General features: G+C 50.9%; 3 protein-coding genes and 1 long non-coding RNA gene across 6 annotated transcripts; 3 read left to right on the top strand and 1 right to left on the bottom strand.

The window, feature by feature from the left end:
* The first annotated feature begins 21,833 nt into the window (after positions 1-21,833).
* On the top strand, positions 21,834-28,464 carry RND1 (Rho family GTPase 1). Its single transcript, XM_004274383.4, has 5 exons — positions 21,834-22,057; positions 22,832-22,919; positions 25,544-25,653; positions 26,527-26,661; positions 27,351-28,464. The coding sequence occupies exons 1-5, from the start codon at positions 21,938-21,940 to the stop codon at positions 27,594-27,596; spliced, it is 699 nt and encodes a 232-aa protein (XP_004274431.1). The 5' UTR covers positions 21,834-21,937; the 3' UTR covers positions 27,597-28,464.
* Positions 28,465-32,127: 3,663 nt separating this feature from the next.
* On the top strand, positions 32,128-47,212 carry DDX23 (DEAD-box helicase 23). Its single transcript, XM_004274384.4, has 17 exons — positions 32,128-32,259; positions 36,565-36,773; positions 37,182-37,286; positions 39,739-39,832; positions 39,943-40,008; positions 40,560-40,698; positions 40,985-41,118; positions 41,255-41,367; positions 41,612-41,755; positions 41,850-42,075; positions 42,384-42,529; positions 42,863-43,040; positions 43,779-44,021; positions 44,461-44,612; positions 44,815-44,923; positions 45,711-45,885; positions 46,323-47,212. The coding sequence occupies exons 2-17, from the start codon at positions 36,565-36,567 to the stop codon at positions 46,544-46,546; spliced, it is 2,457 nt and encodes an 818-aa protein (XP_004274432.1). The 5' UTR covers positions 32,128-32,259; the 3' UTR covers positions 46,547-47,212.
* Positions 47,213-47,450: 238 nt separating this feature from the next.
* Positions 47,451-49,758, top strand: LOC125960504 (uncharacterized). Its single transcript, XR_007470229.1, has 2 exons — positions 47,451-47,676; positions 49,333-49,758. It is a non-coding gene; the product is annotated as an uncharacterized LOC125960504 (long non-coding RNA).
* Positions 48,110-60,609, bottom strand: CACNB3 (calcium voltage-gated channel auxiliary subunit beta 3). Of its 3 annotated transcripts, none has more exons than XM_004274386.3 (13): positions 60,432-60,609; positions 53,274-53,396; positions 52,929-53,051; positions 52,355-52,470; positions 52,004-52,068; positions 51,784-51,803; positions 51,505-51,585; positions 51,235-51,293; positions 50,957-51,066; positions 50,502-50,653; positions 50,193-50,288; positions 49,929-50,078; positions 48,110-49,475 (listed from the first exon to the last, which is right to left on the bottom strand). In XM_004274386.3, exons 1-13 carry the CDS (start codon positions 60,471-60,473, stop codon positions 49,161-49,163), a joined length of 1,452 nt encoding a protein of 483 aa, XP_004274434.1. In that variant the 5' UTR covers positions 60,474-60,609; the 3' UTR covers positions 48,110-49,160. The 3 variants fall into 3 exon arrangements, with proteins under 3 accessions (XP_004274434.1, XP_004274433.1, XP_033292311.1); XM_004274385.4 differs by lacking the exon at positions 60,432-60,609 and adding an exon at positions 57,030-57,773; XM_033436420.2 differs by lacking the exons at positions 53,274-53,396; positions 60,432-60,609 and adding an exon at positions 57,030-57,776.
* Between the last annotated feature and the right edge of the window lie 837 nt (positions 60,610-61,446).

The following is a 61,446-nucleotide window of genomic DNA, read 5'->3' as shown; positions in this document are numbered from 1 at the left end:
TGGGGGCATGCCTGAGGACCACTGATGCATTTGCTTAAGTAGAACAAACGAGTACACATTGAGCATGAAAGAGAGAGAGAGATTCCCACACAATGTGCACAGGCTGTGCGGGCACTTTACCTCTTGGTAAGAAAGTGTTGCAACCCCAAGGTCCATTCTTATGTTGCTGAGTGGGGGATGAAATATTGTGAGCACGAGACTGGCTTTTTCAACAAAAGGTGATCGAGATCCCTGTGAACGAAATGATGACATAGGGCTGCAGAGGTGATATACCCCTGAGGTAGAACCGTGAAGGTGTATTGCTGGCCTTGCCAGCTAAAAGCAAACTGCTTCCGGTGGTCCTTATTGGCAAGGATGGAGAAAAAGGCACTTGCCACATCAATTGCTGCATATCAGGTACCAAGGGGTGTGTTAATTTGATCAAGCAATGAAACCACATCTGGCAATTGGAGCCACCACCTGGTTAAGCTTACAATAATCCACTCTTATCCTCCAAGATCCATCTGTCTTCTGCACAGGCCAAATAGGTGAGTTGAATGGTGATGTGGTGGAAATCACCACTGCTGCATCTTTCAAGAACTTAAGGATGGTAGTAATCTGTGTAATCCCTTCAGGAATGTGGCATTGCTTTTGCTTTACTATCTTCCTAGGTGGAGGCAGTTCTAGTGGCTTCCACTTGGCCTTTCCCACCATAATAGCCCTCAGTCCACAAGTCAGGGAACTAATGTCAGTATTCTGGCAGCTGCTTAGTATATTTCAATAATGCATTGCAGAACTGGGAAAATACCCCTAGGATGGGTTCAGGGACTCACTAGCCCACTGTGAGATAGACCTGATTGATCATCTTATGATCTCCGGAAGCCCCTACTCTGATTGGTGGACCACAGTGACATTTTGGGTCTCCTGGAATTAGTGTCAGTTCAGAGACAGTGTTCCTGAAAAGTCTGATTATTTCCTTTTCCCCAATGCACAGTAAGCCTGGTAAAAGGCCTTTTGGGGAAGGCTAGGATAAAGATGAACAGTGTCCTGGCAGTGTACTGGGGTTCTTCCTCAAGAAGACCCAATCTCTTCTTCATTTAAAGGGCTCTGGGTATGTAAAGTGACTCAAGTCTGGGAAGTGACTGAGGGGTTAAGACTCTGTTTTTATGATTCTGGTTAGAATTTTGTTCCCTTGACCTAGAACTTTTCTGCTTATACGGATCAAGTAAGAATTTAGTAGGCTTCCTGTTTAGGTCACTTCTAGGAACACCATGACCAATGTCAATCACTGTCTTTGTGAGTCAGATGTTCTGATTTCTTATTTTATTTTGTTTTATTTTGTTTATTCATTTATTTATTTATGGCTGCATTGGGTCTTCGTTGCTATGCATGGGCTTTCTCTACTTGAGGCAAGCGGGGGCAACTCTTCATTGTGGTGCGCAGGCTTCTCATTGTGGTGGCTTCTCTTGTTGTGGAGCGTGGGCTCTAGGTGCACGGGCTTCAGTAGTTGTGGCATGTGAGCTCAGTAGTTGTGGCGCACAGGCTTAGTTGCTCCGCGGCATATGGGATCTTCCCAGACCAGGGCTCGAACCCGTGTCCCCTGCATTGGCAGGCGGATTCCTAACCACTGTGCCACCAGAGAAGTCCTGATATTCTGATTTCTGCTTTGAATCTGCTCTCCATTGAGGTAGACACTCTCACCTGACCTTTGATGGTTGAGTGCTGCTACTTGGCCCTTGCAACCCTGGGATTTATTACTCCCTTGCATTTATACTTTCCAGTTCAGTGGTTTACCTTTCCACTTTCTTTACTTTTTAAAAAAATTTAATTTATACACCGTAATATTCTTCCTTTTCCTTTTCATCTCTTTAATGTTTTGCTTGTTCTTAACCAACACAATATTTTAAAAATTTAACTTAGTCAGGGGCTTCCCTGGTGGTGCAGTGGTTAAGAATCTGCCTGCCAATGCAGGGGACACTGGTTCAAGCCCTGGTCCGGGAGGATCCTACATGCCGTGGAGCAACTAAGCCCGCATGCCACAACTACTGAGCCTGTGCTCTAGAGCCCACGAGCCACAACTACTGAGCCCACGAGCCACAACTACTGAAGCCCTCACGCCTAGAGCCCGTGCTCTGCAACAAGAGAAGCCACCGCAGTAAGAAGCCCATGCATCGTGACGAAGAGTAGCCCCTGCTCGCTGCAACTAGAGAAAGCCCGCGTGCAGCAGCGAAGACCCAACACAGCCAAAAATAAAGAAATTAAAATAAATAAATTAAGAAAAAAATTGTAGAACACTTTCAACACTCCAAAAAGAAACCCCAAACCATTAGCAGTCACTCCCTTTTTGTGGCAATGTTTTTAATTATAGATTCAATTAAGAGTTTTATGCTTCCTTCATGGTCAAACCCAAGGTCCACACTTCAGGACTAGCTTTTCCCAGAGACTCCTGCTCCAGGATCAGTGTCAGCAAACAATGAGGCACTGACCATCTGTGTCACTGTGCTGGGATGCAGAAAGGATATGAGTGAACAGGGCAACGAACCCAGGCTCTATAGAACCCTGAGTTCTAGCACCAGGTTAGAGCTGAGCTTTTGAACAAGCTTCAATTCTGAATCTGCATCTTTGCCTACCAAGTGCGGAGAGTAATCTCCTATTTTTCAGGATTGGGCTGGGACAAATGAGAGAAATGTGTGCAAAAGCACTTTAAAAATTGTGAAGTATTCAAGTATTATTGAAGGGCTGGCAATTTAGCTAAGGAGACACAAATAATAACCATAGGGGGACTTCCCTGCTGGCACAGTGGATAAGACTCCACGCTCCCAATGAAAGGGGCCCGGGTTTGATCCCTGGTCAGGGAACTAGATCCCACATGCATGCCGCAACTAAGAGTTCACATGCCACAACTAAGGAGCCCACCTGCCATAACTAAGGAGCCCACGGACCGCAACTAAGACCCGGTGCAACCAAATAATAAATAAATAAGTAAATATTTTAAAAAATATGGAATAGGGAGGGTGGAAGGGACATGCAAGAGGGAGGCGATATGGGGATATATGTATATGTATAGCTGATTCACTTTGTTATAAAGCAGAAACTAACACACCATTATTGAGCAGTTATACTCCAATAAAGATGTTAAAATATATATAAATATATAGAAACATAAGCATGTGCAACAATACATTTTTGAGCACTCACTGTGTGCTAAGCACTATATTAAGTGCTGTGTATGCATTACCTCATTGGATTCTTACAATAACCCTGTGAAGTAAGCGCTGCTATTATTTTTATTTTACAGATGAGAAAAGTGATGCTTAGAGGGATTAAGGAACTCACTCAAGATTATACTGCTACGAAGGACAGCCCGTGGAGGGATTGGCTAGTTTGAGCTGACCAGTAGCCCATGAGAGGACTGCCTTTATGGTCTGTCAAGGAAGCTGCTTCTCTTCACAGGGTACAAGTTATTCCAGTAACCCTTATAAAGCAATCCCTCCACCACCCTGATGTCTCTCTCCCTTTCCCCACAATTTCTGTGAACGTTTTCTCTTTGCCCTTCCTATGCACCCCACCCTGAAATTCAGATTCTTCTCTTAGCTTCACAAATCAGTTCTGGGATGGATGCAGAGGCTCCTGTTTCCATGGTGATGTGGGGAGGCTGGTACACCACACGCCAAGTGTAGGCGATGCAGAGAATTGGCTCCGGATCCCAAGGTGTCGGCAGTAGCCAGGCTCCAGGAAAAGAGATCGATGAGAAAGCCAAGTCTGAGTGACTGGACCTCCCTTTGAGCTCCAGAAGGACTTCCACCCCCATGGCAGCCCCTGCCCTCCCCAAGCTCCTAATTTGGGAGTAGACTGTAGGAGCCCTGAGAGGGGAAGCGGTGGGCGTTTCAAAGCAGAAGCTACCGCCCCTGACTTGTTTGAAGACGGAGCCTAATCTTGATGGGAGAGACTGCCCGGTTGGGGGGCCGCCCCCTCCCCTGGCCCCTCTGCCTCACCTCGCTCCCCTCTTCCCTGCTCTGACCTCATTCTTTGGAGGCGCGGCCGGGCGGCTGAAGGGGAGCAGGGCAGCCAGCAGGGGGCAGAGTCTCCCTCCGTCAAACCTTCTGTAGGACTCTGCTCCTGCCACCCCTGTTCTCACCAGGATTATTTTCAGCTGACAGGCTGCAAAGGCGCAGTAGGTGGATTTCAGGACAGGAGATGAGTTCTGGCAAGGGCTGTGAGTCTCTGAAGGTTTAGTCTTAGGCTGTGCGCCCGGGGAAGGGAGAGGGGGTATTTAGGGCCACCGAGTCAGGGGCTGAGGCAAGGGCACTTTAACCTTTACTGGCAAAGGTTTCTTCTGAGGTTTTTCTTGATCCGTTGAAAACATTAAAAGCACCCTAACCCTGAAGAGGAGGCTTAATCATCCATTCAATAACTGTTTATTGAGTATCAACGATTATATTCACAGGTGAATGCATCCAATCAAAAACAAGCCTTTACGGAATGCCTACACAGTGGTTCTTAACCTTTTGCGGGGTGAGGGGATGGCGTTATATATCCTTTGAGGTTATGATAAAAAATACAGACTCTCTCCCAGAAAGAATCCACTACAAATCTACAAAAACTGTTGTATGATTTTAGGAGCCTCATGAACTCCTGGGAGCTCATCCATGGGCCCCAGGACTTAAACTCCTGGCTTGTTATGAGGCCTGCTTTGGGCACTAAGGGTACGATACAAATTAGGTAAACAAGATCCCCACCCTGCCTGAACTTGACAGGCTAGTGGGAGACACAGATGACAAAAGAAATTTTCACATGTTGAGGTACGGGGAAGTCATTCTGGCTTATACATGAGTTAACCTGAATCTGATGCTAACAAGAACAGTGTGTTTATGGCCTATCAAACATACATTGTACATCTGCTTTAATTATTAAGGAAAAGGGCACATTGACCAGAAGTAAAGAACGTCCATATTAAAAATAAAGATGAGGGAGGGTGGGAGGGAGGGAGACGCAAGAGGGAAGAGATATGGGAACATATGTATAACTGATTCACTTTGTTATAAAGCAGAAACTAACACACCATGGTAAAGCAATTATACCCCAATAAAGATGTTAAAAAAAAACTAAATGGGAAATCAAAAAAATAAAATAAAATAAAGATGAAATACCTCCCTTCCCAGAAAGCCAGTGCTGGTACTCTATCGATGATAAAGACTCCCTTCCCACGTGCCAAGGCCATACTGACTCACTGTGTATGTGCTGGTCTGGATTTTGTTTTGAAACCTTCAAGGAACGTATCCCTGACTTGTTTGATGTTCTTTGTTCTGTGCTGAAAACTATGCTTTTCTAGAACAGTTCCTCAGAGTTACCTGAGAGGCTGTCTTCCTGGCTCTAGTCCTCAGTTTGGCTCAAGTAAAACTTTATTCCTATTATAGATTGTTTATTGATTATTTTCGTCGACACAGATAAGTAAGGAGATGCTTAAAATACAATGGGGAAATGCAGGGGCTGGGAGACCCACCAGGACCTAGACCAGGGCCCTGATGGAAAGCTTCCTGGAGAAAGTGACAGGTAAGCTGAGACCTGAAGAAGGAACAGGGGCTGGTCAAGCAAAGGCCTGAGGAAGAACACGTTAGGCAGGGAGAAAAGCACACGGAAAGGCCCTGAGGAGAGAGAACAGCAAACCCAAGAAGCCGACAGCAGGCCTGTGTGGTGGCTCAGAGATGCCAGGCGGAGAACTCATGAGAAATGGGGCTAGAGGATAAGTGCTATATGTAGCCCCTGGGATGCAACAAAAACAGAAAACAGGGAGACAGCTGCCGCCCTCAAGGACACCGGCAGGAAAGCCGGTGGTTATGCTGTAGAAGTGTAAGTTCAACCCTGAGAGTGAGCCTAGGGCAGTGTGGGAGCACCTGGGAGTAGTTTTATGCTCAGTCTTGGGGATCAGGCCTAGGGCCCAGGACATGAGGCTCAGGATACATTCGGTGTATCCAGAAGGCCCTCAGCCTCTGAAAACAGCTGGAGGATGAATGCTGAGGGAGCGATCACGAGGGCACCTGGGTTTGACTGCCGCTTATGGTTAGGAACATCTTTTATTCTGGGGGTTAGGACGCTGGGCTGGAGTGAGCTGAGCTCTGCCTAGTTTTTTAAGTACCGGAGTTGTGGCCAGAAGCAGCCCTGGCTAGAAAAGCAGGTGAGGAGAGCAGTAGACTTGGCCCCCGGATCCCTGCTATAGACTTAGGGGTGCAAGTGGAAGAGCACGGGATGAGACAGGGAAGCAGATGTTGCAATGATTTATTGCCAGTGATTTATTTTATTTAACAAACAGTCATCTGGTACTTACTACAGGCCAGGCACTGTTCTAAACGCTTAGCAAATTTTAATTCCTAACACTCCTAGGAAATAGGCATGATCATCAGTGTCATTTTACACGTGGGGAAAATGAGGGACAGAGCAGTTAAGTGCCTTGGCAAGATCAAGCAAGTGACAGAGCCACCATCAGAACCCAGGCTGCCTGCAGTCTGTGCTCTTCACCACTGAGCTATGCTACCTTCTTGAAAGGAAGGCAGTGGCAAGAGCTAAGAATTGAACCTGGGCCTCCCACATAAGGCAGGTGAGAATTCTACCATTCCACCTCCTAGGACACTGATAAAGTGCTAGGAGGCCTGCTCTGTGGGGGTCCCAGGGCAGTGGGAGGAGCCACGGGAAATGGTGGGCACTTGCAGCTTTGGGGAGCTGCTAGACTAAGGCCAAGGCTCCAGGACCGGGGAAGGGCAACTAGGTAAGCGAGAAGGTCAGGGGACCAGGTAAGGTGTGCCAGCCCCTTCCTCCCTTACCAATGTCATCTCTTGCCCTTGTCTCCTCACTCACAATGTTTTTAGTCACACTGTTCTTTCCTGCCCCAGGCCACTTGCTGTGGCCTCTGCCGGGAACGACCCCACCCCCTGCACTCAGATACACATCCCCTCCCCTTTTCCCAGGCTGACCCCCACTCATCCTTTAGATCTCAGCCTCACTGTGGGTTCTTCAGAGAGGCCCTCTTGGATCCCACCTCTGAATTAGATCCCTTCTGTTATTCTCTCATAGTAGTAACCGATTATTTCCCCTTATAACCTATATTATGGGTTATAGATCCAGTTGTGCTTAATGCTTGACTCTCCGATTAGACCGCCAGCTCCCTGAGGGCAAGGGTCCCACTGTATTCTCACTCTAAATCTTGCTCCCAGCATAGTGCTAGGCACATATAGACACTTCATAACATTTTGCTAAACGAATATACGAATTTAGAGGCCTTTCAGAGATCTGCTGGTCCAACGCTTCCTTCCCTCTACCGTGTGCCGAGTAGGCAGTCATCTACTTTCTCCTTGAATATTCCTAGTGTCAGAGAACACACCACTTCACCAAGACGCCCATTCCATTTTTGAAGAGATTTAATAGTTAGAAAGTTCTTCCTTTTAAAAACAAAATCTGACTCCCTGTTACAACTTGGTCCTAGTTTGGCCCTCTAGAGCTAGATGCAATCAGGACAGTCCTTTAAGCAGTTGTAGAAGCCATCCTGCTCGCCCCTCCACCCTCAAGCCTTCTCTGTGCCACTCAAACAGTTCTTTCAGCTTTGCAAGGCTTGGTTTCTTAACCCTCTCCACCCTGGGCCGTTTTCTCAAGAAACACCCACTTTGGTCAGCACCCAGAATGTAGCCTGATTTATAAACTGTCACCCGCCAGCCTCAGCCACTCCATCAGCTGGGATACAGGTACAGCAGGATGATGGAGAGGGTGGACAAAGTGAGAACAGAAAGCTGTTTCTTTCTCTCCAGTGAACTGGGGATGTGTTTCTCCAGGAAACAATAATATTTAACTATGGTCGGGGCCCCGGTCTAGTCCTGAACCAGATGTACTTGTCAGCTGCATTCTAGGTCAAGTGGCCTTTCTGGACCCATTTAATACCTTTTCTCTGGGAAAAAATATGTTTGGGTACCAAACAACCAAGTTATATATAGACCCTTTAGATAACCAGCTTACAAATTGGGAATTGCTTCTGGAGAAGTATTTAGGTAACACCGAGTGGGAGAGCGAAGGGACGAGAACAGAGTGGGCTTGTTCAGAAAAGTTTCCAAGAGGTTTTTGAAGCAAAGGGGGGGCAAGTGGGAAGGCACACGGGCTTTAGAACCAGACAAACCTGGGTTCAAGTCCCAGCTTTGCCGCTTCCTGACTGCTGTGAGGCCTGCCTTACTTAACTTCCCCTCAGGTTCCTTTCTCTAGGAAAGGAGGACCGTCATTGCAGAGTTGCCTGACACATAAGTGCCGATTAATGGTAGGTGTTGCACTGTTTTCAAACTGGGGATCTTTTCCCTCGACGTGTGGTAACAAGATCCAAGACCCACTGAAGACCCTGACCCCAATATGCTGCTGCCCCACGTGCGGGAGGCTGGGCTGATTACAGAGGGCTGTCCACTGCCTTCCCTATGGAGACGCTCCAAAGGCCGGGGGTGAAGAAAGGGCTCCAGAGGGGAGCTGGGGGGACAAAGGCATTGGGGGTCTGAGTGTCCCCAAAGGCAGGTGCTTCAGTGCACACTGTTCCTGTAGAGGTGTGTGTCAGCGCGAGTCCCGTGTGGCTCTAGTGACTGTGTATGTCCAGGTGACAATATATGCCAACGTTCTGCCTGTCAGTGGGACTCGGGAACTTCCCCTCTGTCTCTCAGGCTCCCTTACTCAGCTGTTCGCAGTCCCCAGCCTTATCGCTTAGCTGTCTGCCCTCTGGCCTCTTCCCTTTGTTTACCAACTTGGCTGGCCTTCTCCTCTGGGAACAAAGGAGGTGTTCAGTTCTGGGCAGTGCCTGGCTCCAGCTGGCTGCCCCCATTCCCTTCCTCTCTCCCGGAGCCATGCCCCCACCCCCCACTTCCTCCATCTCAGGCAGACCCCTCGGTTCGGAGAGGCCCCCTCCCACAGTTCCACGGAGAGGGGAGGCTGAACTCCTTGGCTGGCACCCCCTTTTTCTCACCCTCTGGCCCCCATTCCTTTCCCCGACAAGGTCCCTGAAGCTTCACTTGTCTAGGCTGGAGGCAGCTCCTCTCCCCATTGTCTGACCAGGATTTGGAAGCTCTGGTTTCCATAGCAACCCCTGGGCATTTAATTAAGGGAGGAGGCCTTCATCTCTTCTAGTCTGGGCAGTTCCAAATCTCTACCCGAAAAGGATACCCTGAGGGGGTGAGGTAAGAGCATTGTCCTCCAATATAGCACAATTCTGGCTTCTCCACAGAGCCCATTATAGCATTCCCAACCCCCTGGCCCTACCAGCCCTCTCCCCACCTCACACCAGAGCAGGCTGGGGAGACCTCTCAAAACAGCCAGGGCAAACCCCACGTCCCAGAAGAGCAGGGCTTGTGGGGGGGGGCAGGCAGTAGCTATAAGCCACCCCCTCCCCTGGCTTTGTTTACTGGACTAGTGGATTGGAGATGGGATGGGGTAGAGTGGGAGCTAATTCAACACTGGCCCTAAGACCCAACTGCTCTTCGAAGCCCCTGAAATTGAATATAAAATGTTGTATATAAGTTCATTATAAGCTTTTTTCCTGGGTACTGGGTACTTAGCTTTCCTCAGATCCACAAAAGGGATCTGTGATTTCAAACTCCCTAGATCTGCCATTTGCTAGCTGTGAGAGCTTAGGCAAATGACTTAACCTCTCTGAGTCCTCACCTGTAAAGTAGGGATCATAATTCTTACTTCCTCCGCAAGATTGTTGATATCTGGTGAGCACTTGGTAAGGGGTTATTCTTGTCATAGTTATTATTACTATGAGAGGGAGCTAAATGGAGGACCCCACCCCCTTATTCATTCCACACCCACAGCCCCTCAAAGTGACAGGTCTGCCCTCTCAGTAGGAGGCACTCACCTCCTCCTTCCTCCTTTCTCTGCCCTGCCCCAGGCTGGGAAAGTGCTCCAGACTCTGATGGGAAGCTGGCAGCTTTCAAGAGTTTCGTCATGAGGTGGAATTTCCAAGCTCAGGTCACCAAGTTATGCCAGTTCCTGAAATTCCTAACTCCGATTTCTCAGCTGTTGCCATGACCACTTTTTCCCCGTTTCTGGTTAGGTTAGTCCGTGTGTGTGTGTGTGTTTCCTTTTCACTGTATTTTTAGACTTCGGAAAAAATAAACACAGTTCACACACTAGCACCCACCTGATCTTTCGTTTCTTCACAGGCATGGGGGTTGGGACATTTCTTTCCATGACCATTCTTCAACCCTGCCCCACCCCATCCATTCTTACTTTCCGCTGAAAATTTCCAGACTTATCCCACCCATCTTTCATCACTGCCTCTCCCATCCCCTCAGCACAGATAAATGTCGATTTTAACGTGATTCTGAACTGTATGTGTCTCTGGGTCTTTCATCCTTTCTATACTTTTGTCTTGTTTCCCTCCTGGAAACTTCTCCCACTCTGGTGTTTTTTTTCCCTCCCTTCAGAAGAGGCAGCTCTATTTCTGCAGTTCTATTTCTGCAGTTCTTGGCTTGTCCCACTGTGACAGCACCCTGATTCAAAGGAGGAGCTGGGGAGCCAGATGAACCGAGGAACCTGCACCCCACCAATTAGGTTTAGGCTTCGTCATCAATAAAACAGCATTTACCTAATAGAGTTGTAGAGAAGTTTAAGTGAAATAATGCAAGGGAAGTACTGAGCACAGTGCCTTGTAGGTGGCAAAGGCCTTGATAATGGAGCTGTCATTCAATGAACCTGAGGGTCCTCCAGGACGCGGGGCTATTTCTCAGCCCTCTTTCATTCAACTCCATCCACGTGCCAGTCCGAGTCCTGGAGCTGGACTTGGTGCCGCCAGTGTCTGAAGACACAGGTGATATCGAGAGGTGGCAGAGGAGAGGTGTGGGAAGGGCTGAGAATTAGATTTGCGAAGCAAGAGAAAAGGATTTGGATTATTCAGTCTGGAGAAAATCGGAAGGAGGAAGGCAAGCCTCTTAATACTAATGAACTTCAGGGCTCTCTGTGTCAAATTCTGTTTTCTCTCCCTCAGGGAAGAGGAAGTGTTGGGGTGGAGAGACTAAGATTGGTGAGCAGAAGAATGTCGCAGCTGTGGATGAAACCCTGGCTCAGGAAATCCACATCCCTGCCAAGGAAACCAAGGCTCACAGAGGTTGCCTAAGGTCACAAGGTAGCAAATGCTTGAGGTCTTGGACACAGACCTCAGCCCACTGGACACAGAGCCAAGGCTTTCAACCGGCTTGCTGTAGCCAGAGGCCAGGAGTCCCAGGGGGTCAGATGGGATGGCAAGCCCAGCGGAGACTCCTAGTTTGCTTAAGATTCCCAATCCCCAGGAAGTGCTGGCAAGAATGTGAAGTAACGCAATTACTGGAGACGTGAGAAATCTCACCCAGTTCACATAACTAGGAACTGCTGGGAACAGGATTCAAACCTGGGCCACGTGGCTTGAGCCTGGGCTCTCCACCTGTGCTGCCTCTGGAAGCATTGAGTCAGGTTTTGCATCTGGTGGGGCTGGCTCCTGAGCGGAGGTGCTAATGAAGTCCTGGACCACCTCTTGGACCCTCAGAGGACTGAGGATTGAGTGAGACAACACAGACAGGGCACAGCACACGGGAAGGACCAACATGCTTGTTCTCGTTATGTCTGGCTGGCTCCGGTTCTGCCTTTCCGTGTTTTGCTCTGTGCCTGGGTTTATACCTTTGGCCTTCACTAACCTAGAAGCAAGTTTCTGTCCTTCTTCAGTATCTGTCCTCAATAAACAGGATCGTGGGCTAACAGGTGACCGCCTGACCCTCTCCATCCCACCCACTGCCAGACTCTGGTTATCTGGAGCACGTCCTTGGCGTGCCCTGGAAGACTGGACTGTAGGTAAGCCGGAAGGCATCCAGAGAGTAAGTCCAGCCTCGCACTTTGTAGATGAGGATGCTGGGGCCCAAAGAGAGAGAGAGGCTGGATCAGGGTCATTCCTTCGTTCTATCAACATTCACCGAGCACTGCCGTGCTCCAGGCACCATTCTAGACACTGGGGATACGGCAGGAAACAGTAGCGAAAAGACCCCACCAAGTCCACTTTATCAGAGTAAGCCAGAAAAATATCATAGTGACAAGTGCCAGAGAACATGAAAGGGAATGGGCAAGTGGCTACTTGAGTCGAGTTGACCTCTCTGGGCAGATGCCACTAAACCCAAGAACTAAGGGATAAAATGGTACCAGTGGGGATAATCAAAGAGCAGGGCACTCCAGGCAGAGGGAATGCAGCGAAAAGGCCCCAGGTACAAGTAGAGTACATTGTACCTGGTAAAGGTGAATGTTTTGGGGAACTTTAATTTCAGCATGAATGTGTGTGTGTGTGCTGTAAATATGTATTTATATGTAAATGTATATGTACATAAATTGTGAGTGTGTGTATGTTTTAGGCTGTGATGTAACATGTATTTCTTTTTTTTTTAACATCTTTATTGGGGTATATTTGCTTTACAATGGTGTGTTAGTTTCTGCTGTATAACAAAGTGAATCAGTTATACATATACATATGTTCCCATATCTCTTCCCTCTTGCATCTCCCTCCTTCCCACCCTCCCTATCCCACCCCTCCAGGCAGTCACAAAGCACCGAGCTGATCTCCCTGTGCTATGCGGCTGCTTCCCACTAGCTATCTACCTTACGTTTGGTTGTGTATATATGTCCATGCCTCTCTCTCGCTTTGTGTAACATGTATTTCTGACTATGACGTGGGACAGAAAAGTTTGAGAGCCATGATTGGAGGAAGCAAAAGTTCAGCATGGCTGGAGCATAGTAGGAGAGGGGAAAAATGCCAGGGGGCAAGGCAGGTCAGGTATGGCTCTAAAAGAAACTGGACTTTATTCAAAGTGAACCTGACCCTATAGGAAGACTTAAGCAGAGGATGGACATGACCTGTGTAGTTTCTTGGTTTTGTTTTAATCTTGCCATTTAGAAATAGAGAAACTGAGTCTCCTTACTTACAGTCATTTTCCCACCAAAACAGGTTTGCCTGGCTTTTGCAGGCAAGAAATTTGAGGGCAGGCAGAGGAAAGTTATACTTCTGTCCATCTTTGCCTGATCAAGGACCTCCTGGAGGAGCCTGGGAGAGTGGACACACAAAGACCCCCAGGGAGGGACTTCCCTGGTGGCGCAGTGGTTAAGAATCTGCCTACCAGCTCAGGGGACACAGGTTCGAGCCTTGGTCCGGGAAGATCCCACATGCCGCGGAGCTACTAAGTCCGTGCGCCACGACTACTGAGCCTACACACTGCAACTGCTGAAGCCCGCGTGCTCTAGCCCCCGCGTGTCACAACTACTGAAGCCCGTGTGGCTAGAGCCTGTGCTCTGCAATAAGAGAAGCCACCGCAACGAGAAGCCTGTGCACCTCAAGGAAGAGTAGCCCACACTCGCCACAACTAGAGAATGCCCACGCACAGTAACGAAGACCTAATACAGCCAAAAAAAAAAAGGAAAAAACAAAACCCCCAAAACAAAGGTCCCCAGGGAGGCTGTAAATGAAGGCGGAGCAGAAGGAACTGAGAGAGTAGAGGAGGGTGAGGGATTTGCCACACTGGAGGATGAAGAAGTGGCTGGACATGGGAAACTGGACAGGGAGTATGTCTGGCTCAGGGTTCACATCATTTCCCAGCTGACTCCCATGTTCCTAAGGTCCTCTCCCCCCACAGAATTCCCCCTAGTATGAGGGCTCCCTACCACTCACTCAGCAAGCGGCCACCTTGGTCCTGACCAAGCCCTGGTGGTGGCAAGAGAAGCCAGGAAGCCCTACGTGCTGTGGTCTCGCCACTGTCCTGTGCTCTGAGTGCCTATTCCATGTATGGGAGCTGCACTCACTTTGGCCACGTTCTGCTCCTTTGTTCCCCACTCCCACCCCCCAACTCAGCCCAAACCAGACAGAACAAGGCTTCTTCAGGACCACTGTCCTTACAGCCTCCCCATTTCCCCTCCTGTCCCATCCTCAGCCGTCTTTTTCCTCCTAATTCTTAGTCTAGTTCAGGTAGCTTTTTATCTTTCTTCTCCTATATAAGCCTTTACACACACACACACACACACACACACACATGCATTCACTGGTCGTCTTCCTCCATTTCTTGCTTCCATGCCATCCCATTCCCCTAGAACATTGCCTATACCCTGGCCCACCTCTCAGCATCTTATTCTTGTTTTACATCATAGCTCAATGCTACTTCCTCCAGGAAGTTTTCCTAGAAAATTCTCTTTCCTTTTGTTCTTCCTTCCGATCTCTCACCAGATTCATATAACACCACCCAGCTCCCACAAAGAGGAGCACAAGAGCACAAGAAAGAGAAAAGCCCCAGGAATAGGCCTGGCCTTCATAGCTAGATTTTGGCTTTCTCCTGTAGAACGTAACACTTTCACAGAATACCAACATCAAACGAGGCCACCCAATGCCTGTGACAGGTCAAGAATAAGACCTTTTCATAGTCGCATCCAAACACAGGCAAAAACAAGAACATTGTCCAAGCCACAAAAATGAACAAACACGGACTTCCCTGGTGGCGCAGTGGTTAAGAATCTGCCTGCCAATGCAGGGGACACGGGTTCGAGCCCTGGTCCAGGAAGATCCCACATGCCATGGAGCAACTAAGCCCATGCACCACAACTACTGAGCCTGCGCTCAGGAGCCCATGAGCCACAACTACTGAAGCCTGTGCGCCTAGAGCCTGCACTCGCAACGAGAGAAGCCACCGCAAGAAGCCTGTGCACCACAACGAAGTGTGGCTCCCGCTCGCCGCAACTAGAGAAAGCCCACGTGCAGCAACGAAGACCCAATGCAGCCAAAAACAAACAAATAAATAAATATTTTTAAAAAAGAACAAACACCCCCCTATCCTAGCTAATACGAGTGGCTGCTGCTCCTTTACCAATCACAGTGTTAGCCCTGCTTCATTCTTTTTTTTTTTTTTTTAAGCTGTGTTGGGTCTTCGTTGCTGCACACGGGCTTTCTCTAGTTGTGGTGAGTTGGGGCTATACTTCGTTGCAGTGTGTGGGCTTCTCACTGCGGTATCTTCTCTTGTTGCAGAGCGTGCGTGGGCTCTAGGTATGCGGGCTTCAGTAGTTGTGCCGCACAGACTCAGTAGTTGTGGCTCGCAGGCTCTAGAGTGCAGGCTCAGTAGTTGTGGCGCACGGGCTTAGCTGCTCCACAGCATGTGGGATCTTCCTGGACCAGGACTCGAAACGGTGTCCCCTGCATTGGCAGGTGGATTCTTAACCACTGCGTCACCAGGGAAGTCCCCCTGCTTCATTCTTATTTAAGGTACCCAACTGTAGAATCCTCCAGCTTCCTGACAGCCTCAAATCCAGAGCAACCTCGCTTCCCCGACCTCTCCCCCAATCAGAAAATATAAGTCCAAATCCTAAGCCCTTTTCCTGGATGCCCCATAGTTCCACCATGGTGTGAGTTCTTATTGAAATGAGTCCACAAACCCAATTTTGTTCAGCTACAAGTGTCTGCTGGTGGTCTTTGGCTGGAGGGCATTGACAATCAAGAACAACATACAGGGACTTCCCTGGCGGCGCAGTGCTTGGGAATCCACCTGCCAGTGCAGGGGACACGGGTTGGAGCCCTGGTCCGGGAGGATCCCACATGCCACAGAGCAACTAAGCCCGTGTGCCGCAACTACTGAGCCGTGCTCTAGAGCCCGCAAGCTACTAGTACTGAGCCCGCATGCCACAACTACTGAAGCCCGCGCACCTAGAGCCCGTGCTCTGCAATGGGAGAGGCCCCACAATGAGAAGCCCGCGCACCGCAATGAAGAGTAGCCCCTGCTAGCCACGACTAGAAAGGGCCCGCGCGCAGCAACAAAGACACAACGCAGCCAAAAATAAATAAATAAAATAAAATAAATTAATTAAAAAAAGAAAAACATACAGGTACACTTGTATGTATTTTTTAAAACTACAAACTCCTATATTTCAGATTTTAAGTGTATTTAATGATATTTTAGTACCAGATTTCCTTTCCTAATTATGTTTTCAGGCAAACTGCCTCACCCCCCCAAATCATCTGCTCTAGCTGGTTGCATTGATTCTTCAGTCCTTGGGCACACTTAGCATTTTCCTGCATCTATCCTCTGCCCTCACCAATCTTGTATCAAAATTGAGGTCCAGGGACTTTCCTGGTGGTCCAGCGGCTAAGACCCTGTGCTCCCAATGCAGGGGGCCCGAGTTCGATCCCTGGTCAGGGAACTAGATCCCGCGTGTATGCCACAACTAAAGATCCCACACGCAGCTGAAACCAACAAACAAACAAATAAATAACATTGAGACCCAGGTGAAACCACCCTCTTGGATAAGCCTTCCAGGATCACCTAACCAGATCTGACCCTTCCCTCCTCAGCACTCCTACTGCACTTGGTTTCAATTACCCACCAGGCTTTTGCTTTATCTCCCCATCATTGCTGTAAACTCCATGAAGACAGGGACTGAGTCTTTTTTTTTTTTTTTGCGGTACGCGGGCCTCTTACTGCTGTGGCCTCTCCCGTTGTGGAGCACAGGCTCCGGACGCGCAGGCTCAGCGGCCATGGCTCACGGGCCCAGCCAGTCCGCGGCATGTGGGATCTTCCCGGACCGGGGCACGAACCCGTGTCCCCTGCACCTGCAGGCGGACTCTCAACCACTGCGCCACCAGGGAAGCCCAGGGACTGAGTCTTAAAAACTTGGTTAACACTGTAGTGGCTGCTCCAGCTAAAAAGCCCAAAGGGTCAGGTATTCCCATGGCCAGGAGCCAGGGATCCCTGAGATCATGAGAAGTTATGGTGTAGGACTGAGAAGTGGAACACCTGAGTCATACTAAGGAGGGGAGAATGGGCCTTGCCCTGCTAGACCCCTGGCAGGGTGGCAGGGTGCCTGGTAGTTCTTTGTAAGGATCCCTAGGGCAGAGAAAGTACTGGGTTTGTGTATGCTCTGGTAAGAGTCAGAGTGGATTTGAATTTGCTACCACACTGAACACCTTGGTATATTATGCCACTGTCCCAGATAAGGACCTTATCACAGTAATCAGAGCCAAAAAAAGATAGGGCAGCCCTGAGCTTTGAATGTGTGGCACACACACACACACACACACACATTATCCAGGCTAGTGGTTTTTAAACTGTGTTCCCTGGAGTTTGTTCCTTAGAGGTACGCCAGGAGGGGAGAGAAGGCTGAGTGAGCCTCACTGCAAGTCCCTAATTCTGATCCAACCACTGCAGTTTTGTTTTTCATCTTTTTTCACGTTTTGGAATACTGCATAAGACTTAATTTGTAAAGGAGTTTACTATGAATACATGTTAACAACACCATGGAGATGCAATCAGCAAAATCCAGAATGTGGAAAACACTATAGAATAAACAACTGGTTTCTTCATCAAATAAATTGAGAGGAAAAAAAAAGGAGATGGAATCTATGAAATAAAAGACACTTAAGAGCCGTATCAATGAAATTCAACGAGTGGACCTTGTTCAGATTCCGATTTAACTAAACCAAGGTGTGACACAATTGGGGAAATTTTAGCACTGACTGGATATTTGGTGATATTAAGGAGTTACTTATTTGTGACAATGGTATTTTGATTATGTTAACGAAGAATCCTTTTCTTTTACAGATGAGTACTGAAATCTCTATGGATTAAATGATATGATGTCCAAAATTTGTTTTAAAATCATCCAGGACTTCCCTGGCGGTCCAGCGGTTAAGAGTCCGTGCTTCCAGTGCAGGGGGCATGCGTTGGGGGCGTGGGTTCGATCCCTGATCCAGGAACTATGATTTCACATGCCACACGGTGTGGCCCCCCCAAAAAATCCTTTAAAAAAGTAAATAAAAAATAAAATCATCCAGTAAGGGTGTAGTGGGGAGAAGTGGCTGGGGGGATAGATGAAGCAAGATAGCGTGGATGATTATTGAGGCTGGGTGTTGGTTACCTACGGGTTTATTGTATTATTCTTTCTACCTTTTTAAATGTTTGAACATTTCCACACAAGTTTAAAAAAAAAAAAAAGTTAAAGGAGGGCTTCCCTGGTGGTGCAGTGGTTAAGAATCTGTCTGCCAATGTGGGAGACATGGGTTCAAGCCCTGGTCCGGGAAGATCCCACATGCCGCGGAGCAACTAAGCCCATGCGCCACAACTACTGAGCCTGTGCTCTAGAGCCTGCGTGCTGCAATGAAGAGTAGCCCCCTTTAGTCACAACTAGAGAAAGCCCACACGCAGCAATGGAGACCCAATGCAGCCAAAAATAAATAAATAAATGAATGAATTAAAAAACAACAAGTTAAGGAGATTCCATAAAGAAGATTTGGAATTATAAACTTATTTTTAAAAAAGTAACAGCTTTATCAAGATATAATTCACATACCATACAATTCACCAACTTAAACTGTACAATTCAGTGGTTTTGAGTATATTCACAGAGTTGTACAATCATCACTACAATCAAATTTAGAAGTTTCATCACCCCAAAAAGAAACCCTGTACCCATTAGCAGTACTCTCCATTCCCCCAGCCCCTAGAGCTCCAGGCCACCACGCATCTACTTTCTGTTTCTTTGTTCTGGACATTTCATACAAATGAAATCATATAATATGCGGCCTTTTGTGACTAGCTCCTTTCACCTTAGGATAACACTTTCAAGTATAACCTTGTTTAAATTTTTTCTGGTCTTGGTGGGAAAGAACAATCTTATAAATTTTTTACTCTGGCTTTGGATTTTCAAATAAAGACTCTTGGAAGAGGTTTGAACAAACTTGGGGGAGGGAGTCTAACTGCAAAAAAAAAGGCTAAAAAACCCTTCTTTAGTCCAAAGCCTTCACATTACCTACAAGGAAACAGGGGCCCAGAGAGAGAAGAGACTCCCAAACACACACAGCTTGTTAAGGGCAGAGCTGGTCCAACACCCAGACCAGCTGAATCTTGGCTCCATCCTTTTTTCATGTTGCCACGCTGCCTTCTGAACACACACACACACACACACACCACAACTCATAAACTTGTGACCCACAAAATACCTTTGGAGACACATCTTGAGAATCAGCCATGATGGGGGCTGCTCCATCTCACGGCTCAGGCTTTCTGCTCCTCTCCCCTGAAATGCAGCCACTCCGGGAAGAAGCAGTGTTAGCACCAGCTCCCAGAATTCCTATCTCAGTGGACCTTATGAATGGCAAACTTATTAGAAGCCAGAAGAAGCTGTTTGCAGGGCAAGAACAGTTTTTACTTATTTGAATGTTTATTTGAAGTGGCTTGGGCGGGGGTATGTGTAGGCACAGGCTGGTAGAGAACATGGGGGAGAGAGAGGGCTAAAGCCTTTGGGGCTGCCATTGGAGGGAACCCAGTTAAGGGTTAAGAGGCTGTATGGCAACCCCACTGATGCCTCCAGAGCTGAGTCCAGATGAGACTGAGGGAGGAAGGCACCAGGAAAAAGGCTGAGGGAGGGGACTCCAGGCTGAGGCAGACTGTGATCTTACAGCTGTTCCTGGAACGCTCCCAAACCATATTTATGGGCAGCTCAGAGAAGCTGTCAGCCTGCTGGAAAAGGGCAAGAAGAGGACAAATTCTATAGGCTGAACATTACCTGAGGGCTGAGGATGAGGCCTGGGGAATGGTAGGGGGAAGAAACTTCCAGAGAGCCTGCCTGGGAAAGGAGGGTAACCAGCCAATCGTAGCACCTGGATAACTGTCCTTCTACCCTGGAGGTTCCCTGAGGTGATTCCTGATCCCTGGAAGGGGAGCCTTAGGAGATGGGCAGAGGACAGTGCAGGACTTAGCCTCAGAGCCCTTAGCCAAGCAACTTGGACTTGGATGCCATAGGCTTTGATGGGAGGCACACTGGCTAGGCTACATTCTCAAAATACTCTCCAGTCTCCTGTCTGTCGAGGGCATTGCAATCTTACCCTTAGAGATCTGTCCCTTTGGGTCCAGGGAAGATTTTTAAATTAATTAATTAATTTATGGCCGCATTGGGTCTTGGTCGCTGCTTGGTGTGGGCTTTCTCTAGTTGCGGCGAGCGGGGGCTACTCTTCCAAGGTGTGTGGGCTTCTTATTGCGGTGGCTTCTCTTGTTGTGGAGCATGGGCTCTAGAGGCGTGGGCTTCAGTAGCTGCAGCACGCAGGCTCAATAGTTGCAGCACATGGGCCCTTGAGCGCAGGCTCAGAAGTTGTGGCACAAGGCTTAGTTGCTCCACGCATGTAGGATCTTCCCGGATCAGAGCTCGAACCCATGTCCCCTGCCTTGGCAGGCAGATTCTTAACTACTGTGCCACCAGGGAAGACTTTTTGTGTTGTTTTTTTTTGCGGTACGCGGGCCTGTCACTGTGTGGCCTCTCCCGTTGCGGAGCACAGGCTCCGGATGCGCAGGCTCAGCGGCCGCGGCTCACAGGCCCAGCCACTCCGCGGCATGTGGGATCTTCCCAGACTGGGCACGAACCCATGTCCCCTGCATCGACAAGCAGACTCTCAACCACTGCGCCACCAGGGAAGCTCCCCAGGGAAGACTTTTAAACATCCTTCGTAACAGGGAAAATACCCCTGGGTGGGGCAGCAATGATGGTGAATTAGAGTAAAGCTCAGATGGAACAGGACCCCGGCTGTGCTCCAGAGGCACTGGGCTTGACGGGGTGAAGGGACCTAGAGAAGTCTGGAGTGCTCTCACTTTTGTCCAAGGTCAGTCTTACTTCAATCCCTTATCCCCAGGAGGCCTCATCTGGGCTGTCTTTGTTCCTGAATAATCAGTGGGTTATTCAGGCTGCGGACGTACATCCCATGGGTCTGTCTAGCAGAGAGGCAGTAAGATGAAGGCCCTGAGGGCTGAGGGCTGGCAGGCAGTTAGGTAGCTCATCTCAACCTCATCTTGCCCTCCAGCTTCCTAACCCCAAAGTCCCAGTCCCAGTCTTCCATTCTGGACTTTAACCAGGTGACACATGCAGTACCTCAGCGTCAGTAGGTGTCAACCTGAAACTGGACCTGTGCCTGATTCATCCAGGAAGCTGAACCCAAGCAGCAGAACAAACACTCCTAAAGCAGCTCCTGCCAGGCCTGGAGTGAGAGGTTGTCTGGCGGAACAGACAGCGACTTTGTTTGTTTTCTACTCCTTGCTCCCATCCCCACTTGCCAGACTCCCTCATTCCTTTCTCTCTGCCCAGCTGTGGGTCAGGAGCTCTGTGGGTTTTTTCCAGATGATGCAAGAAAGTTTCTTAACTTATTTATTTTTGGATGAAGGTGATTTCTGAGAAAGAGACAGGAGTTGAAAGGGGTCCAGCAGGAGCTTCTGTGGGAACTGGTTTGGGTGGGGATTAGATAGAACAGAGGGGTCAGAAATTTCTGGGACCGCCCCTTCCCCAAGGGGTGTCACCTGTCTACAATTTAGGCAAGTCCTGTTCTTCTCCTGGGACAACTCCAGCTCGACCTCACTATCCACATTCTTAGCTAGTTTTTTTTTTTTTTTAAACATCTTTATTGGGGTATAATTGCTTTACAATGGTGTGTTAGTTTCTGCTTTATAACAAAGTGAATCAGTTATACATATACATATGTTCCCATATCTCTTCCCTCTTGCGCCTGCTAGTTTGTTTTTGACACTAACTGGTGGCCACACAAGACCATTAAATTTTGCTTCATTCCCCCTCCTACTCCCAACCCCAATACAAATGCAAAACAACGTGGGAATCCCCTTTCAGAGGACGCAAAGGTGCAGCTTTAAGAGAAAGGGAAAGAGCTTTAAGAGAAAGAGAAAGAGGGCTCTGACTCAGAACCTCCTGCCATTGGCTGCTGGAGGGGATCCCACCTCAGGGATTGGCTGTGGCAGAGTCCGCCCCCTCTTGTGATTGGCTCAGCCAGGGTGATATAAGGAGGCTGTGCCGGCCTCTTTTTCAGTTGGAGAGACACAGGGAATCGGGCTGGGTCGTGTGCTGAGACGCACCTGGCGCAACGTTATCCTCTCTGAATCCGAGTCCAGGTCCCGCGGAGGCTGCAGCCATGAAGGAGAGACGGGCCCCCCAGCCAATCGTGGCCAGATGTAAGCTCGTTCTGGTGGGGGATGTGCAGTGTGGGAAGACAGCTATGTTACAGGTGTTGGCGAAAGACTGCTATCCCGAGGTGAGCTGCTCGCCCGACGGCTGGCCAGCTTTCCTCCTTGCCCGCATGCCTGCTGGGGGTAGATTCCCACCCGCCCAGGGGAGCTGTCTCACCCCGCCCCACCCCTCCCCATCCTCAGCCGCTTTCTGGCTGGAGGACCGCCCTGCCTTAGCTTCCCCTGAGACCTGTTCCACTTCTGCCGCCCCGAAGGCTCCTCCTCACCTCTTCACCCATAGGTCCCCCCATCAAATCCCCTCCTACCTCCCTTCATCCTGGGGTCTGCTCTTGGGAGAGGGAACTGGAAGCATTTGAGAGTCTGGGGTTTTTTCTTGACGTAATACCTGTCCGTCCCTTCACCCATCCTCAAAGGTTCTATGCGCTTGTCCCCAGGCAGGCTTCTGCTGCTCCTTTCTGCTGCCCTGCTGGTCCAAGGGGCTTGTGGGGAAAAGATAAAGCGCTAGAATTGGCTTGTGGCTGTGACATTGGAAGACAGACAAATCTGGGGACAAGAGGAATCTTTGTGTGTGTCTCCCTGACCATCTAGGATATGGGGGGCTTGTCCCTGGCAGGCAGTCATTCACATTTCTTACTCGGATGGAGCAAACTGTCTGTGCCTCTACACTCCCCTCCCTCTGTCCCATGTGGTCCCTCCTGCCCCAGGTATCCCCTCCTCTCCTTATCTCCTGACACTTTCGTGTCTCACTAAGATGAGTGGCTTCTTGTATAGCCAGCACTAACTGGAGGGTTACAAGGGTAGGGACGCCCAGGGTGTGAATAGTTCCTCTCTTTTCACAGACGTATGTGCCCACTGTGTTTGAGAATTACACAGCCTGCTTGGAGACAGAGGAACAGAGAGTGGAGCTCAGTCTCTGGGACACCTCAGGTAAGACTGCTGGCCCCAAGTCCCCGCCTTCCCACCCCTACTGGTCTGCTGCAGCTGCTGTCTTTTAGAAATTGTTTCCCTCTTTGACGGGGGGAAGGAGTTTGGTGCTTGCTGGAAACTGAAACAAGGGGACCTGAAGATTCTTTGGTTGGGGTTGTGGGGAGAGTTTGGCCAACTCAGTTGGCTGGTCCAGGGGTTCAGAGTGGATAAACCCCAGAAGCTACTCACTTCTCTGGGTCTGGCTCCATCCTTCAGAGGGCTGAGATGGTGAGGTAGATGGACCCCGGAAGACTACTGGAGGAGGCAGATAGGGCTTCTCCATTTCCACTCCCTGCCACCCAGCACACGCACACACAGGCTTTACTGCCCCAGAGCAAAGCCAAAGAAGAGGCAGGAGGCAGTGCTGCTGGAGGCCGTTGTGGGTGAGGCAAGGAGACAAGCCTGCTTTGGGGGAAATATTGCTCCTGACTCAGTTTTCTCTCCTGCATTCCATCTCAGGCCACTGCTGCCTGCTTGCCTGCCGCAGCTCAGCCCCACTGTCATACCTCTGCGGCTGAGGGATGAAGCGATGCATCGTCAGTGTTTTGGAGGGTGGGGGCTTAATATGGGGCATGGTCACGTTGTACATAGTTGGGGGGGCTGTTGGCTCTGACTGGGCTGAGGTAGAAGATGCTCTGTCTTTCTGGATCGTAGAAAGCAATATGTTTCAATCCTCTCACCCCTAAACCTTCAGTGCTAGTCTATCCTTTGCTTTGATTCTGACCCCTTCATTATCTCTTTAGCCCAGCCCTTTTTTTAATAGACTGAGCTCAGAGTCACAATTAAGGACTAAAAGCCAGGAATAGGAGAAAGAAAATAAAATCCACTTCTCTCCAAAAAATGCATATTCAGGCTGAGTTTAAGAGGAACTATAAATCACTATGGGTTTCCTGTTACATATAAATATGCCATCCTACTCCTCCAAAGAGCTGTTATTCCCAGCATCCAATTTTGAGGTCTCGAAAGATTGGAGGTAGGGGATGGGTAAACGGAAAATGAGACTTCCTTTTGCTCCCCACTCCCCGAAACAAAACAGATTCCTCAACCTCAACGGAGGCATGCTTTCCTCCGTTGCAGTTCCAGGGGCTGGGAGGCAGGATTCTGGTTATCCTGGACTGTGCTGTGCGGCTGGATTGGACTGGAATGCAGCGTGGCTGCATGATGTATGGTTTTTTGTCTGCTGTACTCTGCCCACCTCTCAATCTTCCCAGAATCTTACTGCAGCTCATCTCTTTTCACTACCACCACCCCAAAGAGCCCCTCCTTCTCCTCCCACAGTCAGAATGCAGCCCTTGAATCCCAGTCCAGATAACGGAAAGTCAGCAAGGTGGTCTCCATTCCCTGTGTCGCATCCCCCCAGCCCGTCCCCCACCCCCCGAGTTCTGAAAGGATGCAGGCTATCGGTCATCCTCAAACTCCCTCTTGCAAATGAAGTGCCCACAAGGGAGAAGGGGAAGCAGGGGTGTGTGGGGTGGGGCTTCCCAGCACTGGGGCCAGGGTTGAACCTGTTCCCATTATTCACTTGCTGGTCTTAGGGGAGGGGGATCGCTTGGAGCCAGAATGGAGACCTCCTCCCCTCCCCCTTCCCCAGTGCTGCAGTGCTCCCTTTGCTCAGTGATGCTGTGATAAGACCCCACCTCAGAGAGGGATGGGGACCAATTGCTGAAGGAGCAAGCAGCTATCCCAACTCCCCTTTACTCCTTTTTTTTTTTAACAACTAACCACCCCCCCCACCGCCTCAGCTTGGATTCCCCCCAGTTTCCATGGCAATTGCGGTTCAGGGAGAGGGGCTGCTTGCTATTCTGAGCACGGATTGTCTGGGTTCCAAATCTGCTACTCTTCCTTCCCCAGGGTGGAGGGGGGCAGGTTCAACCCCTAGCATTCTCCCGTATTGGACCACCTGAGTCTGCATTGCCTACTCCCCTCCCAGTGAAGGACCCTTATTCGAGCCTCTAAATGCCAGCTATTGGTGCTGCTGTCTCTGAGAACGCCTCCCTGAGATCTTGGGATAGGGGCTACAGCTTTCCTTGTGCCCTTTACAGAGTAAGCTGATTTGGGTGGGAGGAGTGGGACACTGAATTCTTGATGCTCTCCCTCCCCTGCCGGCCTCCTAGAGCTCTGACCCCACGGCAAAGAAGCGGGGCAGCCACTTATGTAACAGGCAGATTTGTTCCTTCACTGGGGAGACCCTAGAGCAGAGGTTGGGCAGCAGGCAGACTCTAGAAAAGAGACCTTAACCAAGGCCTGGTCTCTCTGTAGGGGTAGGAGCAGCTTCCCCTGGGACTCAGAAAACTGGCGGACCTTCAACTAAGCCCACTGTAGGAGAGCCAGACAGGGCCAAATTATACTCCACCTCCCTTTTATTTTGCCCCCTTTCCCTTTTTCAGGACTAAGGAAGATGATATTCTTGTACCGCAGAAGGCGGTCAGGTCCCAAGCTTCGCACTGGAGCACATTCCCCTGGGGCATGGGTAGGGCCATCTCACCTAAGGGACCAAGCATGGTATTCCCAGGGCTCTTTTGGTTTAGACCTGTAGGGAGGGAGAATGCCATGGCTCACCATCAGCTCTCTCTCGTCTCTACCAGGATCTCCCTACTATGACAATGTCCGTCCACTCTGCTACAGCGACTCAGATGCAGTATTACTATGCTTTGATATCAGCCGTCCAGAGACAGTGGACAGTGCGCTCAAGAAGGTAAGGCTGGATAAACTCTGCTATCTCTAGCTCAGCCTGAGAACAAAAAGGAATCTTGGGGACCTTGTCATCTAATCCCCTCTTGTGTAACAGGAAGAAACTGAGGCCAGGGAAGGCAGAGATTTGCCTGAGGCCACATTAGCTACAGCTCCAGGACTAGAACCCAGATCTCCAGTCCCCTCTGCATCCTGCCTCTGCCCCTCTCCTGCACTGCTCTGTCAGAGGCCCAGCAAGGGAGGGAAGTGTTGAGACTCAGGAAGTGAGGGATTGAGAGTAGAGAACCGTCTGGTGATATGGTTTGCGGGTCGGGGAAGGGGCCTTTTGGTGGCAGCTTTCATTGACCTTGATCCCAGGCCTTCTGGACTGGGCAAGCCAGGCAGGCCTGAGCCGAACTGCTGGTAGGAAATGCCTTGGTCCGAGTAGCAAGGTCTGCCCATACTGAGGAGTCCCAGGAAAGCTTGTGGAACTAGCCTAGTTTCCCAGAAGACTCTGGGATTATTTCCTTCCCTTGGAAAGAGACCGGTTGGCTTCTTCTTGGCTTTCTGGACTTGTGAAGCCCTCTGGGTTGAGGGGGCAGACCCATGCCCCATATGCTTGCCAGAGAGTGGGAGATTTGCCTCCGTGCTCTCTCTGGTGACTGGGTTGTTGAATTTGGGGACAGACTCTTGGAACAGCATTCCTGTGGCCCCAAAGCCCTCATGGGCAGGAAGATGATGTAATTAGTGCAGTGGTGGTGCTGTGACTCAGAGGGAGGGCTGAGCTGGTGGTGTACTGGATGGTGTGTGTGATGTTGCCAACTGGGTGTCTCCGGGTGTCCGTCAGCCACTGACTCTCCTTCCTTCCTCCTTCCCATCTTCTTGCATGGCTCTTCAGTGGAGGACGGAAATCCTCGATTATTGTCCCAGCACCCGCGTCTTGCTTATTGGCTGTAAGACAGACCTGCGAACAGACCTGAGCACTCTGATGGAGCTGTCCCACCAGAAGCAGGCACCCATCTCTTACGAGCAGGTGTGTGTGTGTGTGTGTGTGGTGTGGGGGGGGGGCCCTCGTGTGTGTTGGGGGCTGAGTTGGGGAAGGCTACAGGAGAGGGCTTGAAATGTGGCCCCTGCTCACACTCACTCACTACGGCAAGCGAGAATTGGTGTTCTGTGGGGCCATCTGTAATCAGGAAACTAGTTACCTGGATAGAGGTGCTGGGTACCAGTTTACCCAGATTCATGCTATAGTTTGGCAGGTGAGCCATTCCTGTGTGTGCCACCTGCATTAGAATCACTAGAGGTGCTTTTTAGAATTCCTGACTCCTTATCTATAGAGTCACTCTGGGAGAAAAGTATGGGGATTGCATTTTTAATTAAGTCCCTGGATAACTTCTTATGCACATGGGAGTGTAAGGATCGTTTCTTTTAAACCAGTGTTTCATATTACAGTCATCCGGGGAGCTCTTGAAAATCCTAACGCCTCGGCATACCCCCAGAAATTCTGATTTACTTGTTCTGGCATCAGTATGGTTTAAAAAGTGTGCCAGGTGACTTAAGGTGCAGTCAGGCTTCACCTTCAGAAGATAATCAGCAGAGGGTGGTGGTGGGAGACTGGCAGCTGGGTCCATCGGAGCAGCCCTGGGGAGGACCACTGACCTTAGAAGGCAGTGTTTCAGAGCCATTTGGGGCACTGCATTGATGACCTCACTCCTCCCGCAGGGCTGTGTAATAGCCAAGCAGCTGGGTGCAGACATCTACCTGGAAGGCTCGGCTTTCACCTCAGAAAAGAGTATCCACAGCATCTTCCGGACGGCGTCCACGGTGTGTCTGAACAAGCCCAGCCCAGTGCCCCCGAAGAGCCCTGTCCGAAGCCTCTCCAAGCGACTGCTCCACCTCCCCAGTCGTTCCGAACTCATCTCTTCCACCTTCAAGAAGGAAAAGGCCAAAAGCTGTTCCATTATGTGAAGCTGGGGTTGGAGAAGGGAGACAACCTCCCACTTCCCCCCTTGGGTTGCAGAGGCATGGGGAGAGGGAGGAGGAGACAATTTAGGACACTGGACGTGAGGTTTTCAGACGGCCACGGTGAGGGCTTGGAAGGAGACAGGAATGGGACAAGGAAAGAGCCGGGCCCAGCTTGAGGACCTGACACTGCGAAAGAACCATCACACCCCAAGCCAGGCACTAGGTGGTGGAGGGGCCGGCTGCCCCAGTGCCCTCCGCTCCAGAGGCAGGAAAGGTGTGGGGCTTTTGGGGGGGGGCATGCTGGCCTCATGGCTTTGGTTGGGGGCCTACAGGAGCCTCACCTTCAGCATCATGCCTCTTCCACACAGCGTTTCCATGCAGGCCAGGGGATGGGAGGGGTCCCTGAGCCCTTCCCTTCCCCTCCGAGGAGGCCACAGAGGAATGGAGAGTGGGGAAGCCAAGAGGCAGCTCCTCTGGGAGCTGAGCCCAGGTGCTTCGTAACTGGTAACTGAAATCAGAAGAGCAGGAGCTGGTCAGAGCCAACGAGAAGGAAACCTCATCTTTGCATAGCCCATGCCTCACGGAGAGGTGACATCATACATTCACATGCTTCTCACCTAAGTCCCCAGGGTCCAAGGGAGAAGCCCCAGACCCCCTTCTCTTGCAGCATGGGGGTGGTGGTGCTGCAGGACGCAGGGCTGGGTGGGGGTCACCAGACTTTTTCTGCCCTTAGGGCAGTATAGCTGGCATTTGTTTTATAGACTCTTGTCTTTGGAACCGGGGGGAGGGGGGAGTGTTTCAGTCTGTTATATGTTCTGTGTTTAAAGAAGAAAACCTATTTATTACTGAACAATATAGTACATATAAAGAAGTTGGCTCCGTATTCTTAGTTCCTGTCTCTGTTCCCTTTGGTCTTCGATAATGAGGAAAAGCTGTCTTGAGGTCCTTTCTGTGGGTTGCAGAGTGGCTGCCTCCACTGTTCCCTGGCACTTGCAACAAGGATCTCCTCCCTCTGCCCCACCCCCTGCCTCATCCCCTTCCCCACCCAAGTCCTTCTAAGCCAATGAAGATCTCCTTAGCCCTAGAGCAGGGTTTCTTAACCTCAGAACAAATGACATTTTGGACTAGATAATGCTTTGTTGTGGAGGCTGTCTTGTGCACTGGAGGATGTTTAACAGCATCCCTGGCCTCTACCAGCTAGGTGTCAGTAACACCCCTAAGTTGTCACAACCAAAAATGTCTCCAGATATTGCTAAATGTCCCTCAGTGCAAAATCACTCGTGGTTGAGAACCATTGCCCCGTGGAGAGTCTAGGGGAGAGAGACAAGGTTCAGCGGAATCATTAGAAGGAGATCCAAGCTGCTGAGATCCCAACCCCTGCAGAAGATAGACAGACTGAAGCCAAGCCTGGGAGGTTCCAAGGGTTCTGGTCTCCTCTGAGTTCAAGGCGAGGTGATGCCTTCTGCTTTCTGCAACTTCCAAGTCCATGGCCTGTTGATGGCAGCTCAGGAGCCTTAACATCCCTTCTCTTCAGCTGCTTACAGCTCTTTTTTCCAACTTTCACAGTGTACTGGAAACAGTTACTGTGTATTGAGTACTTACTATGTGCTCAGTATTGTGCTGAGTGCTTATCACATTTTTTTCAATTTAGTATTTTTAAAAAATTTTATTGAAGTATAGTTGATTTACGATGTGTTAATTTCTACTGTACAGCAAAGTAATTTCGTTATACCTATACACATATATATATATATATATTCTTTTTCATATTCTCGTCCTAAACTGCCAATCCCAAACTCCCGATCCTCTCTACATTATCACATTTAACCTCATAAATGAAAATAGCTAACATTTGTTAAATGTTTACTATGGGTCAGGGCTGCTTATAAGTTCTTTATATGTTACTTATTCCTCTGATAACGCTATGGGGTACTACTGACGTCATTCTACAGACAGGGAAACTGAGGTTCAGAGAGATTCATGTGTCTCAGGTCACACAGCTAGAAAGTGATAGAAACTGGATACAAATCCAGGCAACCTGGCTCCAGAACATGCACTTTTAGTTTTAAGTTTAACCATTTAATTTTTTTTTCACTTTTTAAAAATTGAATGAGTCTTCACATTCTATAGTGCTTTACAATTTTCAAAAGTTTCACACACATGATTTCATATAATCCCATAATAACTCTCTTTTCCCCCTACCCCTATATTGCCCCTTCCCTCTCCCCTCTGGTAACCACTAGTTTGTTCTCTACAGAACATGCACTTTTTACTGCTCTGCTATCCTAGCCTGTGTGGCAAATGGTATTATTATCCCTCTTTTATAAAAGGAGAAATAGAAAAGCCAGAGATTCCACATAACTTGTACAAGATCATACTCTGGTTAAGTAGTAGAGTCAGGATTCAAACCCAGTCTCAATGTTAACTGTAATTCCATGGGCCCCTTACTGCTAGCCATGTGGTACCTAACTAGGAGACTCTCTCCCTATGGTCCTTACTAAAATGTAGTCCCTCTGTCTCCATCTCCAAAGATGCATATTTGTGAAAGAACTAGCAGGGTAGGAAAAACCATGCAAGTATCCTTTAAGCTCAATGTCTTACATGTGCCGTGAGAGAGGTGTGCACCAGTACTGGGGGAACTCTGCCACTCAACTTGGACAAGCTTCATCAACTTTCTGGGTCTCAATTTACTGATCTTTAAAGATGACTGAGAATGGTAGCCTGGAAATGGGGAAAGAGTATCTACTCTGAAATTAAATGAACTTGGAGTTGAATACTGGCTCCATTCTTTTGACTATGTGGACTTAGAATCTTTCTGGGCCACAATCTCCTTATCAGTAAAATGGAGATAATGTCCATCTTATACTATTAGAAGAACAAGTAAAGTTAGGGCTTCCCAGGTGAGGCAGTGGTTGAGAATCCGCCTGCCAATGCGGGGGACACGGGTTCGAGCCCTGGTCCAGGAAGATTCCACATGCCGTGGAGCAAATAAGCCCATGCGCCACAACTACTGAAGCCCATGCGCCTAGAGCCCATGAGCCACAACTACTGAGCCCGCGTGCCACAACTACTGAAGCCCGTGTGCCTAGAGCCCGGGCTCTACAACAAGAGAAGCCACCGCAGTAAGAAGCCCGCGCACCGCAACGAAGAGTAGCCCCCACTCGCCACAACTAGAGAGAAGCCCGCGTGCAGCAAGGAAGACCCAACGCAGCCAAAAATAGAAATAAATAAATTTATTTTTTTTTTAAAAAGTAATGTAAGTTAAGTGTCCAGCACAGAGTTGGGTACTAGGAGGTATCAATACTTAGTAAATAGCAACCGCAGCTCTACACCTTTGGTCTGATTGTTAGCTCCATTCTGTGAGTGGATAGCCCTCCAGTGTTCACTGGGTGAATTACACCCAACAGACCTGAGACAACTTTTCCATTCTCTCTGTGAGGTCCAAGTGGGCAGCTCAAAGGCTGCAGAGTTCTAAGAGCAGAAATGTGCCTATCCCAGAGTTAATTTGGGCCTTTATGCTTGAGGCTCAGAGCTTTAGGATTATTTGGGCCTATCCTAGGCTCTGCTTCAGTAGAACTGAACACATTCAGAGAGAAAAACCAGAACTAAAGCTATGTGGGATTGAAACCAAAAAGCTGGTGATGGGAAAAAGGGAAGGAAAGAGGCATTAGTTACTTCCTGGTATCTATCTAAACCGTCCTAGAAGTTGCCAGAGTTTTTGTTTTTGTTTGGGAGGAAGGGGGGTAGAATTATGAACCATGTGACCAAAGAGAAACAAAGTGAAAGTACAATTTTTGGGGAAAAAAATCTCATTGGAGGACTGAAAAGAGGAAACTAGGAGAAAGAAAGAACAAAACAGTATTAAGATAACCCAAACAACTGGCCAGATTCCAAACAGCAAAAGAGTGAAGAAGGCAAGTCCTATCTGGAATGTTGAGAAAACCAGGTGCCACAGCCCAGGAGATACCATCCTTCCAGGAGGCCTTTGGAATCCATTGTGTGGGCTCATTTTGATTTGTCACACTAACCAGGGTGTTGCCGCCTGGCCAGGGTTGCTAAAATGTCCTCCTAAACCTGGGATAGTCTCACACCGTGAATTGTCCCACCTCATTGGGAAATACTAGGCGGCTCCTGTAACTTAACTTTTAGTTTGTCCACCCGTAAAATAGGGCTAATAATCTATCGCAAAGATTTTCTGTAAAAACGCTTTTCCATAAACGGTATTTATAGTTGTCACTGTAGTTGCCAGTAATAATTACGTGCTATCTAAGGAAGGCCTTAAATTTCTCCGTTGTAAGCCACAGGCCATGATGTCATTAACTACAGTTTCTAGGAAAACCAGCATATTCCAGGAGGACTGCGCCCGCGGAGAGAAAAACCTTTTGAGAACAGCCGGCCCACGAAAAACTCTTCCTCCCGCAGACTCAAATGTTTGGCGAACCACATTGCCCAGCGGCCCCCGCGGCCAGGGGCCGACGCTCTCACCGTGTATTCTGGGATTGGTAGTTTTCAGGCCCTCTCTCTCGGCCTGCGCTGCTCAGCACCAGGAACTCGCCTTCCCAGCTTGCCGCGCGGCCTGGGGAGCAGCCCGGCGACCAGGAAATGGGGAAGATGGCGACTGCTCGGCGACGTTGAGGCCGCGTTGGGCGGTTCGGACTCAAGAGTGGTGAGTCTCGGGTGATGGAAGCGTTTTCCAGGAGCTTGCAGAGAAGGCGAGAGTGAGGGCACAGCGGTGGCTCCTGTCTCCGGGATAAGACGGGAAGAACGCCTCAGGGAAGGGGCACGAGCTTGGAAAGCTCTGGCGGGCAGAAGCGAAAGGGCGCGGGCCCCAGCGGGAGTGTTGGCTCCTGGGGGCACAGGGCAGGTCCCTGGACGATGTTCCAGGTCAGACCTTTTCCCACGCGCACAGCACCTGTGATACCCTCAGTCCGACTTTATTCCTTCATGTTTCGAGTAGCCCTTGCTCCAGCCGAACTGAAACTCTGGTTTTTCTCCCAGAACCAGTCATGCTTTCCCGCCTCTGCGCCTCCTGTATTCTTTCTTTTTCCGGGAATGACTTCTTCCTGGCACCTTCAGTTATACATTTTCAGATTCTACCTATATTTCAGTGCTCAAGAGCTACTTTCTCTACAGTCTTTCCAAATTCCCTTTTACAAGTGAAAGTAAACTTCTTCTTTGAACTCCTGCAATAATTCATTTGAGCCTGCATCTTGCTATGTGTCTCATAACCCTCTTTTGTTTTGTAAGCTTCCTGTGGACAGGATCTTCCTGATTTCCTTTTGTAACTCACACAGCGTCTAGCATGGTGCCTTGCATATAGTGGATGCTTGATTAGTACATAGTTCATTGAATGAAAAAAAGACTCTGCCCCTGCCCTAAAGAACTGAGGAACTCAAAGATGTGGAGGTTTGTGATAAGTGGAACCTATAATAAAAGTTCCCTACGTTTACTTTCTTCTTATTTGCACTTCTCATTCTCTTCTAAGCTCACTCCACTCAGCCTTCTACTCCCTCCATGCCACTGAAACAGCTCTTGTCAAAGGTCGCCAAGCCATCTCTGTTTTTCCAAATGCAAGGGTCACTCCTTTATCTTCTAGTCTTTCTCCACTTGACACAGGTAACCCCTCCCTCCTTGAAACACATTTTTGACTTCTGTGATGCCGTACTTTACTATTTTTTCTTATTTCTCACTGGCTGTTGTTTCTTTCCAGTTTTTCCCCTGGCTCCTCCTGTGTCTGACTTCTAAATGTTACAGTGTTTCGGAGGTCAATCCTGGGTCCTCCTCTAATTTCTTCTTTAACTAGAATGCCTACTTAGGTAATATCACTTAGCGTCCCATGGCTTTAAAAGCAATCTGTATATTGATAACTCAAGTTACTGTCTCCAGACTCTCTCTTGAGTTGCAGAATTACATTTTCAACTGCCTTTCTGGAATCTCCACTTGGTTTTCTTATTGACATCTTACACTCAATATGGTCAAAATGAAACTTTTGATTTCTTCTAAGTCTTTTCCTTCCCCAGTCTCCTCTGGTCACTAATGGCACCGTGAACCATTTACCCAGTTGGTCAGACCGTAAATTTAGGAGTTACATTTGTCTCTCCTCTTTGTTTCCTCCCTTCATCAGTAAGTCCTATCAGCTCTGCCTTCAAAATGTACCCTGAAGCCCTCTACTTCTTTTCATCTCCATTGCCACTTTCCTAGAACAAGCCACTGTCATCTCTTGTGTAGACTACTGTAATAGCATTCTCAGTGGTTCTGTGTCCACTGTTGCCTCCCTACCGTATGTTTTCTTGCAAGTCACCAAAGTAATTCTTTGAAAATGTAAAATAAGACCACATCACTTCCTGTTTATCACCTTTCTAAGGTTCCCACTGCAGTTAGATTAAAATCCAAGTTCCTTTACTCTGGCCTGAAACACATTTCCATGATCTAACCCCTGCCTACGTCCCTGAACTCATCACGGATCAGTCTTCCCCCTTGGTCACTGCCACTGAGCCACATGAGTCTATTTGTTTGGGCCCTGCTGTGCAGCCTGTGGGATCTTAGTTCCCTGGCCAGGGATCAGACCATGCCCCAGCAGTGAAAGCGTTGAATCCTAACCGCTGGACCGCCAAGGAATTCCTCACACGAGTCTATTTTATTTTTTTTACTTATTTTTTATTTTTGTTTTTGACTGCGGTGGGTCTTCGTTGCGGCATGCAGGATCTTCGTTGCGGCACGTGGGCTTCTCTCTAGTTGTGGTGCACGGGCTCCAGAGCGCGTGGGCTCTGTAGTTTGCGGCACACGCGCTCTCTAGTTGAGGCGTGCGGGCTCAGTAGTTGTGACGCACGGGCTTAGTTGCCCCGCAGCATGTGGGATCTTAGTTCCCCGATCGGGGATCGAACCCTCGTCCCCTGCATTGCAGGGCAGATTCTTTACCACTGGACCACCAGGGAAGTCCCACACGAGTCTATTTTTAATTGGCAAACATGCTAAGCTAGTTCTTGCCCCAGTGCCTTACTGTCCCTTCTGCCCAATAAATTCTTCCCCTGATTTTTGCAGACTCTATTTCCCATCATTCAAGTCTCAGCTTACATGTCATCTAAAAAATTCTTTCCAGAGCCTTCTATCTCTTGTTCATACTGCTCCCCATCACGTCACCCTGTTTTACTCTCTTCATTAGCACTCATTACTGTTTGAAATTCTCTTATCTTTCTGCCTAACTGTTGTCTGCTTCACTGGAATTTAAGCATTATGAGATCAGAGACTTTGTTTTGTTTACTGCTGTATCTCTAGTACGCAGAATAGTTTCTGGCACCTACCAGGTACTCAGTGAATATTTGTCGAAAGAATGCTGATGTCCAGGATGCTTTATAGAGAAGATGGCCTTTCCTCTGGATTGTTTTCTTTTTTTCTTTAATAGAAGAGGGCTATTTTATTTTATTTACTTATTTTTATTTTTGGCTGCGTTGGGTCTTCGTTGCGGTGCGCGGGCTTCTTGTTGAGGTGAAGCATGGGCTAGAGCACGGGCTCTAGGCTCATGGACTTCAGTAGCTGTGGCTTGCGGTCTCTAGAGCACAGGCTCAGTAGTTGTGGCCCATGGGCTTAGTTGCTCTGCGGCATGTGGGATCTTCCCAGACCAGGGATTGAACCCGTATCCCCTGCGTTGGCAGGCGGATTCTTAACCGCTGTGCCACCAGGGAAGTCCCTGGATTGTTTTCTTAGGGCTATAAGTGGACGAGACATAAGTATAATTTCCATGTGATATGCATGACGTACTGGCAATTTTGAGGTAAAATGGGTTGTCTCCACCTTTTGAAAGTGCTACTTGTTCATTTTTTTCTCTTCTTTACATACTCTCCCTTCTTAAAAATAAATGGCAGGAATTACATGGGAAAGGGGGATCATAAGCTAAAGCTTAGGGAACTGTTATTTCCTTGGAACCATTTGGGGTTAAAGTAAGTTCTGAAAAATATATCCTGAGGCTTAGGGATGGTGGTGGTGATGATGGTGGAATAGAGGCAGATTCAGACTTGCTGTCTGAATTTAGCACCTGGCTGAAGAAAATTTTGTCTGAAGGACAGTTGACAGTGTGGCATGGTGTTCAATGTCCCCTAGGCTGTATGGGGACAGAACAAATTCCTGCTCAAACTTTTCATGGGACTGGATCATAATCAAGGCTGTGAAAATCTGAGTAGGGAACATGAGTCAGAACGTCTGTGATCTCTAGTTTCTGGTACACTTCTTTCTCCCTCTTCCCCTCCTTCCCTCTCTCCATTCCTCCCTCCCTTATTTTAAATTCTAAAATAATTGTAGGAAGGAAGGAAGTCGTAAAACCAAAGTGTATGGAGTCCTATGTACCCTTCACAAAGTTTTTGCCATTGTATAACTAGAAATACATTTCTTTTAATCTGAGTAAAAGTGAGTTTCTCTGTTTGAATTTAGGTTTCCTTGAGGTGCTGATCATAATCCCAAATCTCTAAGTTAAACTCCTTTTTTCTCTTTTGAGCTTTCTTTGTGAGCTCAAGAGAACTTACCTCCCTTAGATGTATATACGTTGACTGATCCTGGTGGGCTGGCAGACACAATAGACTCCTAAGATAAGCAAAACAAGATGTTTCTAGAGATAGCTAGTATACTATTCATTAACTAACATTTCTTTTAATACTCTTGCAGTCTAATTATAAAAATAAGGTACATTCATTGTATACTTTTGGAAATGAATATATACAAAAAGGAATCCCAGAGAAATAACATAGCATTAATGAATAAGAATGGGCCTCTGGAGCCAGACTGCCTAAAACTCTGACACTTAACACCCGTGTGTCCTTAGGCAAGTTACTTTATACATCTGAGCTTCAGCTTCTTCATCCATGAAGCATGCATACCAATATATCTACCTCAGAGGGTTGTTTTGAGATTAAGTAAATTATTTGTAAAAAGTTTAGAGCAGTACCTAGTACATAATAAATACTCCTCTTACCCATGACAGATGGCAGGAGAGCTGGCTGATAAGAAGGACCGTGAGGCATCACCTTCCAAGGAGGAAAGAAAGCGATCTCGGACTCCTGACAGAGAACGGGATAGAGACCGAGACCGGAAGTCTTCCCCATCTAAAGATAGGAAACGGCATCGTTCAAGGGAAAGGCGTCGAGGAGGCAGCCGTTCTCGTTCCCGTTCCCGTTCCAAGTCCATAGAAAGGTAAAGTAATTTTCTGTTTGTTACGTGAAAAGGGAGTGTACATTTCAAACTCCTTTATTCTTGGTTCCTCTGATGCCTCCATATTAGGGCATTAGTCTTTCATACATTTCTCTTAGTTCTTAAAGGTTAATAGGGAACTTGTAAGATGAAGGTCCAGATGATCAAGGAAGATAGTTCATCTGTTCACATAATCCATGGCCTATCATTGCCACTGATACTTAGCAGTACAGCTCTGAGCTCTTAGACCTTCTTAGAATTCCCTCATAACTTCTTGGGAAACACATTTTCCAATTTGTAAAATATTACTTTGGGGAGAAAAGAGCATGGGAACCTTCTTAGGGCTGCAGTGAAGCAGGATACTCAGGACTCAGGAAGTGTCATGTAATTTCCTAAATGTGCTGTCTTCAGAGAACGCCGGCACAAAGAACGAGAGCGAGATAAGGAGCGTGATCGGAATAAGAAGGACCGAGATCGGGATAAGGATGGGCACAGACGGGACCGCAAGCGATCCAGGTACCTGAGGGAGGGGAGTGGGCTTTAGGGCAACACTCTGGTCGCTTCCTCTCTGCATCTCAGCTGGCTCAGCTTCGGGGGAAAGTAAATTTTCCATAGCGAATCCTGTCGGCAGTTATAGTAGAACTGTCTTTTTTAGAAGGCACACACCTTCTTTAGAAAGGATAACCAGTTAGTGAAGTCACCACTTCTTGAGGGTCAGCTTGTTCTTAGAATTTAGTTTGAAAAGGTTACCAGCCAACAAAACAGCTCCATCGGACCATTCAGTTTTCTAACCAGAATGTACACCATATATTTGTTGGGATAGCTTAATGCACCAGTATCTTGATCTCTTTGTTCTGGAAACTTTTTTTTTTTTTTAATTTGTTTCTTATTTATATTTTGGCTGCGTTGGGTCTTCGTTGCTGTGCGTGGGCTTTCTCTAGTTGCGGCGAGTGGGGGCTACTCTTTGTTGTGGTGCGCCGGCTTCTCATTGCGGTGGCGTCTCTTGTTGCAGAGCACGGGCTCTAGGTGTGTGGGCTTCAGTAGTTGTGGCACGCGGGCTCAGTAGCTGTGGCTCACAGGCTCTAGAGCGCAGGCTCAGTAGTTGTGGCGCATGAGCTTAGTTGCTCCATGGCATGTGAGATCTTCCCGGACCAGGGCTCGAACCCATGTCCCCTGCATTGACAGGGAGATTTTTTTTTTTTTTTTTTTTTTTGGTGGTACGTGGGCCTCTCACTGTTGTGGCCTCTCCCGTTGCGGAGCACAGGCTCTGGACGTTCAGGCTCTGGATGCTCAGGCTCAGTGGCCATGGCTCACAGGCCCAGCCGCTCTGCGGCATGTGGGATCTTCCCGGACCGGGGCACGAACCCATGTCCCCTGCATCGGCAGGCAGACTCTCAACCACTGCGCCACCAGGGAAGCCCCTGGCAGGCGGATTTTTAACCACTGCACCACCAGGGAAGCCCTGGAAACTTTCTATACAAAGTTTTTATTAGGCCCTGAATCTGTAGATTAGAATTCAGGGCAAAGAATAGAATTCTTGCAACAAACACAGTGGGGTTGAGATCTCTTGCATATTAAGCTTATAGCAGGTGTGGGGAAAGATTGCTGGGGCTGGTAGGAAGGAGAGATGAGGAAAGGACATATATAGCAGTATCTGGGAAGGGTGTATGTGGGTGGCCATGTCGGCTAAATTTATTGTGTATTCTCAAGTAATGCAGGATTTTTTTTTTTCTACTGACATGCATATGCTGTTTGGAGGAAATATTTTTTTAATCAAAATATAGTTGATTTACAATATGGGGTTAGTTTCAGGTGTATAGCAAAGTGATCCAGTTTCACGCATATATATGTGTATATATATATACACACACACACACACACGTGTGTATATTTTCTGGTTTTTTTCTATTATAGGATATTACAAGATATTGAATATACTTCCCTGTGCTATACAGTAAATTCTTTTTTTTAAGAAATTTTTTAATTGTATGTTTTTTATTTTTAAAAAAGTTTATTTATTTTTGGCTGCGTTGGGTCTTCGTTGCTGTGCGCGGGCTTTCTCTAATTGCGGCGAGTGGGGTCTACTCTTTGTTGTGGTACGTAGGCTTCTCATTGCCGTGGCTTCTCGTTGTGGAGCACGGGCTCTAGACGCACGGGCTTCAGTAATTGTGGCACGCAGGCTCAGTAGTTGTGGTTCGCGGGTTCTAGAGCACAGGCTCAGTAGTTGTGGCTCGTGGGCTCTAGAGCACAGGCTCAGTAGTTGTAGTGCATGGGCTTAGTTGCTCCGCGACATGTGACATCTTCCCGGATCAGAGCTCGAACCCATGTCCCCTGCATTGGCAGGCAGATTCTTAACCACTGTGCCAGCAGGGAATTCCCTACAGTGAATTCTTGTTGTTTATTTTATATATAGTCATGTGTATTTGTTAATTCCGTACTCCTAATTTAGCCTTCCACGCCCCCCTTCCCCTTTGGTAACCATAAGTTTGTTTTCTGTGTCTGTGAGTTTGTTTCTGTTTTGTAAATAATTCATTTGTATTATTTTTTAGATTCCACGTATAAGTGATACCATATATTTGTCTTTCTCTGTCTGGCTTCACTCAGTGTGATAATCTCTAGGTCCATCCATGTTGCTGCAAATGGTAATATTTCCTTCTTTTTTATGGCTGAGTAATATTTAGAGGAAATAATTTTTGATATCAGTAGTGAAGATCCACTTCCCAGAAGAGAATAGTCTCAGAAAAGGAGATTCAGGTAGAATGGGGCCAAGATAGGGCCATTGTTAGGTTTCAGAGCAGGCAGAGTGACCAGGTCTGCAAAAGGAGCTTCAGGACATGTTGGATGACCGTGGGCCAGTCTTGCTGAGTCGTGGGAAAACTTCCATCCTCTTTTGGCGAGCTCAGTCTGAGCCTCATCCAGGGGCTAGGCTAAGAGTGATACGGCCTTTTCCTGTTCCTTTGCCTTTAAGTTTATCTCCTGGCCGAGGAAAAGATTTTAAATCTCGGAAAGACAGAGACTCTAGGAAGGATGAAGAGGATGAACATGGTGATAAGAAGCCTAAGGTAAAAAGAGGAAGGATTTTTTTCCTCATCTTCCTCTTCAGTTCAAGCCCAACTTTGTTCTTCACAGGGAGAGAGCCTCTATGGACTGAAGTCCTGTGTTTTATCTTCAGGCCCAGCCATTATCCCTGGAGGAACTTCTGGCCAAGAAAAAGGCTGAGGAAGAAGCTGAGGCTAAGGTAAGAGCTTGAAGGTCTGTATTAGTTGGCTAGGGCTGCCATGACAGAACACACGGACTGAGTGACTTAAACAACAGAAATTTATTTTCTCACAGTTCTGGAGGTTAGAAGTCTGAGATCAGATGGGGTTGTTTCTTCTGAGGCTTCTCTCCTTGGCTTGTAGATGGATGTCTTTTCCATATTCACATGCTCTTCCCTCTGTGTGTGTATGCTCCTGGTATCTCTGTGTGGCCAAATTTTCTCTTTTTATAAGGACACAGTCAGATTGGTTTAGGGCCCAACCTTGGAGCCTCAGGTTACCTTAATCACCTCTTTAAAGGCTCTGTCTCCAAATACAGTCACATTCTGAGGTACTGGAGGGTAGGGCTTCAACATGTGAATTTTGAGGGAGACACAGTTTAGCCCGTAACAGGGTCCTGGGCCTATTTATGTTTTCCTTAACATGTTTAATGCCTGAGCAAATATTTTTGGGCTCCCTGCCATCTTGCCATCAGTGGTGTGATTATACCCTGTTCCTAGATCATTGTTTACAGTTGTAATCTGTTTTGTAGCCCAAGTTCCTCTCCAAAGCAGAACGAGAGGCTGAAGCCCTAAAGCGACGGCAGCAGGAGGTGGAGGAGCGGCAGAGGATGCTTGAGGAAGAGAGGAAGAAAAGGAAACAGTTCCAAGACTTGGGCAGGAAAATGTTGGGTTCGTTTTCTTACCCTGTAGCCCCTAGACAGGGTAGGGAAGGGTGGGAATGGGATTGTGGTGTAACTTAGGAGAGCTAGAAAGCTATTTGCTCTGAGTTTGGAAGAAGGAAGGATGGGGCAAGTTTCTGAGAAAAATATCTTTCTGTTAGGTCTCCATTTTGCTTGTATCATAAATCTCCCCCCCCATGTTTTTACTCATTTGGTGTCTGTTGTCTGGATCTCCTCCATGCCCTCTTTTTTCTTCCACTGAGTTCTTCTGCAGCTTTGCTTTCTTTGGTCTACAGAAGACCCTCAGGAACGGGAACGTCGGGAACGCAGGGAGAGGATGGAGCGGGAGACCAATGGAAATGAGGATGAGGAAGGGCGGCAGAAAATCCGGGAGGAGAAGGATAAGAGCAAGGAACTGCATGCCATTAAGGTGCAGGCCTCAGCTCTGTCTTCGTGGCCCCACGCTCCTCACACACTAAGGAGGCTTGCTTGTTGGGCCAGTCTGATCTCTGTATATGAGATTTGGGCCTCCCGTTTGATGGGCTTCGTGTTCTGTGCCCGGGCAGGAGCGTTACCTGGGTGGCATCAAGAAGCGGCGCCGGACGAGGCATCTCAATGACCGCAAGTTTGTCTTTGAGTGGGATGCATCTGAGGACACTTCCATTGACTACAACCCTCTGTGAGTGTCTTCAGGCCTCAGTGCTAGGTCTTTTAAACTAGGCAGTTGCTAGAGAGAACCAGTGACTACAGAGATAGAAGTAAGATAGGCTGGGATGAGGAGATGGGTAAAATAGTAGTTAGCCAGCCCTCTGGGCGATGAAGGACCCTGGCTGGAAGGGGAACTGGTAATGTTGGTAGTCTGCACCTCCATCCTTGTGCTTAGCAGCTCCTTCTCTTTTCCTCTTCCTCTGTCTCAATCCCAGGTACAAAGAACGGCACCAGGTGCAGTTGTTGGGGCGAGGCTTCATTGCAGGCATTGACCTAAAGCAGCAGAAACGAGAGCAGTCACGTTTCTATGGAGACCTAATGGAGAAGAGGCGGACGCTGGAAGAAAAGGAGCAGGAGGAGTGAGTGGGCAGGGCTGCAGGTGGTTGGGCAGAGTGAGTCTACAGGAGGGAGATGGAGGATACGAACCCCTTCATTCCCCATGTCCTGCTCCAGGGCAAGACTCCGCAAACTTCGTAAGAAGGAAGCCAAGCAACGCTGGGATGATAGGCATTGGTCCCAGAAGAAGTTGGATGAGATGACAGACAGGGACTGGCGGATCTTCCGTGAGGACTACAGCATCACCACGAAAGGTGGCAAGATCCCCAATCCCATCCGATCCTGGAAAGACTCTTCTCTGCCTCCACACATCTTGGAGGTCATCGATAAGTGTGGCTACAAGGTATGAAGGAGCAGATTGGCCCAGAAGGCCTTACGTGTTCCCAGATTCTAGGGGGTACGGATTTAATTTGAGAACAGAGAACTTTGTTCCTAGACTGTTCGGTGCCTTCTCTGCCAGTGGGCACCAAGGTGACGTCTCTCAGTTTCTGGTGGAAGTATTGTTTGTTGATTGTGTTTCTTCTCGGGTCCCATTCCTGTTCACTGTGCTTGGTGTCCTCCCGTTGTGCTAGCATATGTGCCCACTCTGTCAGCAGCAGCCCAGGTAGTATAATTTTGCCTGTACACGTTACTGTCTCTGGGTCACTACAGGAGCCGACACCTATCCAGCGTCAGGCAATTCCCATTGGGCTACAGAATCGTGACATCATTGGAGTGGCTGAGACTGGCAGCGGCAAGACAGCAGCCTTCCTCATCCCGTTGCTGGTCTGGATTACCACTCTCCCCAAAATTGACAGGTGACATCAGCTGACACCAGTTGGTGAAAATGGCAAATGAGCATTTGGTTTTCTTTTTGAGTCTATAATCAGAAGCCTTTAGTCTGGGTCAGATATTAGGGAGTAATTGGATCATGATATCAAAGAAGTGTATGATTTTATTGCTGGCAAGGACCACTCCCTGGAGAGCTTGGCTATCGTGGAGTCTGATTTTTAAGAGCAATTGTTACATTCTTTTCCCACCACCCTCCTCATTCCCTTTAGTTGCCCTTAAGAGTGACTTTGTCTTGCTCCTGTTTGTGGTTGGATGAGAACCAAAGCTCATGAAACTGTGGAATGCCCCATTTACCACAGGATCGAAGAGTCAGACCAGGGCCCTTATGCCATCATCCTGGCCCCCACTCGTGAGCTGGCTCAGCAGATTGAGGAAGAGACCATCAAGTTTGGGAAGCCGCTAGGCATCCGCACTGTGGCTGTCATTGGCGGCATCTCCAGAGAAGACCAGGGCTTCAGGCTGCGCATGGGTTGTGAGGTTTGTTCACCTGGCCAGCAGCCAGCCCGCCATTTGGGAGGGCTCTCTGTCTGGGGGCTCTGTTTCTAGTTTCTGCCATAGATGTACAGTAAATGAAGAAAGGGGCTGGTATGTATGTATGTGCTGTTATTTATGGGGGACTTATGCACCAGGGATTGTACTCTGTATATCATTAATTCTCACAACCACCTTAAAGAGAATAGATAACGGTATTTCCATTTTACAGGTGAAGCTGAGAATCAGGTTAATAACTTGCCCAAAGTCACAGCTGGTGATGGGCAGAGCTGAGATTCATATGTGAAGGCTGTGCTCTTAATCGCTCTGAAAGATCATGTTGTTGATTTTGTGTTGCCTTCTTCTTAGGGTAGGGGAGGAGAGCTTTTTACGAGAAGTCTGCTGTAGGAATCAAGTCTTCTGCAGGCTTCTTAGTGTAATCCCTTTATCCAACCCCCTCCATAGTATCGCTTAGTCTCTCTTCCGTCGAAGAAAGTTCTGTTGATGTTGCCTCTTCTGTCTAATCCCTGGACCTTACTCAGAGACCCCATTCATTCCTGAAAAAAAATCCAAGGTAGCAACAAGTGATTTCATGCCACTTCTCAGGAACTTTCACTACCAAACATAACTGGAGGTTGGGGTCAAAGTTCCTTAGCATTGGGGATCTATTGGGTGGATAGTTCACAGAAGAGAGAAGAAAGGGGTACCTGCTGGGGCCACACATGATTCCACTGTACCCCCCAGATAGTGATTGCTACTCCAGGACGTCTGATTGATGTGCTGGAGAACCGCTACCTGGTGCTGAGCCGCTGTACCTATGTGGTTCTGGATGAGGCAGACAGGATGATTGATATGGGCTTCGAGCCAGACGTCCAGAAGATCCTGGAGCACATGCCTGTCAGCAACCAGAAGCCGGACACGGATGAGGCCGAGGACCCTGAGAAGATGTTGGCCAACTTCGAGTCAGGAAAACATAAGTACCGCCAAGTAAGGCTGCTTCCCTAGGCTGGGAAAAGTTGGGCAAGTCGCCAGACCTGCTCCAGGGCCCTTCTTGCCCTAGGCAAGTGCATGTTTCCAGAATGGTGAGGCATGGCTCCCCATGTACAGTCCTCTCACAGTCCTAGAGTGTAGCCTCTTAGCCCTGGAAAAATGATTCCAAACAGTCATGCTACTGCCTGCCACAGGTGCTGGCAAATGCTCTCAGCCCTTCCTGTTCGCATAAGATGTAAAGTACTCTGCTGAACAGGCACTGAGGAAAAGAAGTGGGAAGGCAAAGGACAGTTCTCTCTCTGTCAGGCACTACTTCTGGCAGAACTCACACCATGGCTCATTTTCTGTTCTGCAGCTTGGGCTGCGCTGCCTGTGCTGATGGTGGGATGTGTGATGTGTCTGCCTGGGCCCAGGGCTGAACCTCTTGTTTTCATAGACAGTCATGTTCACGGCCACCATGCCCCCAGCGGTGGAGCGCCTGGCCCGGAGCTATCTTCGGCGACCTGCTGTGGTGTACATTGGCTCTGCCGGCAAGCCCCACGAACGTGTGGAACAGAAGGTCTTCCTCATGTCAGAGTCTGAAAAGAGGTATGGGGGCAGCTGAGCCAGGGGAAACAGAAAGGAGAAGAGGCTTTTTTTAGTGCGAGTGGTGGCTGGAGGGCGACTGTTCTGCCATGTTGAAGAGCTGGGCATTGGAGATCCTGGAATTGGTGTTTGTAGATCAGTGTTGGGCATTCACTTGGAGTGGAGGGTAGTATGCATCTCATTTTTCTCTTCCTCTTCTCTCCAGGAAAAAGCTGCTGGCAATCTTGGAGCAAGGCTTTGATCCCCCCATCATCATTTTTGTCAACCAGAAGAAGGGCTGTGATGTTTTGGCCAAATCCCTGGAGAAGATGGGGGTGTGTCTGGGGGGGGAGAGCAATGCCTGGTCTCTTCGGTGCTGCTTTCTGAAACTAGACGGGCCCCCTAGGCTTCTGCTTTCAGTGCTTACCTATTCTTGAACCTCTCCAACATTTAACAAGCCAGGGTCAGAGGGAAAAGGGTGGTTGATGCGGATAAAGAGGACTTGGTCGATTGCTGTGACTCCCTGTCCATTCCAGCAGTGCCAGCCACAGCTGCCTTGGGTCTTCCTCCAAGTGTGCTGGGGCCAGGGAGAGGTTATGAGACACATCCTGGCAGGATCTGAGGATATGGAGTAGAGTGGGTCAAAGTGTTTCGTGTTTATTTATGTTTGGGAGAGAGGATGGTGTTGTCAGGAGGGAGATGTTAGTGATGAGTGTCCTTTACTCCTGATACTGGTGTTGGAGGGGAAGGGTGTGTCCTTTCCACTCAGGCTTAAACTTCCTTAAATTTCTTGGTCCCTGCTTTCCACCCTCATCTCTTACCCTCATTCTCTCTTTCACTACTTCTCATCTGCCTGGGTCCACATCTCACCCCTGATTGCTTTACCTTTGACCTTGCCCTGTCTGTGTCTCCCCTCACCACCACCCCCAATCTCTCCTATCCCTTTCTTCAGCTCATCTGTTCTCTCCTTACTTCAGTTGCCCTTGTTCTCTTCTGCCTCCTTCCCCTTTCCATCTCCCCTGCTGCTCTCTGCAACCCTCCCTCCTGCTGGTCCACTCCCTCCTAACTTCTGTCTTTCCATGATCCCATTGCTCTTTCTTCACCTCACCATTCTTCCAACAGTACAATGCTTGTACGCTGCATGGTGGAAAAGGCCAGGAGCAGCGAGAGTTTGCACTATCCAACCTCAAGGCTGGGGCCAAGGATATTTTGGTGGCTACAGATGTGGCGGGTCGTGGTATCGACATCCAAGATGTGTCTATGGTTGTCAACTATGATATGGCCAAAAACATTGAAGGTAAGTGCAGGGGAAAGCAGCTTCAATCCAGGTAAAGGGAGATTCCTTGCCCGTTTCTCCTCGAATAGCTCCACTGAGGAGGCTCCTGCTGTCAAGTCTCACAGCTCTGAGCCTAGGGCTGCTTGTCCCAGTGAGAAGAGCTCCTGCCCTGTATCTCTCTTGGGTGTGTTGTCCCAGCTCCTGGGATTGCACTCTGTCTTCTGGGTATGGAGAAGAACGGAGCTGGGCCACTCCGTCTTAATGTGGTAGGATGGCCACCATCAGCAGTGCTAGCGGGCAGAGCACCGTGGGCACTGCAGATTCAGGCAGCGCGAGCTGTGTTTACTGCCCTCAGAGGTGTGGTGGCAAGGATGAAGCCTTTAGAAGTGGAGGCTTCACGCACTGCTCACCAGGGCATCTGGCCTGGCGCCCTGAGTGACATTCCTCCCCCTCCCCAGATTATATCCACCGCATTGGCCGCACGGGACGAGCAGGCAAGAGTGGTGTGGCCATCACCTTCCTCACCAAAGAGGACTCTGCTGTGTTCTATGAGCTGAAGCAAGCCATCCTGGAGAGCCCGGTGTCCTCCTGCCCCCCAGAGCTGGCCAACCACCCCGATGCCCAGCACAAGCCGGGCACCATCCTCACCAAGAAGCGCCGGGAGGAGACCATCTTTGCCTGACACAGCACTCTCCCTGCGGTTCGAGGCTGCGCCCTGGAGCCTGTTCTTCAGGACCCTCACGTCTCTTCCCAGGTCCGCACTCTTATGGGGGCTTAGGAAACAATCAGACTCCCTGGCCCAGACCCTCAGTTCTGAAGGCCTGAGTGTGGGGCTGTAAGAGGAGAGGAAGCTAGGAGGCAAGGAGAACAAATTACCCTAGGTTTTGGCCCAGCCCTGCCCCTCCGGCGGGCTTTGGGATTGCATTGGGCCATCAGCTCTTGCCAGGTATGGGGGCAGCCAATTGGCACTGCCTCCTAGACTGAACAAACCTGGCTGCCAGGCTGGGACTTCTTCGGCACAGACGTGACTGCGTAAGCTGCAGCACCATCGTTGCCCTAGGTGACCCAGGGGATCTGGCACTGAGGAGTATGGATCTTGGACTCTTATTGTCATTTTGACAGCTGTTTGCCCTTTCGGATTATCAAACAAGTGGAGAGCCTTGCTTAGAGTTGTGCATGGCCCCTGTGCCGAGGGGTACTGTGCACTCTAGGCATCCCTCACCCGGGGAATTTTTTAGCAGGTGTGGGGATGGGGAGCTGGCTGAGTCCTTGAAGTCAGAGTGAACTTTCTGTTTTCTATTCTCTGAGAAGAGTTTGTATGTTCTGAGAATAAATACACGAATATTAAGGCTGTGTCTTAGTTCTAGCTAAACTCATCTCCCAGGTCCTCCCTGGTACCACAGAAGACCAGGAGGACAGCATTGGACACAGTGGATTCACTTGGGAGATGAAAGAAAATCAACATTCAAAGAAGAGCCTAGGGTCTGAGCTGATAGTTTAAGTCTATAGGAGGTGCCTGAGGGGAGATGGAAAAGGCACCGACAGCAGGACCGCGATGCATGTTCCCTCCCCTGCTCTGGCTTCACAGAACTTGAAGCTCTGGCCTGGACACCCTCCAGGGAGCTTTGCACAAGGGTGAGAAAGGAAAGCAGTTGTGAAACTTTGGCAGGTGAAGCAGTCAGAACCACTCTCCCGCCCTGGTGCAGTGTGCTTGACACCAAGTCTTCAGGACCTTTGCTTGTGGCTCCCTAACTGCCGAGCCCACTGCTCATGGGAGGTTGTGGAGACAGGCACCAGAGGCACCACGGAAAGGTGAGCTGGGCCCGGCTGAGTTCAGGTTGTGGGGAGAGGGCTAGAGGGCTGCACGGCCTGGGTCCTCCCCCAGTACTCTTATCACATGCTCTTCCTTACCCATCAAAAAGCTGGGCAAGTACCTGGAGTTCAAGTTGCAACTACTTCAGGACCTTTTTGGCCTGAGGTAGGGACCGTGTAAGGTGACTAAGCCTCTTCTCCACCTCCCCAAACAAGTCCCTTCTGTGCCGCTGAAAGTTTCCCTCCAGGCCCTGGGCATGAAGGGGTACCTGGGAGTATAGTGCCTCCCCCAGCTCTGTCCTTTTCCCTTCCCATTTAATGGGTTCTTTGTGAGAGAGAGGAGGCCAGGATACTTCTTTACCTCCTCCAGACTTGGCCCTGCAGTGAGGAACTTGGCTACTTGAGCCAGCAGACATACACCAGGAGCCCGAGGGATGGTGCATGGTGTTTATTAGTGATGACGGTGAGGTGGGGCAGGGGCCTGTGGAGCATGCTCTGTAGGTCACACACTAGAGCCTTAAGGTGGGTACACAGGGCCTCTGGGGGCTGTCCACTGGGTCCTCTCTCTCCCCCTCTAACCCTAACTTAACAAGCAGCTGCTATGAATCAGGGAATAAAGTCTGAGGCCCGTATCCCCCAGGAGGCATGAAGGCCAAGAACAGAGATGACAGGATGCAAGAGCAAAAGAATGAGTGGGGCAAGGAGGCCCCTGACGCTGTCCATACGTTCTCCGCTACACACGCCCTCCCTTCCCAAAGCCCCAATCCAGGTTGGCTCCCGTCTGCCATTTGGCCTGACCATGTCCTGGTCCTTCAGATGTTAGGAAGCTTCCTGGCAGGTGAGGAGAGCCCTTCCCTTCAAGGGCTTCAACTGTGAGGCCTCTGGCCCTAGCCCAGCCTGCCTGTGCTCCAGCCTCGTGTGTGGATGCCCCACCCCAGCTGATGGATGGGAGTGCCACCCTGTTGGGCTTTGATTGTCTCATTTCTAATGTGTGGCAGTGAGGCGAGTGGAGGCTCTCAGACCCCAAAGCACAACCCCTGAGTCCCTTGGGTTAGGATAGTAGCTGCTCAGGGACCTTGTTTCTTCCTCATGTCATGCTGCCCACACCCCACCTTCCTGTCACTTTGAGGGGGCATCCCTTCCCTGAGTCTGGTGGGAAGGCCCCTGCTAAGGGGATCCTGGCCTGAGGGCACTGCCCAGTGGGGCAGCTTCTTGTGCAGGAGGAGAGGAAGGTGCCAGGGGTGCAGCACACACAGCTAGTACCTGGAATGGGAGCCTAGGGGGGTCACTGTGCCCAGGAGGTGAGGGGGCCCCGCGCTTCTCAGAACCTTGGGACTGCAGGCAGCCCTGGAGCTGGGGCTGGGCAGGGGGTTTTGGGGGCTGAGCCTAGTGCCAGCCTAATGCCAGTCTAACTCCAACCTGCCTGGAGCGGGTGCCCCAGATAGCTGTGCCTGTGCCTGCCAGGGTCGGGCAGCAGGAGGCTGTCAGTAGCTATCCTTGGGCCAGGGCCGGTTGCGCTGCCAGTTCCGGTCATTGTGGTTGTGCTCCGAGTCCTGCGCCAGGAGCCGGTCTTGGGGGTCGTGCCCGTTAGCACTAGGCAGCCCCGAGGTGTGTTGGCGGTGAGGCTGGTACAGGTCCTGATAGGCATCTGCATAGTCCTCCTCCAGGTGGCGGGAGCTGCGCTGCGAAGATCCTGTCCAGGCTTGGCGGGAGCTCTCGCTGGCCTCATCGGAGGGCATCAAGCTGTCCCGCTCGAGGGGTGAGTGCTCCTCGCCACGCTCCCCTAGCAGCTGCTGGTTCTGGGGCAAGACAGAAGCTCTAAGTGAGGCCATGCGGACCTCGCCTTGGCCTCCCTGCCACCTCTAGCAGGGTGGGGATTTCTTCCCCCTCAACTCTCAGGCCCTGCGGACACGAAATAGTGCAAGGAAGGAGAAGCATACTGGAGCATTCTCCCACTTCAGACACGGAAAACGAGCTTCTGACTCCCACAAAATTCAGGCTCTGCCTTCAAGACAGACTAAGGAGAAGGGTTTGGAAAGTGTGTTTCTTTGGAGTCCTAAAGAAATAGCCTTTGATCACGCATCTCATTGCTTTATTCCCTCTCATCAGGAAGTGCCTTCGCCCATATGCCCTAGCTCTGCTCTCTGACCCTTTGGCCTTCAAACTGGAGGCCAAGGGGGATCCTCCGGGCAGGGAGGGGGCATTGTTTTGGCTGGCTTAGCCTGAGCATCTGTGCCCTTGGAAATGGCTACCTGAAGTCCAGGTATGGTACTGGGAGGGCCGAGAAGTCCAGGGCCGGGGGCTGGGTGGTGGGTGGCCCTCCAGTAGACCTCCAGATACTCAGCCAGGTGCTCACAGGCATCCTCCAGCTGGTTCTCATCCAGAATCACATCGAATGACTCCTGGAGGGAAGGAAAAGGGGGAATATTGGCTTCTTCTCAGCAGGAGCCCTCCACCCATCTCCATCACTCCCCCAGCCCTGGAAAAGCAAGAGCGGGCACAGGAGTACCACTCACTGGTGGGCACTGAACCAGCTTATCATATGCCATCATCTGTACAGTCAGGTGCTTCATCTGTGACTTCCCCCGGGAGCGGATGAGACGCTGGAGTACCTGAGGGAAAAGGGCAGAGCTGGGCCTACAAAGAACTGGGCATGTCCCCGACCTGCGATACTGCATGAGGAGCAGGCGAGGATGACTTAGAATTGTGTTAAGGGGCAGCAGGAAAAGGGGATTCAGGAGCCCTTGGGCAGGGACCAAGCAGAGTTGTACCACATTCTAGGAGGGCAGCCCTGTGGGCCTTCTCCATCACCACCACTGACTTACCTTCGGTGAGGATACTTTGACAAAGACGATGATGGGGGCCAGTGAGGTCTTGGCCAGCTGTGCTGGGTGGTTGATGGTGTCAGCATCCAACACTACTAGCTGCAGGGACTTGGCCAGCTCGAATATGCGCTCGATCTCACTCTGCACTTCAGCTATGGAGGGTGGGAGGGAGGGAGCGAGCCGCAATGCTCACCAGTGGCTCCACCCCATCTGACTCCAACAGGGCTTTGGGGGCTCCCAAATTGTGGATGGGAAGGGACTGGAGGGAGAGCGTGTTCATCAAAGCCTGGGCAGGCAGAGGAACAGAGAATTGAGACTGGGTTCGGTTCTTGCCAATCCTGGGGCAGGTGGAGAAGAGGTTGGGCAGGAATGCAGTTGTCGGGGAAGAGAAAGGTAGGAGAAAGGTTCTCACTAATGCTTGAGTGGGCAGAGAAGCAGGAATGGGGACTTCTCACCAATGCTGGAGCGGGCAGAGGAACGCTCAATGATGGTCCTTTTGCCGGGATTGTTGAGCACAGATCGCTTCGCCAGTGAGAGGTCCGCTGTGACTCGGGTGATGGAGATCCTGGGGTGGGCATGGAGAAGCACAGCCCACCTTTAAATTTCAAGCCTAGGCCCCTCCCTACCCAGGTCCTACCAATTTTCACTTTAGAGAAGCCCTTGCTACAGGCATCTGGAAGGAGACAATGATTTCTCCCTGGTTCTCATGCCTCCGCAGGCCAGGGCAGCTTACCTGCCATCAAACCTATGTTTGAGGAAGTCGAAGAGAGCCTTCTGCATCATGTCTGTGACCTGGGTGGGAGGGGTGAGGGGAAAGGCATGCAACTGACTGGGGGCCGTCTTGGAGGGGGGCAGCATCCTCAGGTGCAGCCATGGAGCCCAGCCCCTCCACACCCAGACCTTGGGGGATGGGGAGGGGGGAAACATCCCCTCCCACTGTCCCTGGGCCCTTCCTGTGGCAGGTTTGGTAGAGGCAACTCTGGGGTCAGGGACCTCTTCTCACCTCGTAACCTTTCAGAGAGGGTCCCACCAGCACCACAGGCCGCATGGAGGGCACCACATCATAGGGGGGAATATGTTCCGCCTGCAGAATTGACCTGAGTTCAGGCAAAGTCATGGCTGTGTGGCCTGCCCTTCACCTGACTGGGGTGGGGCAGATTCAGAAGTTCTGGGCCCCCTCCCCTCTATGTTTTCTTGTCCCTCCAACAATGACTGCCCAGAAACCTGTCCCCACAGCCAGAAGCCATGAGCCCCCCAAGCCCCAGTCCCTTCCTTGACTCACCTGCTTTTGCTTCTGCTTGGCTTTTTGGAAAAGGAAATAAAAGATTAAAGTTGGTGAAGCGGGGAAAGGCCCTGGGGGCACGGTATTCCCGTCCCCAGGGGAGACCCTGGGCTTCTCCCAGCTCCAACCCCTTCCCACACTGTTCACCTGGGAGACTCTCCCTTCCCCCTGTGTCTGAGTTACCCACCTACCCAAGACAGGTGGGTTGAGGGGAGGCTACCTAGAGATGGAGGAGGGGAGCGTCGGTTGCCAATGTCACTCAGGCTGGATGGGTTCCCAGATCTCCTAAGAGCAGAAAGGGAGGTCAATAAGCGTCTTTGTGTGCCTGTTCTAGACAGTATTTAATAGTTGTATACGTCTCCTCACATTTTAGCTAGTGAGGGAAGTGCATGTGACGGGAGCATTTGTGTGTGTGAGCTTTGATGTGTGTGCATTTGTGAATGCATACGCTAGGTGTGAGTGTGCATATTTGTGTGTGGGGGGGATGTGTGTGCATGTGTGGTGATGTGGACTGTGGGTAAAGTGCACACGTCTGGGGTGTATGTTTATTGAGTCACAGCCCTGCTCTCACCTGGCCTTCTGCTCCTGCTTGAGCCGGATGCTCTCGAGGCGCTGGGGGCTGGGGATGAAGGCGATGTCCCCACCCTCTTTCACTAGCCGCCCGATCCACCAGTCATTGCTGTACTTCTGGGGGGTGGGGTGGAGCGGAAGGGGCGGTGAGAGGAGGGGACCCAGGCCTCAGTCCTGGCACTTCAACGTGAAGGAGCCAGGGAGGCATTGGGAGAGCGGGTCTGAAGAAGGCAGCGCGAGGGGAGGGGGGCGGGAGAAGGTACCAGAGGGAAGGGCAGCCAGGTTTGAGACCCCCAAGACTTCAGCGTGAGGCATCACAGCTGCCACAGGGAACCTAAGATGCAACTAATCTAATGGCTTACTTTTACAGATATGGAGACTGAGGCCCAAGCCAGGCCTTAGGAGGATGGAGACCCTGAAGATTAGGTCTTGGATATGAGGGTTTTATGGGGGTGTGTTAAGCATAAGAGTTGAGGAGCTTGGGGAACTTGTTTATAAATGAGGACCGAAGCAAGAGGAATGGGAACTGGGGCAAAAGCAGATTAAGTGGCTTCTATTTGGAGGGGGGTGGTCACCTCTTTAATGTGCAGGAAATCTTTGGCCTCAAAGTTGACTCCAGAGCCCTGGACGGGGCATTCCTCATCCAGCACACCACAGTAGCTGACATTGGTCCTCACAGCAAACGCCACAGGTTTGTGCTGGAGAATTTGACCATTGGTGCAAATGAGGGGAGCCTCAGAGCACCCCTTCCAGTTTCAGTGCCCCATCAGCAGAGGGCGGAGGCCCCATCAGTCTGCCCATCCGCACACACGCCCTTTCACACTCACACACATCCTGCCCATTGACCCCTCGAGACTTAGGACCTAGCACAAGTTTCCACCCAGTCTGGCCTGTCCTGCCCTCAGCCGGCAAGATGATACCTTGGCCCTTTCAAGCTGCTGCTGAGCCTGGCTCTCCACTTCACGCCGGGCACTCTCCCGGTCCTCCTCCAGGGATACGTCTGAGTCCAGAGATGGGCGGCTGGTATAGGAGCCAGCTGAACCCTGGCATGGGGGAGAGGCTGTGACCCATGGGCTCAGGTGTGAAGGGCACTAGAGAGGCACCTCCGAACCCTACAGTGGTGCCTCCGCTAACCTCAGCCTCTCCAGCTCCACGGGGGTGGCTGGGCCCGCCAGTCCCCCCTGTCTCCCCAAGAAGGGCCCCAGTGCCTCTGGGGCTGCAGAAAAGCCGGCCCAACCCATATGTGCTATGATCTGGGCCCCTCCCCCCAAGCCTATTAATACTGCAGCCTCGAATAGAGCTTTCCCTTCCCTCCTTCCTCCCTTTTCTCCCCTTGACCATGTCCTGTTAGGCAGAGGGAAGTGAGATGTACTGAAGATGATATATTGGAGATGATTTGGAATCTTCGGAATCCAAAGACCCAGCCCTCTTGTTCACATCAGCCTGCAAAGCAGCTTGGAAATTATTTCCTTAAAATGCCTGGGAGGAGTACAGCCAGCCAGCAACAGTCAGGAGACACTGGTTGGCAAGGCACTGGTCCTGAGTGTCAGGATATAGCCGCCCACCCCCTTAGATCCCATCTCCTCCAGTCCCTACTCTTCCAGGGTGAAGAGGAGACCACAGAGCTCCCAACTCCAGAAAGTTACTCCCTCTCTACTCTCCCCACCCCCACTTTCTTTCCTCTCATACCTGCTGGGACAACTGGCCAGGTGTGGGCAGCAAACAAGACAGACTGACCAAGTGACACAAAGCTATCTCCCTAAGCCTGGGTGAGGTGGGGCCACACCTACCACCTGGCCTACATCTCCCCACCCCTTGCCCAAGGGGATATCAGCCCTGGAGGAAGGCTGAGGTGGTGCCAGGCAACCCAGCCAGGAGCAACCCTGGGGATGCAGGGAAAGGGTCTTTGAGCCAGGAGAGTGTCAGAGTCCTGCCCACTGGAAGGGCCTTTGGGCAATGAAGGTGCATTTGGAGGGTTGCCGAGCTCACCTTCAAGGCCATGAGGGAGATGCACAACTGAACAAAGGAAGCTGGACCTTAGGGCAGGAGGACAGAAGTCAGGCTGGCTGGGTTTCCCCCTCAGTCTAGGGAAAAGGGAGTCTTTTGTTTCCTGCTTCAGTTTCCCCTCTTTATGGGCAGAAGTCTGAAAGTGACACTTCCATCAATTCTGAGGGGCAGGTGGCAGAGATAAGGCAGAAGCCTAAAGGGTCCGTGTGGGAATGTGTATGTGTATGTGTGTTTAGTAGAATGTTCTCAGGCTGAGGAACATTCCTTCAAGCCTACTGTGCATAAAGGCAGCGGAGGCCAGATTCTTGGTGGGGAAGACAAACTCACACACCTGCCCCAGCCCCGCCATGAGCAAGAGGACTGGTCAGACTGATGTCAGCCCAGGTCCTAGAGCGTAAGCGAAAGACGATGTCTGTGGTAGACCCAAGGCATGAAGATAGCACAAGGAGGGAAAGTCCTGCATATTACAGACAATGTTCCCCATCTCTCTTGAGAACCAAATAAGGCTGGCTTGGCAGCAGGATAAAGAGCAGCTGAGCCCCAGGAAGAACCTTTGCACTGTCAGTCGAGTGGGGGTCCTCCTTCCAGGGGCCTGGGGCACAGGAGACACCTCTGTGGGAAATGGCTATCTGAAGTAAATAGGGGCCAACAGGCTAGGAGGCAGGAGGCAAGGCAGGATGACCACTCGCTTTGATAAGTGTACATCAGATGCCTCCTAGTTGCCCAGACCTGTGCTGGGACAGGAGTCTGACCTTTACTCTCTGTTCTCCAGGATCTCAGCCTAATTTAGTCATCTTTGTGTCCCTGCCTGGGGCACCTGGGTTACCTGGCCTCTCACCCTAAGACGGGAATGACAGGATCTCTCCCTAAATGTTTAGTGAGTCGTGCTCAGACTGAAATCCCCTCTCCGTTATTCCCAAGTCCTCAGAGCTCACCCATCACTCCGGGAACAGGGCTGCCCGGCCAAGCATACTCTGGGGTCTTGCCTCCTCCAGCCCTGTTATGCCCAAACAGCCAGAGCCTCAGTACTTGGGAGCTGCCAGGAGTTGGCACAGTGCCCTGGTGGTGCCCCCCTTGCCTGGTGAGTGTGTGGGCAGGCTGCAGCTCCACTCTTGCCTGGCACGGGGGAAGGAGAGGAGGGAGATGAGCCGTTGGATTTATTTAGAGCCTGATTTCCCTCCTACTGCTTCAGAGGGGGCCCTGGGGAGAGCAAGGAGCCAGGCAAGAGAAAGGGAAGTGGGGGAGGGTAATCCAGGAACCAGAGAAGGGTGGGGAGCGAGCGATGGGTTAGCAGGCTGCCCCGAACACCATCCACACGTCAGGCTTCACCTTGCAACAGTCCTAGCCTTCTCAACCAGGGACAGGAAGAACCTTCTACGGCCCTCCAGCCCCACAGAGAGGTTCATTCTCAAGCTCACCTTGGCACCCTGGGCCGTGCCAGCTGTCCCTTCAACTGTCAGAAAGAGGTGTTACCACAGCCTTGAAAATCATCTGCTCTAGCCGCAATGTAATTAGCCCCAGAGGCCCAATCAACGGGGAACTGGGCCCCAGCAGGAGCCCAGTCCCAGGAAAGGACTGACAGCTGCCTATTCTGAGCCCTAGGACTCATCTATCTTGGACTTCGCAGCAAGAGATGGGAGAAGACTCCAACACTCCCCTTTCGACTCTGGAGTGCTCTACCCTCCATACCTATCAGGGACTCCTCCTAAGCCATCTAGTTGCTCTCCTAAGGAGGTCTTCTTGTAGGATATTTGAGAGAAGGGACTGAGCTGCTGCTGCCCATCCTTGCCCCCATCTTTCCAGGCACTCTCCCTGCGCTCTGAGCTCCGGGAATCACTGCCTAATGAGCTGATTTGTCTCAGTGGGTCAGGAGATAAAAGCAAAGAGGAGAATTAAATATTTATCAGCTGCCTGGTTCTCTGAGCGAAGAGCTTCCTCTCCATCCCCAGGCCCTCCATGCTGAGCAGGAGCTCAGGATGCCCGCTGCTCTGAGGATGCCTCAGCAGGAGGAGTGGAATGGATGGGGCTCAGTCAGCTGGCTCATCCATGTGCTGGGTGCCCAGTTTTCAGCCTGGGAGAGAAGCTGGGCTGGAGGCAGGGTGAGGAGATAAGGCAATGCTCAGGGATGGACAGCAGAAGGGGATAATGGAGGTCCTCAAGTTTTATGATCCGTCTGTCTGAAGAGGCTGGTATCGGATTCTCTGCTGTTCTCCAGGCTCCCTAATTTGTCCTTTACTTGAGGCACAGGAGGTCTGGATTGTCCCCCTCTGCAAGGGCCCCGGCTTCTCCTGTAGCTGTTGTGTTCAGACCCCATAAATCCTCCCTTGGGAACTCCAGACGTTGCATGAGGCCTCTCTAAAGCCTCTGTGCCCTCAGCCTCCAGCCCCTCCTCCCTCCACCCTTCTGTCCTGGGCTGTGGAGCCACCTGCTCTGAGCCTTTCCCCCACGCTGGCCCCTCTTGGCACACACCCGATACCCCTTGCTCTAGGACGGGGGCACTGGGGAGCCTCTGGCATGAAAACCCATCTCCCCACTTTCCTGGAGCGCCCTCCTACACGCCCTGCCCCGCCGCAGAGGCGTTTTTCAAAGTCCTGAACTGGGGTAAGGGTCCAAGGGAGATGAGGTGTCACCCCAACTTCCCCACCCCCACCCTCCCCGTGGGCACTCACCGCCTCCGAGTCCTCAAACCCGGGCACGTAGGAGTCGTCATACATGGGGGAGTCCGGGTGGGGGGAAGCGAGCGGCGCCAGGGGCGGGGGCGGCCCCGAGGCAGGGGCGAGGACAGCGGGCCGCGCCCGGGAGATGCCACCGAGCCCCGCAGCCCTGCGGGCGGCGGCGGAGAGCGAGAGCGCGAAGGAGGGAGCGAGTCGCGAAGACCAGCTGCTCCGAGCTCAAATCACCGCTCCCCCCACCTTACCCCCCCCAACCCTGCCGGTCCCACCCCGAGCGCGGCTGAGGAATCTGGCGCCGGCTCCGACAACAATAGTGCCCGCCCACCTGCCCCCCCTCCCCGGGGGCGGGCGCGGGGGGCGGCGGGGGGCGGCGGCCACCCGCGGAGCCCGAGACCCGGCCGGGAGAGGTGGCCGACGGGAGCCGGGTAGAAGGTGGGTCCCCAAGCACCTATGGGGCAGAGGGGCGGCGGAGAGGAAGGGGAGGAGAGACTGCGGGCGGGGCGGATCCTGGCTTGGAGGAGGCGGGGCGAGGAGAGATGCAGAGACAGAGACATACGGCAACCCAGGAAATACTCCGCCGGGAAACAAAGGGCTGGAGCGGGGGAGGGGACGCGGAGACTGCTTGGGAGACGAGACCCCACCGAGAAAGGAGAGGGCGCAGGTTAAGGAGAGACAGGAGAGAGAGAGAGAGAGAGAGGAGGTACAGAGGCAGAGGGAGGAAGAGGGGAGGCAGGGAAGTGGGAGACTGGGGGAGACAGAAGAGGCGGGGCAGGGGCGGGGGGGCAGACGGGGGAGGGGCGGCAGGTGAGAGGGCGGGGTGTCTGGGCCCTGGCGGCACGCGAGACTCCAAACGCAAACCCCGCAATGGTACTGGGGAGGAATGGATTTAGCGACCCCAGGCCAATGCCGAGAAAGTAGCCCCTGCCCTCCCTCCGTCCCCCGCCCCCAGGCGCTTGGTCCCCTCAGTGCTGGGACTCTTGCAGCAAAGGACCTTGTTGCGCAACCCGTGCGAAGGGGGAGGATTGGGGCCCGGCCACCCTACACCTGTTGCGCGGGCAGATTTCATCCTAGTCTGGCCAGGATGGGGGTTCCCTTCCTCACTTCCTTGCCAAGGACTGTGCCAGGCATTGCCAAGGCATCGTGGGAACTGGCGTAGGGAGGGGCTGTTTTAGGCGAGCCTAAAGGGGAGAGGAAAGAAACCAGAGAGCCGAGGTCGGGGGATGGTCGTGGCTTGGACAGAAGGTGAGAGAGCCTGGCCACGCGGGGGTTGGGAGGGGGAAGGGCAAGTGTCCCCAGAGTCACTAGTGTAAGGCCAGATCCCCTCCTTAGCAAAAGGATGAGGCTGGGCTGGGGTGCCTAGTATCTGGGTTGGAGCCACATGTACTGCTCTACCAGTCAGTCTCCTTCAAAAGGGGCACCCAGATTTGACGTTGGAGACTGAACAGCAGCCCTTATCTTGAGGAAACTTCCTCAAAGATCCACCCATTTGAGCTCCAGAGCAAAATTATTCCTTTGAATTTTGATGGCCTACCTACCCCTTCATCCCCTCCTTCCCCGTCCCCTGGGGGTGGGGGTGGATGTGAGGTAGACAGAGGGTTACACTTGGAGAGCTTCACAGCTCAGTCCTTCTCCACTCCCAGTGTCTCACACCCACGAGGGTGAATCCGCAATTTGCTCATCCCTTTTCTTCCTGGGCTACAGGGGAATTAGTAAACCAAAACTCTGACAGGGTTGGGTGAGATCTATGGTAGGAAGCACTGTACGTGGGAGAGAGAGGAAGACCACCCGAACCAATTGGCTTCCCACTTATGTCACTGGTTCATGTTCCCTTAGCAAGAAAAAGAGAAGGGGCCTCATCTTAAGACTATCTTTAGTCTGCCTTTAGTCTGTCACCATCCTGTGAGTGGTGCATTCCAGCCCTGCCCAGCATCTTCCTCCTGCTGAATTTGGTGAACAACTTTGTTGGAGCCCCTATGCCTCACTATTGGGGGAAGCAGTCTGCTTTCACGGTTCCCTCTCCTGAGGCCAGCACCATTTGGGGTTTGGTTATATGTTGGATTCTTCTGTATTGGAAGTTCCCAGACACTGTCTTCTCACTTTGTGCCCTCTCCCAGTTCCTCAGTATTCCTTATATCCTGTTTTATTCTCTGTCTCTTCAATTCCTTCTGTCCTTCCAGAGGGGCAGAAAGGAGGCACGAAATGTGAAACGATAAGACCCTCAAGGTGCTCTCTCCTGGGAGATGATTCTAATGAAGAATACAGCTACTGGGGCTTCTGATTCTCCCCATCCCTGTATTTACTCTCCTGGCCTCTCCTTTAGGGACCCTCCCCACCACCAGGGTGTCCATGGGATTGTAGGTAACAGTGGATCTGCCATCAACCTCACTCCTTCCTTACACACCTTGTTGTCTTCATCCCCATCTGGGACAGTGGTGTCTAAGTCTGCTAACAGAGCATGAATTACCATGCTAACCACCCCCACCCCCGGAGATGTGTTCAGGTTCCTCATACCTGGCCCATCCCCTGGGTCCTGCAGGAGCTTCGGAGCCTCTCCCTGGTTCCCTTCTCTCTGAGTTGCTACTCACTGCCGCCTTCCATTTCTCACCTTACCCACACCTGCCTGCTCTAGTTCTCATGTAACAAGACATGTGCCTGTCAGTATCCATGTGGTCCCTAACCCCTTTTCTTTTCCCTGGCTGAGCATAAGAAGAGAAAGCTGAGGGGCGGGGAGGGGAGAAAGGATTCAAGGAGAGGATTCCTCCTGCCTTCCTCTTTCTTAGGAGAGAGTCATTAGAGTGGTAGCTGGCAGGTACTCAAGGCATACAAGCAGGACATGGGGGTCTTGGTGGTGGTGGGGAGCCTGAATAACCAGGTTTGGGAGTTGGAATTCTTGGGAGCCTCCAGAATGCATTCTGGCTTCTCCTGTAAGTGCACCAGGAAGCGGGACAGATCCCAATCCCTGAGTGTTGAATGGGGAAGCTGAGGCAGGAGCTAGGACCTCTAGGAAGTCCTTCTCCCCCGCAGTATTTAAGATCTGGACAAAGCCAAAGCCCCTAGCATTTAGCTGCTGGGCTGCCCCCAGGGAACCCCCGGAGGGCGCGCGCGCGCGGGGGAGGGGGGGTGCTTGGCAGAGTCCTCCTCAGTCCTCACATCTAGCCCCTTTCCTGGCTCCCCAGACAGTCCTCCCTCCCCCCGCCCCCACCCCATCCCAGTCCCAGTGCTTAGAAGCTGCCAGCACTGGCCGCTCCCTCCTTTTCTACCTGCCACCTCTACCCTTAGCCTCACCTACTCGGCCTCCCTCCCTCCCCATCGCTGCAGTGTCCCCCAAATGCGGGCCCTCTTCCTAGCTCGCAGTGGGGCTCTCCTCCCACCCACTGGGGAGGGGACCCTCGCGTTTACCTCATTCAGCAGGAAGGTTGCACTGGAGTCAGAAAAAGACATAGACCGGGCTGGCGGCCTCTCCCCCTCCCCCGGGCCAGGGGCTCCGAGGCAGGAGCAGGACCGGGCCGCTGCTCTGCACACTGGCTCCCGCCTGCACGCCTGGCCTCGCCCCACGACCGCCAGGCTCCGACGGCTGCTCCCTTCCCTCTCTCCGGGTTCCCTCCCCCTTTCCTCCTCCCTCCTTCCCTCCCTCCCTTCTCTCTTCCTTTCTCTCCGCCTCTGTCACTCTCTCCCTCCCCTGTCGCCCTTCAGTCCTGCTCTCTCCATTTCCGTCTCTTCCTCCTCTCTACGGTCCATGTTCTCTTCATCTGGTTGCCTGCTACTGTCCTTCCATCCCTATATCTCGCCTCCCTTCTCCGACCCCCCCTCCCCCATCTTCTTCCTCAAACCCCTCCCTAGAAAAGATAGGGACTCCGGAGCTCCCACCGCCACAGGCAGAAGGGCGGCAGTAGCTGGGGGGCTGCCTGGACTCCGGGGCTTTAGGCCCCTGCTCTGTGCGCCCGGCGCCCATCCTCCAGCGCCCGAGGAAGAAAGGCGCCGCGGTCCCAGCGACGGCTTCGACCTGTCCTCAGCAGAGGAAAGGATCGAAAAGGAAGAATGCTTGTGTACGGCTCGCTAGCTCCAGCGTCAAGCGCCCCCTCTGGGTTCCGGGGAAGCTGTCCTGTCACTGCTCTCTCCCGGGTTCCGGGGCCGCGGGACTCAGCCCGCAAAGGCGAAGAGCGAGGCGAAGCGGCTCCTCTCCGACCGGCTGCAGCGCTCCCTGGGCTCATTCACCCGGAGGTCGCACACGCCCTCCAGGTGGTGGCACCCGTCCGGGGTCCCGTCTGTAGGCCGGCAGGGGTCCGGCCCTGCCAGCAGGAGGCGCTGCCCTGGGCAGAGCAGAGGCGGCGCAACTCGGAGCCAGACCCCCTCCGAAGCCTAGGACGATCCCCTCACCCGTTCTTCTTTCCAGGAACTGCGGTCCCACCTCCAG

Source organism: Orcinus orca, chromosome 11, assembly GCF_937001465.1.
Source record: "Orcinus orca chromosome 11, mOrcOrc1.1, whole genome shotgun sequence".
Lineage (NCBI taxonomy): Eukaryota > Metazoa > Chordata > Mammalia > Artiodactyla > Delphinidae > Orcinus > Orcinus orca.
The sequence above is the reverse complement of the archived record's forward strand: the minus strand, read 5'-3'. Positions and strand labels throughout refer to the sequence as shown.

What these genes read in the sequence shown, in the direction of transcription:
- RND1 (XM_004274383.4), top strand. Translation starts at nt 21,938, where the DNA reads ATGAAGGAGAGACGGGCCCCCCAGCCAATCGTGGCCAGATGTAAGCTC. An exon ending in CAGTCTCTGGGACACCTCAG is followed by an intron (nt 22,920 to 25,543) that starts GTAAGACTGCTG and finishes CGTCTCTACCAG; the next exon opens with GATCTCCCTACTATGACAAT. An exon ending in CACCCATCTCTTACGAGCAG is followed by an intron (nt 26,662 to 27,350) that starts GTGTGTGTGTGT and finishes CTCCTCCCGCAG; the next exon opens with GGCTGTGTAATAGCCAAGCA.
- DDX23 (XM_004274384.4), top strand. Translation starts at nt 36,565, where the DNA reads ATGGCAGGAGAGCTGGCTGATAAGAAGGACCGTGAGGCATCACCTTCC. An exon ending in CGTTCCAAGTCCATAGAAAG is followed by an intron (nt 36,774 to 37,181) that starts GTAAAGTAATTT and finishes TGCTGTCTTCAG; the next exon opens with AGAACGCCGGCACAAAGAAC. An exon ending in AGGAAGAAGCTGAGGCTAAG is followed by an intron (nt 40,009 to 40,559) that starts GTAAGAGCTTGA and finishes TCTGTTTTGTAG; the next exon opens with CCCAAGTTCCTCTCCAAAGC.
- CACNB3 (XM_004274385.4), bottom strand. Translation starts at nt 57,074, where the DNA reads ATGTATGACGACTCCTACGTGCCCGGGTTTGAGGACTCGGAGGCG. An exon ending in ATTTCCTGCACATTAAAGAG is followed by an intron (nt 52,471 to 52,928) that starts GTGACCACCCCC and finishes CCCACCCCCCAG; the next exon opens with AAGTACAGCAATGACTGGTG. An exon ending in CTCTGCCCGCTCCAGCATTG is followed by an intron (nt 50,654 to 50,956) that starts GTGAGAAGTCCC and finishes CACCCTCCATAG; the next exon opens with CTGAAGTGCAGAGTGAGATC.